Raw genomic sequence first — 72,089 nt, forward strand, 5'->3', positions numbered from 1 at the left:
TAATGTGTATATTATTTTTATCTAGGAACTCTTCAAACTCACTGCTAACAAATTGACCACCGTTATCAGTAACTATGTGTTCAGGGGTGCCAAAAGTTGCAAATAACTTACGAAGCTGATTTATTTATTATAACCTCAAGCCATTTAGAATAGGAATCAACCACAATTAGAAAACTATGCCCCATGAAAGGTCCAGCGAAATCCAAGTGCAACCTTTTCCACGGACCAGACGGCCAATTCCATGAAGCAACCGGAGGACGTGACGGTAATGAAGCATTTTCCTGACAACTAAGGCAATGTTTGGTAATTTGTTCAATGTCTTTATCTAAATTAGGCCACCAAAAATATTGTCTGGCAAGCGACTTCATCCGCATAGTTCCCATATGTTCACTATGGAAACATTAAAGTAACAAATCACGCAGGGAGCTAGGAACGACAACTCTACTCCCCCACAAAATACAGTTTTGTTCTATAGAGAGTTTCGATCTTCTTAAAAAAAATACCATAAGATCCTCTACATCACAAGTTAGCGGCCAACCCTCTCTTGTCAGTTGGAGCACTTTAGCTAAACATTTATCAGCCAGTGTCTCTGCGGCAATAACTTTCGAAGTTAGAGGAATTTCATTTAATCCCAGAGCATTCACAAATAAAACACTATCAGACTGACATACGCTAAATTCATCACTATCGTCTTATAATGGCGTGCGCGACAAATAATCGGCGCATAAATTATCTTTGGAAGGAATATACTAAACATGATATTTATAAGCTGATAATATTAATGCCCATCTCTTAATACGGGATGCTGCAAGTTGTGGGATGCCACTGTTTTACCGAAACAACTTGACCAATGGCTGGTGATCTGTAAATAAACAAAACTCTCTACCCAATAAATACTGTCTAAATTTCTGAACCCCAAATATAATTGCTAAAGCTTCACGTTCAATTTGCGCATAGTTTTTCTCGGCGACCGTTAAACTTCTTGAAGCAAAAGCTACGGGTTTAAGTTTACCATGCTTTTTCTGCTGTAATACAGCTCCAATACCAACAGGTGAAGCGTCACAAGATAATACCAAATCAGCTTCAGGGTCATAATGAACTAGTACAATATCATTGGTAATCAAATCTTTAACTTTTTGAAATGTAGAATTATGCATCTCTTGCCATATAAAAGTCTTATTAGATTTTAACAATTCATACAATGGTGCCATATGATGAGCAAGGTTAGATTGAAAGCGAGAATAATTATTCACCAAACCGATAAATGACCTTAACTTTGAAATGTTATTTGGAGGAGGAGCATCTTTAATCGCTTTTACTTTCGATTCAGTAGGGTGTATACCTTCAACTGAAATTTTAAAACCTAAATAATCAACATTAGTCAAAAGAAATTTACACTTTTCTTAGTTTCAAACCACAATCCCGTAACCTTGTAAATACATTCCGTAAATTATGTAGATGTTCCTTCTCATTCTGTCCCGTAACAATAATGTCATCAAGGTACGCACTTTGACCAACCAAACCTTTTAAAACCGCCTCTATTGCTCTTTGAAATAAACTAACAGCTGAACTCACACCAAACGGAAGTCTTAAATATTCAAATAAACCGCTGGGAGTATTTATAGTTGTTAGATGTCTTGAACTTTCATCTAAGGCACATTGAAGATATGCTTGAGACAAGTCTAATGTCGAAAACAATTTACCACCAGATAAATTTGCGAATATCTGATCAATTAAAGGTAAAGAATACTTATCTAATTTGGCATACTTATTTATGGTTAGTTTATAATCACCACATAACCTCAATTTTCCATTACGTTTTATGACAGGCACAACTGGTGCAGCCCAGTCCGAGTACTTTACTCTCCTGATCAATCCATCTTTCTCCAGTTGGTGAAGTTCGTCATCGATACGTTTTTTCATTGAATAGGATACTGACCTTGCCTTACAAAATACCGGTTTCGCATCTTTTTCAATATCCAAAGTTACTTCGTAATCTTTTAAAAGACCAACTTCAGAGAATAAATCATCGAATTCCTGTAATAAACTAGATAAATTCGGTGAGGACTGAACTGTATATAACATTAATATTTCATCTAAATCCAAATTTAGGGCCTTGATCCACGACCTCCCCAGCAAAGGAAGGCCTTTACCATCAACAATAACTAACGGTAAAGTGAGTGTTCGTTTCTTATAATCAACAGACACTAGTTTTTCACCAATAACTTTTATACTATTTCCAGTATAAGAGTTTAGTTGAAGTAACGACCGAGACAATCGGGCATTAGGGTACAATTTGTCAAAATCTCCCTTATTTATTACAGTACAACCTGCACCGGTGTCCAATTGAAAATTTACAATTTTAGTATCAACCGTAACATTTACCAGTAACGGGGAACTATCACTACATGAATGTACTTGAAATAAAACATCTGTGGCGTCAGATTCAGCAACTAAGTTAGCATAATTTTGCTTTTTATTCTTTCTTTTCCTGGAACTTTGTTTATTCTTGATTCGCCTGGACAAACAAACTTTTGCTATGTGTCCATTTTTATGACAGAAGTGACATTCTGCACTAATTAAACGACAATCATCAGGCTGATGTGAATCTCCACCACAGCGAAAACATGGTTTGAAATTTTTACAAGTATCCCTCTCCTTGGGAAAACGGAAGGTTCCCTTGTTCAACCCGACCTTATGTAAAGACAAATCACTGGTACTTGAACCTTGTAAAACTGATGCATCTCGCGTCGCAAATTCTTGTGCAACAGCTATTGTATAAGCTTTATCAAAAGTTAAATCGGTTTCTAACAAAAGTCTACGTTGGATACGTTCATCACCTACCCCACAAACTATTCTGTCTCTTAAAACATCATTTAAAGATTCACCGAAATTACATTTCTCGGCTAGTTTACGTAATTCAGAAACATATTGAGCAATTGTCTCTCCTTTTTTCTTAATACAGCTATGAAATTTAAAACGTTGAACAGCTTCTGAGGGGGTGGGTGCAAAGTAATTTTGTAAAGTTTGTATTATATTTTCATAAGATGTACTTCGCCGGTTTATCTGGAGAAAGTAGACTTCTTAAAACTGAATAAGTATCTGGTCCTACGACACTTAAAAGCACAGCGCATTGGCTGCATCACGGTTCGATCCATCATCAGAGACTTCAATACTTGATAAATCGTTTGCTTGAAGATACTGCTCTAACCTTTCAACATATTGTTCCCATTCAGATCTTTCTCCGCTAAATTGTTCTATTTGACCAAAAGTAGCCATATTTGAACCAATATCCTCGTCGCCAATTATTATGTACCAGGAGTCGGGGTATACATCAGTTGGACTGGCTGGGGAAATGAAACCAGGCAGTGTAGCAGAGAACACCTTTATTACATAACAGCTGATGTACAAGTGATATATTCAAGAATGAGCTACCAGAAATAACTTTTCTGGGCATGCGCGTATATGTCATGCAATTGAACCAATCAATACATAACAATTATCATGTGGACAAATTATTCTTATAAACGGGGTTAGCGACCGGTCATATAATAAGAAATTTCACGTTGAATTTCAGACAAGACTTTGTATAATAATTTCGTCGAAAAGTGAAAGTATTTTAGTAATTCGGTTAAGAAATGGTGATATCGATTTGATTTTATTCAGATGTGTGCCATCTTTGGGTTCTAAACCTTCATAAATTCATGTAAACAGACTTTAATCGATCAGTTAAACTATTCACAACGTTTATGATGAGTTTATAGATCTGTCGGTCAATGAAACTTTGTTGATAGATTTTAACATGGACAAACCATTTTCCATAATTTTAGTTTTGTAATTTCGTACAAAGTGATCTTAGAATTATTCTTTTTATTATTTCTTTAACCGTTTACGCGAGACAAGATATATCAGCAATTACCAAATGTGGTTCAGGGGATGGGGGACCGAATGGTTAGCGCTTGTGCGTTGTATCATAAGGTCTATCATTGAGTCAACTGGTGTGGTTTCGATTCCTGGGTTGTACGTGACAAGGAGTAGGGTCGCCTGTCCAACATCGTGACATTTCACCGGGTCCTCCGGTTTCCTCCCACCGCTAAAAAGACCCACGCGCAAGCGAATTATTGATATTAAATTGAACCATATGTTAGTCCCGAAATGACCTAGTTTGTGTCGAGAGGACATGTTCAACCAGTTATATCACATATGTGATAATGGCTGACGCCAATATTTTCCTTTAACAATAAAATTTACTAGTCACATGGACAATGTCTGTGTCATGGACTTGACATTATATTATTCCATAAAACCTTTGAAATTCTATCTAGTACACGTAGGTGTCTTGTCCACACGAACTATACAATATTTTACTGATTTAATTACTTAAAACCACAATTTTGGCAAGATAATTAAATGATATCGATTCCTATAATATGATTTATGTAGATTATGTCTATGTCTATTAAAATCTACAATAATTCAAACTTGGTGTATTTCTAGGAAAGAAAACTCGGTTTTGCGAGTACTTTCCGCTTTATTAAGCTTTTTCAGGCAAACTTTACCAATTCCAACAATTGATGTGAAGTAATAACAATTACAACAATGAACTATAACCTTCGATAAAACTTTCAGCGACATGATTAAGCAATCGTGGAAACGATTTCTAGATGATCGTTTGTGCGTCCTAAATATAGAAGATACAGCGAACACCAAACTCCGTGAACTCTAGAATAGTCTAGATGTCGACATTAAATTGACTGTTCAATCTAGTAAAGTAAAACTAAACTTTCTCGATGTCAAGGTGAATCTTTTACAGGATGATCATATTGAAACTGATATGTATTATAAACCAACAGACACACATGATATCTCAATTTTAATTCATGCCATCCTTCTTATACCAAGCGTAATATACTATTCAAAAAGAGTAGGGGATATTTGATTTTGGGGGCATAATACTAAAATATGCAAATGACTACGAAAAAAGTCACTATAGAACCTAACAGAAGAAACATTTCCAGTTACATGTGACGCCCAAACGCACCAATAGCTACCGCATGGAATGCAGGTGATGCTTGGGATCATCATGGGGGTCCAACCCAAGATTTGCACGACTCTGACTTTGAATGTTACAGTCATTGTGGCATTGAATTCCAGGGTGGAAACATCAGTTTAATTGTTTTAGTGACCAGAAAACAAATTTTGATATGCGTCGGCTTACCCAAAATGAAAGGTTACGTGCCCTTGGCATGCTACAGATCGGCACAACACAGGCGGTTGTGGCGCGGACGATGAATGTTTCTCAGTCTGTCATAAGCAGGCTATGGTCCAGATACCGTGATACACAATCTGTACAGGACAGACCACGCTCAGGTCGACCAAGGGCGACAACTCAAGCCCAGGATCGATTTATCCGTACCTTGGCCTTGAGAAATCGTGTCATCACAGCAAATCAGATCAGCGCTCGTCTTCAAACAGACACTGGTGTGAGAGTGAGTGGCCAGACGATTCGGAATCGACTGCATAGGGGTCACCTTCGCGCCCGACGTCCTCGCGTGATCCCTTGTTTGAGAGATCATCACATTCAGGCAAGACGTCGTTGGTGTAGGGATCGTCAACACTGGGATAATCGACGCTGGAGCAATGTGATGTTTTCAGATGAGTCAAGGTTCACTGTTGATTTTTTGGACAGACGTAGGAGGGTGTGGCGTCGTCGAAACGAGCGCTTCCAAGACGTTAACGTCATCGGACATGATCGATTTGGGGGTGGTTCTGTTATGGTGTGGGGAGGCATCACTGTTGCTGGAAGAACGGCTTTACATGTTGTTGCAGGGCGTGTTACAGGCCAGTACTACCGGGACAACATCTTGGCAGTCCATATTGTGCCGTTCGCACGACGTCATGGCCGCCGTTTCATCTTCCAGGATGACAACGCAAGATGTCACAGGGCCAGGATCGTTACAGGTTACCTCCAACAACAGAACATCACCACATTACCTTGGCCAGCACTGAGTCCCGACCTCTCCCCCATCGAGCATGTCTGGGACATGCTTGGACAGAGGTTACGTCAACGTCAACAACGTCCTGCCAATGTCCAAGAACTTGCTGCTGCGTTGCAACAGGAATGGGACAATCTGGACCAAAATGACCTTAGACGTCTCATTAGGAGTATGCCACGTCGGATCAATGCTTGTTTGGCAAACAGAGGAGGATTTACCCGTTACTGACTTGGTTGTGATGCTGTGGTAACTTTGCTGTTTGACCCCGGGTATCATTTTACCCTTATAATGGTCAGTCTGTGCCTTACTTAGTCTAACGATCATTTGGAATAAATCGATGAATGTGAACTTCATTTCATTTTGTCATTTGTTTCTTCGTCAGTTTCATTAGGTGACTTTAATAACACTTAAAAATCAAATATCCCCTACTTTTTTTTAATAGTATATAATTTGTCCAGACGTGTGTTTACCATAGTTTCACAATCGGATATCAAACAAATACGCCTTAATGAGCTTAAAGGTTTTCTATAAAAGCAACACACCCGGCAAAACTGGTAGATGATGTCATTCGAAAAGCTTTCAGTTTAGATCAGAGCAAATTAAGGTGTCCAAAAACGATATGTTAACACAGAGTAACAAGGAAGATGCTTTAGTAACTACTTTCTTAAAAATAGCCCGATTATGGAAGATATATTAAATAAGATAAAAAATAATAAATAGTTTAAAGCAACCTCAAAGCCTGGCTAAATTACTAATCTCATTAAAATTCGAATCAACTAAAACCATACCCACAGTTAACAAGTGTAATGAATCTAAATGCAAAACGTGTTTAATCATGAGGGTTGCGGACAATTTTACATTTCATATAAAACAACCAATGACTTGTAAGTCCGATTACATTATATATGTTATAATTTGTCCGCGCTGTAAGGGTAGATATATCGGAAACACCATAAATATGCATCCGTTATTATTATTCCCATTATAGTTCATTGTTGTAACCATGACGTTATTACGTCACATCAATTGTCAGAAAAAGTTTAATAAAGCATAATACTCGCAAACACCTAGTTTTCTTTCCTAAAACAACTTTATTTCTAATATCTAACACCCGAGAGTAACTTTAACTATAACCTTTTACTATATAGGTGCATGTATATTTCTAAATTAATTAGAAATAGCCTACCGAATTCGATTGCAATTGCAATCTAAGGAAGCTGTTCAGAATTCGATCAGATCAGGAGAGACACACCCGTTAATTTTATCCCTGCCATGCGTTGAAATCTTTGACTATGTTTGTTATTTACGACATTTTAGCGTGTAAGAATATCCTTTGACGTAGCAGCATTTAAAGATGCCTTCCCGCGTTCAAAATTTATGATTCCATAATATATTTGGACTAAAAACATATTCAACCTAATTTATCTATCAAACGTTTGCTTCAAATCCCCCTCAAAACATGCAATCGCAAGAAATCTACCCCATTTAACACCCTTGTTTGTTACGAGAATCCATTTCCAGTTTGTATTTGTCGTTAGATGCTGTCCATTTACCGTGAATATCAAAGCCTAAGTAAACGCATGGATTACCCTCTGCCAAATTCTATTTTCGCCGTTTACTCACGGAGTCTACTGGATGTTTAAATCCCTCAATGTTCTCACAACAGTTAGCCATTAGATCAGCATGTAAGAATCACTCCTTACGTCAGTCGAGCAGACAGACTGCCACTTAGTGACACCCTTACATGTTTGTCCCATGGGCGCCCGATGGGATTAATTGTCTCTACTTTCCATACACATGTATAAAAAATTTGCCAGACAATCATTGGAAATCACTATCCTATAAATAACTTCGTGGGAATGCATCTTTAACATTGTGATATAGATACGTATATACTAGTACCAAGTGAACTTTATTAACCTGTTATGTGTCTATCTTGTTCTGTTTTTATGAGCCCAGAACTGGAATTAATCGGAGTAGTGCGTGAAAAACTCATACACCTAAACCTTATGCAATCTAGTGTCTTATTTCGAATACAGCAAAGGGGAAAGGGTGTGGCAAGTTCTATGCTATCGTGTGCTGTGAGTCTTGTTACATTGACGCTCATAGATACATATTATGTACATTTTTTTTTTTTTTTTTTTTTTTGGATAATAATACTCATTCGTTGTCCTTTTACCAAATTAACAACAGCAAAGTTACATCAAGCATGTTCATATATTGAATGCAAATCTAACCCAAATGTGTTTGTTTTTGGATACTTTGATGACTTCTGATTCTTGTAATAAACTTATAGTACATTTTCTTAGATATTCCAGTTATTATTATTTCGCCCAGGATTGGGTTTTTATAAGCCAGTATATGTGTTTTTGTTTTGTATACGTTGGGGACCTATCTATAATATTTCTAATGGTCTGAACTAAATGCTTTCTGAGTTATTCGAGTAATAAGTATTTCCCCCAGTTAATTAGCTAATTAGGGATTTCGCTCAAAACGCACAGGGAGGTTGGATGGCCGAATGGCCAGCGTGTGCGCGTTGTATCATAGGGTCTGTCATTGTGTTAACTGGCTTGGTGATGATTCCCCGGTTGTACGTGAAAAGGAGTAAGGTCGCCTATTCAACCTCGTGGGTTTTCTCCGGGTCCTCCGATTTCCTCTTACTGCTAAAGACCCCTAGCGAATTATAGAAATAAAAATTGACATGGTTTGTGTCGAGTCGTAAACCCACATTCTCTCTCTAAAAACGCACACCAGAAATGGAATGAGGGACCTTGTTCCATAAAAAAAATCTGCCGATAAAATAAACATACACTACCAAACAAGGTCGAAGGTAAAATGTTTTCAACACACTGCCATATACATGTGAATCAGAAACAATAATATACATGTACAACATTGTCTCTCTATATTCATTAGGTTCGTAGCGACTTTGTGTGTTTGATTATAGTAATTCAACCGATATGGAATAGATATAGATTCAGGGAACAAAATAACACATCAATTATCTGCATCACCCTATATCTGACGCAATAGGTGTATATCACCGGTTAATATCAATCAGTAATAATTAAAACACTATCCCGTTCTTAATGCGATTATAGCGATTTGAGTACACACGGTCTTTCGCAACACGACATAATCTCATTTATTTAGGAAATAACTTACACAAAATAAGGCAACCAAGGTAGTGTCCTTGACGTGCAGTTTTTAATTTGCTAAAACATATGTTCAGGCATATGGTGCCAAGTAGAAACATGAGTAATAACTGGCCTGTTGTCATTGATCGAGTAATACCAATATATTATATTATTCTCTAACAGGGAATATTGGTAATACAATATATAATAACATATATAGCTAATCAATATCGCACAATATTACTTATTAAAATATATTCCTTGGGCAATAGAATATTGGCTATCACCTGTTGATATTTCATGTGTTGCATCGTCTGTTTTGGCATAATTTGCAGAAGAATGACTTCATAGACGTAGCTTTCAGTATGCCAATCTTTGGAAATGGCCACAAAAATTACTGTTTGGCAGAACTCACAAAAATATTTTTTGGTTCTTTGAGTACGTGTAAAACTATTTAAATGTTAAAGTTTCTGTCTTTTATCGCGGGAACGATACGAGTACACTTCTTGAAACGTAGCGCTGTATGTTTAACAAACAAGTGATAGTATTCCACATACGGATTCCCCTTGCCAGAGTGGTGCAGGACGGAGGGCCTGATAAGGACAGTTGTCTAGTCATTTGGATGGTACGAAAAAATGAGGTCCCGTGTATACATTGGCTTGCACGTAAAAGATGACTTGGCAGTTGGAATTTGAAATCAGAGTCCGATATGTGCTAATACCGAAAGGAATCAAGGTCGTTGGATTACAAACATATTTTAAGTTTCATGAAAATCAGATAAAAATTGTGACCTCTAGAGTGTCCACAAGCTAAAACGTGATTTTTCGTACAATCAGGGGCCTTAATCCATGAAGTTACGATCCGATACATGCCAATATCGAAAGGAATCGATATCTTTGGAAGATAATCCTATGTTTCAAATTTCGTCGAAATCGGATAAATATTAAGGACGGACGGACGTCCAAACGGACACTATACGTCCACATAAAAATTTGGGCGTATAAAAATACGGAATTGAAATACATCTTTTACCAACTCGCAAGCTTCCCTCCAAAAGAGAAACTGGCGGCGGAAAATTCCCCCAAGGCACACCGCATTGAGTATGCGCGTTTTCATTAGCCTGGTTGGTTCAGAAAAAATAGGACTCTAAACCCCATTTCACTTTCCTGCAAGGTCCTTTAATCTTTGGAGTAATCCACCCTTGCACATGTAATCTGAAGAGTCCAATGTGACCCCAGAGTACCGTGAATCCTAGCCTATTTAATCCCCACCTTTGATCCCCATTCCAATAATTACAGGAATCGCGTGAATTTCCCGAGGGATTCTTCTACCCAATTACAGTTTTATTATTATTAATTATTTCTCAGTTAACAAAGAAATATGTTTAAATATTAATAACATAAATATGTGAGTTTCTTTTTAACCGATTTATTTGAGTGCAGATTGCAAGTCAACAACACAGACGCCAACTAGCCGCTAGTGCTGTTTATAAAGTCCCCACAGTGCTTATCAAGTTGCTGGGGTTTCTTTAATACACCTCGCCACTTTTCTCTTTTAGAAACAATAATGAGCTACGCCTGCGTTACAGGTAAATCTCGACCATAATCGAGTCATTCTATATACACCAACAGCACAACTACAGTATTCATATATAAGACTCTACGATGGTGGAAGATATACCGAAGCGCAAAGAAAACGTACCATTGATTGTAGATAGTGTTGGCGAAAATTAATAAAGCTGAAATGTGATTTTGGCGTGACTGTGGAATGGGGATTTACCGACTGAAAAGAATCAACAGCTCGTGGGGGAGGGGGTTATACAACACAAGATAATAACAGCTCCTAAACTGGCTCACGTAGGTTGCTAATGATTGTGCCGGACATAAGGGCGTTGATCGGCCCGAAGACTTCCTAGAAGATGCCGGCCAATAATAGGTCCACGTAAAATACTTGAATAGCTGCCACGGTTTAAATTTCCGGGAAGCTATGACGGACATACTTCGGAAGGATAACCCTGACGGCACTCTGACGTTTACAGATTTCGTCCATGAGCTTAAGCAGACGGCTACGTTTGAACCCTACGAGATTGATAAGAGCTACATCAAGCTAATATCATTGGACCTATTATCATCGGGGAAGAAGACACAGGCAGTCTCCAGAGGTTAACTACTAGAATGTCGGTAAAAAAAAACATTCAGAAAATAGGCACGATGTGTTTTTAGCTATGATTAGGATCATATCCTTGAATGACATTTAAAAGTAGGGGTATAATATTCATAATAACACAACATTATAGATTTACTACTTCTTGGTTTATTACATGCAACGTTTCAATACTCTTACAGGTATCTTTATCTAGCAATGATCAATAATGAATAACAACCATACATTTATAGTAAACAATAGTAGCCTCCCTTTTGAAAATAGGATATTTCACGAAAACGGCCTAACAATAAACGATCTGTTAGAATATGCTCAAAAATCTAAAATACAACATAACTGCTTTAAAAGAAGGGTTTCAAAATAAAACAAAATATTCTGGTAATCATTCACTTATTTTTGTCTTCCTAATCATTGACAAATTGTCCTAATATATATACTAAATACAAATAGGGCATTGATATTTAGAAATCTTGAATAAATAAAGGGCATCACTGCAATGTATAAAATCATATAAAATGTTCAACTCTGAAAATGGACATAAGATTAAATTGTTAATAATACATTCACCACCTTTAAATGTTACTATTATGGATGTACAAATATTTACATGAACTATAATATAACCAATAACCCGTGTTTACTATCAAGGAAGTTATTATTATAACATCCACTGTATATTTCTACAGTGTCTATAAGAATCCAACATTTTAAGAATTCCAAGTCGACAATAGTGAACCAGATTTGGTCCATAGCATGCTTATTGTGACTTCTTTCAGAGTCTAAATGACCTAAAACAATATTTTTTCAGTTATTAATTATTGTGTTATTACTATTGATTAATTTGTAGAAATAAATTCCTGGAACAGGGCTAATTATATGGAACTTAACATTTCACCCATAAATTAACAAAAAACAAAACAATAGTAAAATTAACAAGCCAATAGTGAGGCTAAATAAATAGATGACAGATATTAATTTTAAACTTATCATCAAACTTAGTCAAGGTAATTGATATAATGAATCTATACTACATGTTTCCTCACTCTCGCCAAATTAGAACGAAAGTTATTATGTTCCAAATTTTCAACCAATCACATTGCTTATCTCTTCTTAGCCTTAGTGGAAAATGCGCATGGTCGAACACTGTCAAGGCATTCACCTAATAAACACCTACATCAAGTTTGAACATTCTACCTCATTTAGAAGGAGAGTTATTGAGATCCAAAAAGTTTGACAGATTGACAGACAGGCAGACAGGCAGATGAAGCCATACTAATAGTCACCTGCTTTCTCCGAAAGTATGGAGACAACAATTACGTGTACCATCCCACCTCTCTCTATAGATTCAAACTGTGACAAGTAGACTCAAGAATATAGTCACATAACATAACTCTAATTAACATTTTATTCAGTATGACTAGTCATTTGTATTGTTCTGTGTTATTTCTTCAGGTAAATCTCCAATATAAACACAGTCCTGTTGAAATAAAAGGCATATTATGTATCCCATTTATCAATTAAATTCAATCAAAATGGAAGACACGAAAGGCCAACTTATAGTGTAACATTTAGGTTTGATTTCTTGCTTAAGCATAATGGAAATTTACAATTAGGCATATGCCAATCTGATTAAAACACAGATTCTATTTTGTTACATTTTATACAGTTCAAAATTTTGTTTTACTTGTCTTTAACTACACTAGCATCTGGAAGAGTTGTTATATAACCCACGTTCTGGTTGATGTGAGGGATTAGCCAATGAAATGGTCTGTTGCAGCGTTACACGGAACTGTGGGTAACCTACTAGAAACGTCAACGCTGATTGGTTAATCAAATGTCTGGCGTCATAGGGTCAAAAGCCGATCATATGATCCCTGACGCGACTTCCCACTACAACTGGTCAGATCTTCATGTAGTAGAGGCCATCGAAAGTATAAAAGAACAAAACGAAATATAGATCTGTATTTTAATCAGATTGAGCATATGCATGATATTATCACAGCTATCTTGGAATTGTAACATATCAAAAATTGAACTATGTCAATCAATGCACAATTGTCCAAAGAACAAGCATGCCAAATTTCATGTCATTCTTGAATTTCATCTATTGAAGAACTTCACCCTAAGATAACAGAAGAAGATTACCAAGTGTATGCAACCAATTCTTGGTTCAACAATATACAAACAGTATTCTAAACTCTTTGCTTATATTAATAATGTTCAAAAAGAACTCTCATATACAGATAATAAATGCAACAATAGTGTATCAAGTATAATCCCCCAAATATAACACAGGTCATTGTATATATATACTAACTTTCTTAGTTTTAGTTCTTTTAGATGATGGCCATTTTTGCTTCAATACTTGGAAATGTTCTGTCCATGAAGAAATGACATTTGTTAATCTCTCTTTCTGTAATCCATCAAGTTCTGCTTGAAGACTGAAAAATCAATAAAGAAAATATAGACAAGCCAAAAGTGAGGCTGATGTCCCCCGCCGAAATGCCAAAATAAATAGATGACACATATTAATTAATTGCACGTTTATATTTTTCAAAAGTAGTGATCAATCAAACTGATTATCAACTATACACTAAGTTTCATCACTCCCTATCAGACAGAATCAAAGTCAAAGAAATTGCTTAGCTCTGCTTAGCTTTAGCTCGAAATGTTATTTATTGAACTCAGTCACAACATTCCCCTGATGAACATCAACATCAAGTTTAAACATTCTACCTCAATCAAAAGCAGAGTTATGTTCCAAAGTCTTGACCAATCAAATTGCTTATCGCTCCTTAGCCTAAGCAGAAAATTCTTATCAAACTTCGCCAAGGTAATGACATAATGAATCTATACTCAAGTTTCATAGCTCTCACTTAATTATAACCAAAGTTATCGTGCCCAAAAGCATAAACCAATCAAATTGCTTATCTCTGCTTACCATATGCAGACAATGTTCATCATCAAACTCCATCAAGGCAATCAACTAATGAATGCCTACACTAAGTTTGAACATTCTACCTCAACTAGATGGAGAGTTATTGTGTTTCAAAGTCTCGACCAATGTTCATTAAATGTTCATTATCGAACTTAGTCAAGGTATTGTTGATGTAATGAAACTTTACACGAAGTTTGATCACACTCTCACTTAATCAAAACTAAAGTTATTGTGTCCCAAAGCATCAACCAATCAAATTGCTTATCTCTGCTTACCCTAAGCAGAAAATGCTCATCTTCGAACTCCATCAAGGCATCGACCTAATCTAAACCCCTACACTAAGTTTGAACATTCTAGCTCAATTAGAAGGAGAGTTATTGTGTCCCAAAAAGTGTGACAGACGGACCCATTTTAATAGTACCCTGCTTTCTTCGAAAGGTAGGGGACAAAAAATAAAATATGAAAAATTGTGAACAGAATATAATATATGAAATAAACAGATATGAAATAATACAGACAAGAACTGATGAAACACATAATTTAATATGAAATAAACAGATAATATTATCTATTATAAAATAAACAGATAAAACATAAGCTAATATGAAATAAACAGATAATACATATAATATAATATGAAATAAACAGAATACATCTATATAAATAAAATCAAAGATGTGTGTGTGTATGCATGGTCACTGCAATCCACCTCCACATGTGGTATCAAATTAAGCGGAATGGCCCGTGAATATTTTTAGGCCATTCTTTTTTGGCTCAGGGCAAATTTGGGCCCTGGCGAATTGGGACCTGTGCAAATTTGGTCCCCAGACTAAGCCAGGTATCCTGATAGTATAATATAATATGAAATATACAGATAATACATATAATATAAATGAACTGATATATGAATAGAAAATTTAATTTGCACAGATAATATAATGTGGTACTTGAATTCTTGAATAGTCTCTTGTCAATCTGAAGAAAAACATTACCTAATATTTTCTATTTCTGCATTTTGTAAATCTCGTTTTAATGCTCTAGTCCTAATTTGGGCCTAAAAAAATAAACATACACACTACCATTAAGATGGAGATATGCTAAATAACAAGTATGTGAATTGACTCGCAGAGTCATTTGGAATTAATACAAAAAACAATATTTAAAAAAATAAAGATAGCAAAACATTTCTGCCCTCAGCAGCCAAGTGGTCCGAGCGTCAACAAAGGTTGTGAATCTTCAGGTAAATAAAAAGCAAAATCTATATAATAAAACAATCAGAAATTCTTGCAGAAACTTCTATCATTAGAGCTTTTTCAAAGCATTCTGTAAAATAACCAGTATTTTGTTGCACTAAATTAAACAATGCATATGAACTGCAGATTGGCCAATAACTTTTGACACCAGTGTTCACAAGAGTCTTCAAATGGAACAAGGGTCAGATCTCTAGATGGAATGAACGGAATTTTTATCAACTTCTTCATTTGACGGGAGATAGATGACATATATTATCTGCTATACTGGTGATATCAAAAGAAACGTTAATCCTGTCCTCCACTAGGAATGATATGCGTGGCTTACACTGCTTTTATTTGAGGTGACATATAACATGATTTAACTGTATTAAATATGGAAGAATTACCTTTTTAAATCTATTTTCTGCTTTTTTCACAGACTTTATTTTTAATACCTATAGTAGAAAAAAGATATCATTTTATTAGTTCTTATTATACATAGCCAACACTAGAACTCAAAGGGGTAACAACGTGCTTCGGTATGTCACGATAGGTCAGGTCAGGTCAGGTCAGATCACACCTTGTCACGTCAACAATCAAGATACACCATGAATTATTGAGTATAGTAACATCCAATACCTATTAAAGTGGAAAACCCTGTCATTTTGAACTCTTTAATAAAACCGGAAGTTATACTTTATAACCAAACTTTTTTATATTAATTGTTAGTAGGCATCATACAGACAAAGGTCAAGGGTCATTGAAAGGTTAGGTCTCCAGCTAGAAGGTGAAAAGTCGAACAAAATCGAAATTCAAAAATCGGCTCCCTAACAATTGTTGCCATTTGGAGTAGGTTCAATACAAAAAAAAGTTTTTTGAAAATCGGAATTAAAATGGCAGCTAGAAGGTGAAAAGTCGAACAAAATTCAAAGTGAAACTGGATGTAAACAAAATCGAAATTCAAAAATCGGCTCCCTAACAATTGTTGCCATTTGGAGTAGGTTCAATACAAAAATAAGTTTACGAAAATCGGAATAAAATGGCAGCTGAATATCGATTTGAATGTTTTTTGTAAAATCCAATATGGAGGCTAACACCACCAAATGTCATTTTTTGTCAATTTTTAAAATGGAGAGAACTATTCATGTTCGGGAAAAATCGGAAGGCCTCAGTGATTTCCGTCAAAAAATTGTTTAGTATGCCATTTTGAAGGCATCCATGTGTTCCTTATTCCTACCAAGTTTAAATAGTGACAGAGATACGCCATCTTGAATGTCAAAAAATGATGAAGAAAACTTTTGCAAATCTTTGATGCTAATATTAATTGAGCGAACTTCTGAATTTCGAAAAACAGTCAGTCAGAGACTCAGAGCCCAAATGGGATTCGTCCAAAGGATTCAAAACTGAAAACCCGAAGAAGATATGAGAAATAACCGAGATATAGGCAATCTGAGATTATTTTTTGTCCCATCCGTAAAACACTTCCTGTAAAAAATGAACATAATAAAAACACTTACGAAAACAATATGTGTTTCGACCGAAGGTCCGAGACAGTAATAAATCTATCCCACCCAGCATCAGATATAATTCTCTGCTATAATAATCCTTTTACATGAAACTAGTAAGAAGGGGAGTAACTCTCTAATATCATAAAAAGACACTATTAACCCTTTACCACTTGGTACATGTAAAAATTGACCACCACAGTTCCCTGAAGAAAATTAGGGAAAAGTTATATATCAATACCTGTACATTTCTAAACAGACAGAAACAGTCCAAAACTACTGGTCTTTAGACACCTTTAAACAGACAGATGTTTTCTGATATATAGGATCATTTTGCGTGTGTCATAGCTGTGAACATTACAGGTCGGTTAGGGACAGTTTAAGGAGAGCTAGTTAGTTAGGAAGGTTTAGGGCAGTCTAAGGAGAACTAGTTGGGGCATTTTTCCAGGTGATCATTTAGCAGTGGATAAATACAACTATAAAATTTAGTGTATCAATAATTGTTATGCAAGAAGAAATTGGATCCCAACCAGTCTTGATAATCAGGTCCTCTTGCTGTGTCACTGAGCGTCTTGAAAGACCAACTAACCAACTGTCAAGGAATCTTTTACGTGCAAGCCAATGTTTACACGAGACCTCAGTTTTTCATCCCATCCGAACGACTAGACAGCTGTCCTTGTCAGACCCTCCGTCCTGCATCACTGACAAGGTGGAACTTTCTTGGCCAATGCAGGGATCAAAAACACCCAGCCGCCAGGCTAGCGAGCAAGCGTCTTACCCACTTAGCCACCGCGACCCCCAAAATTAATTGAAGATTAACAGAAATACATCAACATTTAAGCAAATGCTTTCATGTAGAAAACAAGATAACTTTGTTGTTACTTACTGTATTTTTTAGTTCAGATTTTACCATTGAAATAAATTTCTCTGTCGCTTTCCTACACTGAACACCCTCACTTAAATTAAAAAAAAGATAGGTTGCCAGGCAACAAAACATACGCCCACAGCAGCTAAATCGTCCAAGCAGTCGACAAGGGTTGTCACATATTTATTCTTTTGTAGGTAATTAGGGGAATTTAATAGACAATTTCATACAGATGACATTATAATTTTCGTTGTTTGAAGGTTCACAAGGTTCTAAAAACTAAAACAAGGGCCGTAACTCTGGAAGCAATCTACAGAAATTGTTCAAATTCGACAGGCTTTTTTTTGTTTTACTAATTCAAATAATGCATATAAATTTCATACAGATCAGATGATAACTTTTGTTGTTCGAAAGTTCACAAAGTTCAACAAAGTAAATCAAGGGCCATAACTCTAGACGTAATTGATGGAAATTGCTGACATTCAATAGGCTTGTTCGTCTTCATTTCACTAATTGAGGTGATAACTGAAACTCAATAGGCTTGTTCATTTTACTAATTTAAATGATACATATAAATTTCATACAGATCGGATAATAACAAGGTACAACAAAGTGAAACAAGGGCCATAACTCCAGAAGAAATTAACAGAAATTGCTGAAATTTGATAGGCTTCTTCATTTCATTAATTTAAATGATGCACACCAATTTCATACAGATCGATTGATAACTTTTGTCATTAGAGCGTTCACAAGATTCAACAAAGTGAAACAAGGGCCATAACTCTAGATGTAATTAACGGAAATTGCTGAAATTCAATAGGCTTCTTTGTTTTACTAATTTAAATGATGCATATAAATTTCATACAGATCGGTTGATAACTTTTGTCGTTAGAGCATTCACAAGGTGCAACAAAGTGAAACAAGGGCCATAAATCCAGAAGAAATTAACGGAAGTTATTGAAATTAAATAGGCTTCTTCATCTCACTAATGCAAACAACATATATCAATTTCAAAACAATCGGTTGTTAAATGTAGTCTGTAGGGTTGTTCACAAGAAATTGTGGACGATGGACGGACGGACGGACGGGGGCGACGGCAATATATGACCACATTTCCATGTGGGCGTATAAAAATGAATTATACCAACTCAAGTAAGGTTTCAAAATATTGTCGTTGTGGACTATTAGGGGTGATGATTTTCCGTGATCGCGGAAAAAACGCGGAAATCGCGGAATTGTCCACTCAAAACGGAATTTGAAATCTCACACGGAAAAAGACGGAAAAGCCGATATTTGCTGATACTAAACACAAACTCAAAATAATTTTGCAGTTATCCAAGTATTTCATCTTTTTATTCATAAAAATCGGAAATATTGAATGATATCGCGTGGTTTTGTTACTGTCTATTTTAGTATTTCGCTACTTTCATTTCATCATTTAGGAATCATAATTTTAATCGAAACGAAAACCCGTCTTTCATGTATTCCATTATAAAATTACTCTGTAGTTTAACTTGAATTAAACATTGTAATGTATATATATGTCTTTAAAAAATCTTGTCACTTCATAAAAGTAAAAATCGTTTCATTTACTTCTTATTTTACTGCCGGGCTCGTGACTCGTGTTTATCCGCATTAACCACGTGACATCAGAAATATACCGTAGCCTTGTGAATCCAGCCCTTATTCTCGAAGAAACGGTAGTAACTACGAAGATGTCTGGATAAATCGCGACTACACCTAGGAGCTGAGAAAAATGGCTTCGTCTGCTAAAAAGATGAAACGAGCTCACAAGATGTAATTTTGTTATTTAATTCGGGAAACAGGTTTAAAGAATAACTAGTCATTGAACATTACAAGTCGTTCACAATTCAACATTTGTTATCATTGGTTTAAAATGATCCGTTTTGTAATAAAAGGCATTTTAAGATGTTTTATTCATTTATTCATAAAATAACATTTTATCTCGAAAAAACGGAATATGGTCAGCTCTGAAACGGAAAATAACGGAATTAAAAATACTTAAAACGGAATTTGCTATTTTCTGAAACGGAAAATCATCACCCCTAGACTATATTGAGTCAAATTATTCAGGAAATTAAGAAAACACACAATATTATAAGAAAACATCATGTCTAAATGTCCTACGCAAAATGTTACATTTTCAAAGATTTTCTCAAATATTCTACACTAATCCCCCAGAGCTGAAATAAGAAGCGAAAGTGAAGAAATAATAGTTTTATAAAGTAAAGCAGAAGATCTGATGCACACCAAAATCAAACCCATCACTGATCTTTTGATCATTAACATATATTTTAAGTTCCATTTGAATTGGGACACAAATTTTGGGCTATAGATCTCGACCTTCCACAATAATAGGAAATAATAGTTTTATAAAGTAAAGCAGAAGATCTCATGCACACCAAAATCAAACCCATCACTGATCTTTTGATCATTAACATATATTTTAAGTTCCATCTGAATTGGGACACAAATTTTGGGCTATAAATCTAGACCTTCCACAAACTTTGTACATATTTCATATTTTGCATAAATAAAAGACAGTGGCCATAACCCAAGTATTTGCAATCTACACATCATATTTTTAGGGAAAGATTATCTGAGAACCAGAATAAATTTGGTATGGCCTAAATGTAAAGTTTATTACCTGGTATTAACATCTGTATCAGGTATATTATTTAATATAACATCTATGTCTGTTATATCAGTAACTGTTCTAGTTTCACCTTCTTCACACCACAAGGACATTAATTTAGCTACAATAACAGTACTTGTATATCAGTGATATGATGATACACACAGAGGCGTAGCCGTGAAATATATATTGGGGGGGGGGTCCGCAACCCTAATCCCTAACCCTTTTTTAAAACCCCTAAAAAATATAAACAAACACCATGTGGCCATGCTGTCTACACATCTCGTTTGCTGATTGGCCCAGACACCGCCAACTTGGCTGACTGAGCGGGCAATAAATATTTGGTTTAGGCGATAATGTTTTTGGGTACCTACATGCGATTCACTCTGATAAGTGGCAGAAAAGAATTAACAAAATATTACTGACAGGCTAACTAGACACAATTTTATGGAACACAGTTACTTTTCACTTCACACATGTTTCCGGGTTGATTCTCTCTGTGTTATATTTTAGCAATGTAAACCATATTGGGATATGTACAGGTTTTATGCAGATAGAATCTTAACTAATCCTAATAATTTTTGTAAATAAATAGGAGTTAGGGTTTACTATGTAAATTTTGGGTGGGGGTCCAAGTATATTCAGACCCCCCCTATGTGTGACACCCATGGATACACAGTAAAACATCAATATTTTTAAACCGCTTACATCCCTATTCTTCTGCACCAACTCAGCTAATGAAGATGGGTATACACCATACAGTATGCTATAAATTTGCCTTGACAGCAATGAGGGCTCACACTGGCTTTCAATTTTTTTCCGCCAAAATAGATGATAATTTTTATATAAAAAAAATGTTCATATTTTTTTCCGCCAACTGGAATATTTTATCTGCCAAAAATGTGTGATAAAAAAGACAACACCTAACAATTTTTTGTCTCGGCTAGGCTTATTATAAAACAATTACCGATATATACAATACAATATACAACTTTAAAAATCTGTCTTTACATAATAGATTAGTAAAGTTTTGATTTAATAAGATCACATTTTATTTTTGGTGACTTTAGTCTATTTGAACACCGTACTGCACAATATATTTTCAGTATTAACACCTCAAATCTCATCCAAGGATTGCCAATTTTCTATAAATTTATGTGCTGCGTGCACAATGGGCCTATTGTTATTTTCAGGTACCGTAAAGGCATCAGAATCTAAATCCCTGATAGAATATTAGAATGGTATAAATTTCAATTATATTTGTTAAGAGATACTTAACAATATACCCGTTGTTAACTTTTAGAGCATTCTGGCGACGGTAATATGAAACAAATGGCAAATTGTTTTCTCGCTTAAGAATCGTCACTATTCAACTCGTTCTTATGTTTTCGACCAGTGGGGATATTATAATTTGAAATAATGATATCCGATATGCATGCTTGTATTTTTTACATGCCGTATATGAAGCCACTGTAAACCAATTCAGGTATCAAAATATTTAATTCTCTTAGCAAGGAACTGTCGGTCATTTTGATTACATGTATATTATTTTTTTTTTTAAGACGAACGAAACATCAAATAATTACGGCTAGGATTAATCATTAGGAGTAAATTGTGACTTGACATAGGCTTTATATATATCATTGGCAATTATCAATCAATTAATCATTAATCCAAGACAATTGATTAGTATTACTCATTGACGCGATCCGGATTATCAGCCAGTTGATTAATTTATAGTATCCTGCCATGTGATTGACACTCAATAATGGTTAATTCAGGATAAATACGATTAGAATCTTAAGATTTTTTTCCACCAGTTCTAAAAAAGAATCTGCAGTACCGCAAAACATAATCGCCAAAATTATCGTCAAAATCAAATTTTAATTGCCACTTTCATATTTTTATCGCAAATTGCGACTTTGGCGACCGACAGTGTGAGCCCTGACAGCAATATTTCTGTCTACCCTTTAAGGAATTCCAAATGACATCGGTTCTTTGACAACCATGCCAAAGAGTACACAGGTGGACCTTGGTGTTTTTTGTTTCAGCTCTGTCAAACACCACTGACAAGAGGTAGCCAGACTTTAAAAATACATCGGAAGTTTCTTAGCCACACCGGGACTGAATTGGTGCCATACCAATGTATCATCTACACTAGAATACAGTCTAGAATAAATACAAATTTCTTTCTATTATAATAAAAGACGTGTATACATATGTCTATATCAAGTTTGCATGTGATAATATATTTATCTTACCTTCCTCCAACTTTTTATTTTTACCACTTTTAGATGTTGATGGTTCAGTATCATTATACTTTAAAAATAAAATAATAGATATCAAAGAAATACATAATTCTCTACAGTTTATAAAATATCAAGTTCTTCTCCCCAGCCATCCATACATCTATAGATAGCATAATTATAAGATGCTAAGATTACATACAAGAATCTGCAAGTAGGAATCTCATATTTTACAATTTATACTTTCATAATCTTGCTAAAATAGCTGAAATTTATCTACCGTATAAGTACTGTCAAACAGCAAATATAAGCCAAAAAGAAAATAATGTGTTAATTCAATCAGTCATCGCCGGCATTAATTTCAATGTAATTCTGACAATATAATAGTTAATTTACTACTTTTTTTACTGTAAAATTGTGTTTAGAATATGTTAAACATATTCTATCACATATATAAAATTGCATTTAGAATCTGTTAAATCTATTCTATCACATATGTTAAATTGGTGGGACACCAAAAATGTCCTTTAAATTAATAACTTCTCTTCCTTTCATATGATCATTGAATGATTCAATAGTAAATTACTTACTGATAACGCACGTGAAATTGTACTTGATTGCTTGCTTCTACCAGATGGTGTATTAATCACACTATTATTATTATTAGCCTTTCTTTTTCTTTTACTTGCATTCGGACTAAAGTCAGGTTTCTTTAATGCTAAATGTTTCAAAGAACCAATAAAACTTTTGCGTTTTTGTGAAGCATTTGAAGTGTTTAGGTCAATACTTCGACTGGGACTAGCACTGACAATATTATTATATTTTGATGTAGGCCTAGATCGATTTTTATCTGGCTGGGATTTGGTTACAGTCTGAGATATATTTGAATAATCACTGTGAATATCGTCTACATGCACATCTCTATTTGTATTATCCATCATAATTTCAACACAGTCTGATGATGATCCTACAGCAGACGTTTGATCTAATTGTTCTTTCTGTGTTTGATCTAATTGTTCTTTCTGCGTTTTCAGAGCATATTTTTTGCCTTTTAAATCAGATACAGCTTTGTCCTTTTGAGTATTGTTTATTGTATTGTACGAAAATAAATCAGTGAAAGTTTTATTTGACTTTTGTGTTTTTGTGCTGCTAGAATTATTACTTGGAGAAGATCCTAGTATAGTGCAGATAGATTGGCTATCTCTACTTTCTCTCCGACGATTTCTAGTATCACTACTGGGACCAGATTCCGGAGACATTATCAATGAGGCTTTTATTGTGCTTGGTCTAGTTGTTTTAATATTCTGTCTCTTTTCAATATTTGCTTTTTTTGATCTGAATGATGTCTTAGATACTGATTTACTATATACAGGAGGATCAGAATCTGAAGAGCCTTCAACTACAACAGCATCAGATGTTAGTTTAGAAGGTAGCTTAGAATGAACAAATTTCTTCTGGGCAGTTGATTTATTGAAAGCTGGTTCAGAATCCGAGGAACTTCTTATGATCTGTAAATCTCGATTATTCAATTGTGTTGACTTTAAACCATATTTCAACTTATCAAGTTGCTTTGCTGTTTTCTTTTTCTTTGTTGTTTTTGTGTTGCCTAGTTTCTTAGAATTTGGATTTGAATCACTAGATCTGCTAGACCTTGATCGAAGAGATCTTCCATTACACAGATGGGTAGATTCAATATCGGAACTAGACGACATCTTCAAGTTTTGTTCCATTAACTCTAAAACTTCCTTTGATAATTTTGTCTTTTTGTTCAATTCCTTGGGCATAGTTGCTGCTGATTTTTTCACAGTTTCTTGAGATATTTTTGTTAAAGAATTTGTCACTGTTTCTGCTTCCTTTTGCACATATTCTACAGATGATCTTTCTTTAAGTTTTTCAACATTTGCAGACATTTGTAATTTTATACAAGTGTTTTCCACACAGTTTGTAGTTTTTGCCACTACATTTTGTTCCTTAACTCCATGTGCATCTTCCGTCAGCAAAACACTTGTTTTTAACGGTTGTCTGTTTTGTTTTTGTTTTTTGTCAGACATTAAGATTGTTCTGGAAATTCTTGGTGTAGAAGTACATAATGGTGGTCTGAATAAGAACTGCTTAGGCGTTTCTACATTGCCATGAAGCTGTTTTGGCGGAATGGGGTCTTCTTCTGGAGTAAACACTATTGGTGATACAGCAGAAGTTTGAAAGCTTATTGGTTTATTGGATAATTCTGGATCATTTTCTTTGTTTTTATCATTATCCTCTACATCTGGGAAGAAAAAGAGACATGTTATTAGAAGATCAATTAACTTAATTATCATACGCAATACAGCTGGTATTTTTGAAACTAACATATAATTATTCTTTCTAATGATCCACTCGTTAACATGGAGTTAATGGATCGTTATCTTTAACTTTAAAATGCTGTTAACTTGCCGTTATATTTAACAGAGGTATTGGGCTCCGTAATCTGTTTAACAATGGCATTAGTCTGTTGTCAGTCGAAGAATACCCTTAGCAAAAAGTCCTAGAACATTCTAGAGGATTGGATGATTGGGGGGGGGGGGGATGGGCCTTATAGTATTCTACAGAATTTTGGGGCCTGTAGGAATTAATGGCCACATCTTTTCTACAGTTTCTGTACTGCAAATCCCATAATTTTTCCTACAGATTTATGCTAAAATTTCTAAAGGAAAATATAAAGTATTCTATAGTATTTTTATAGAATTTTCTGTAGTAAATTCTACAGTTATCTTTTTGTCTTTCATCAAGTTTTGTGAACAGACTGCACAGTTGTCCCACCTTCTTCAGTTCTTGTTAATACTAACTTCTATGAAGTTGCTATACACATACATTGAATTTAAAAATTTCAAATTCAGCCAAAGAACAAACATTCTTCACTTGGATTAACTTTAATCAGTTAGCTTACGGATAATGGAATTGATTTTCCAACAGAAATTTAACGGACCATTAACAAACAACACGTTAGCAAGATAACGATCCATTAGTGGTTAACACATCACAATTAGTGTATGTAAACAAACAAGAGATTGCCATGCCAGATACACCCACATTTTGCAAGAGATGGACAGAGAACAAGCGAAAAAAAATGAAAACACGATTTTTCGTGCAATCAGGGGCCATAATGGAGGAAGCTGTGGTTTGAAATGCGCAAATATCAAAAAGAACTGAGATCTTTGGGATATAAACATATATTTTAAGTTTCATCAAAATCAGACAAAAATTTGACCCCTAGAGGGTCCACAACCTTGGTATTACATACTTTTAAACTATTTGCATACAAGGAGCAACGAATTTGTTGGGCAGTTTCGTTTTAATTTTCATGAAATTCAAACCCACACTATCATTATGGTGTAACAGTGATATAATAAACAGTTTTTTTAAAATAGGATAAAAATTGTGACCTCTAGAGAGCAAACAAGCTAAAAACGTGATTTTTTTTATTCAATCTGGGGATTAATCCAGGAAGTTAAGGTCTGATACGCGCAAATATCGAAAGGAAACATAAAAGCACAAAAAATACCATAATCCAAATATAAGAAATGTTTGTAACACAATATTATTATCATCACTATCACTACTAGTACATATAATTATCCTTATTCCAATCTATTGTGTACACAATGTTGTTCTTAACAACATAAAATTTAATATGAAAAATACACAAAAATTCGAACATAAAAACACAAATTAAAATCATAATCCAAAAGTGAGAAATGGTTATAACAAAATAGCATCATCATCACTATCACTGTAATCACAGTTTACCGGTACATTAGGATTGTAAATGTTGAATTCTTGGTTGATAAAAAGTCTTGTAAGCTTAAAATCCTCTGATAGTATATAACAAGATGACTAGTCATCACCATCCTGCGACCTTGGAAGGCATAAAACAACTTCTTGGAATATCAATGGGACTAGTCAGTAGATTCATACTCTGATCACAGTAGGTCAGCAAGGCGGGGTCGCTACTCCCTGTAATGTTTGCACAACAACTTTTGCCTACCTCAATCAGCTGCTGTATGTTAAACAAGCTTAAGCATCCGAAAATAATATACTATAATAGGTTGATGTTTGTACAAAGTTTCAAAAAGATTTCTTGAACGGATAATAATGAAATATGCTCTGGAAATGAAATCAGGACGGAAGGACAGTCGTCAGAAATTAAATTAATAGGTAGATGAATATAAAATGGGCATATAAAAAATTATTTTCACAAATCCGGTAGGCTTAGAGTATTCTGAAAATACTCTGAAAGCATCTCAGACGATCTAGACCCCCAGGAACTTCGGAGGCCTAGTCGGCCCCTGGACCCTCAGCTAAAGTCACAGGATGGTAGCCCTCCCTAATTAAGAATGGCGTCTGCCGGCCCTGTTATCGGAAACAGAACATTACTTCTTTTTTTTTACCTTATTGTTCCACATGATTTGTTGTGCTTTTGCATATATGGTAACTTGGTCAAACACTAAAACAATATGTTCAAGTTTCAAGTCAAAATAATCTCACACAATAACAGTTGACACATTCTTTGCAAATCTTACTGGGAGGTTCCATCCTAAAGAAATCTGTAATTGTGCTAAACTTGTTTCAAAGAATATAATAGATGACTTAGAGGCACAGTGTCAAAATTTGCTTAAAATGTCTAATACTTGAGATGATCCAGTTAAATGTCTAACAGATAAAGATAAAGATAGGGAATTTGGTGTTGTTTTTTACCCTCTTGATGCTAAGTACACAATATCTTGGCATAAAGAAACAATTCTTCTTTCAATATTTCGTTGTAATTCTAATGTTTCACTAATGGTTCGGTCTTCTGAATACCCAGTGCACCAGACCAAAAAATTATAAAGTTCCACAGGTACAACTGCAGCACATGCTTCAAGAGTAAAATGTTCAGCTGTAGGGGGCCTTGGTGATGCCAAATTAGAATGATAATGTAGAGAATTCCGAATCAATAAGCTGGCATCATATAAAGTTTGTGTTAGATTTAGTTCCTCAAATGGAATTTGACATTGTTGACTAAGAATTGATTGCACGTTAGTAACTACTGTATCAGAAGATGGTGTTGGCAGCTGATCCAGTAAATTTTCGTCAGGTAAAGCGTCAACGAATACCATTTCGCTTTTAACTGTATGTAGTGGGGAATGAAATGATAACTGCGGATAATCTCTTCTTAACTGTTGTTTTAAACTATCAGCTCTGAAATAAATGAACAATGAATCAATGAATCAACGAATGAAATAAAGTTTATTATTCAGTCAACACCTAGGTGGGTTATATCAGGACAAACAAAAGTTTATTTATATTCTCTGGTGAGCTGTGGTATTTGGAAAACTCCCCTAGGATATCGAATGTGTGCTGTCAATTTGTACACAGGACTTCATTTATCATCTTAATCAAGAGGACTAGTGGCTTGTTTTCTCATCGGCCCCACTGAGCAAACGACTAATCTCGATACAATAAGAATAAAACAAAATGTAGATTTACTAGATTAACAACTTTCTAAACATTTTTTTTTTCAGCTAACTTAGGCTGACCTTAAAAATATCTTTGTTTCGCCTAACGCGACCGACTAACTAAAACCACCCCTGACTTCAATTATTTTATTGCACTTTTCCACGATCTTTTTATTTTATTTTGTGTGTCAACCTGAAATATATCATGAGAGTTATTTCCCTTTACTATGGCTATGGTTTGATTCATTATTGAAACTGGTTGATCAAGACGAAAGCGTCATAGGTGTCGCTTCTCAACAAAATGGTTGCAGACGAATACACGTCCATTCCCACGAAATGATTCTGTCTCTATGTCTGTGGTGCGTAGTTTTAAACATGACGACGATATTTTCAATATCCGTTTTCGAGAAAAATGAAGGCACAACCGGCATTATCGTTAAAAACGTGTTGAAGGAGTTTCACACTTCAAGTTCGTGGCAAATCGTGTGCGAGTCGGGCATCACGAAAAATCCCGATGTCATTGATTTGTTTGCCAATAAAGAATACGAATGTTTCCACCCGGAAAATTATTAAGCTGTCAAATTAGCTCTTAAGTTTAATAAAATTTTCAGTTCGTTACTTTTTACGTCAGACCCCAAATTCATTAAACAAAATTAATGAATCTGTAGTATACAGCTAATAAGTTTTCTGTATTGATTTCTCTGACCTTAAAAAAAAATCTGAAAAAAAACCCGACCTACCGACCCTTCTCCTCGATTGTGGGTCGGGTTTGGTGAAACAAAGATATTTTTAAGGTCAGCCTTACTTTGGCAAACCAGTGTCTGGTCCTTCTAACTGTGCTATCATTTGATGAAATATTGATGTCAATCTTGTCATTCTCATAATCTCTTGAGCTTGAATTATCTTATCGTCAACAATCTGTCGTCTAAATGCATCATATGCTACACCTAATGTTTTATCAACCTTTGAACTGGAATTGAAAGAATATTTCAATTGATAATCATCTTTGTTTAATAGTTGGTTGATATGTAATGAGAATAAAACATTGTCTCGCCATGGACCGTATCCATGGTCTCGCTAACCCGAGGGTCACTGGTTCAATCAATCTGATTAAAACACAGATCTTATTTCGTTTTGTTTTTTATAGTTCAAAATTTCGTTTTACTTGTCTGTACTACACTAGGATCTGGAAGAGTTGTTATATAACTCACGTTCTGGTTTATGTGAGAGATTAGCCAATCAAACAGTCTGTTGCAGTGAGTTCTTGGCATGCAATGCACGGAACTGTGGGTATCCTACTAGGAACATCAACGCTGATTAGTTAATCAAATGTCTGACATCATCAGGGCTGCCGACAACCAGTATCGCAGCGCAATTTGCGATGCATATTTTGTCCATTGCTAATCAAAAATTAAAATCTAAAGTTTTTGATTCGCAGTAACTGCGAATCATTAATATGCCTGTCATTTTGGATATTGACACAAGGATAATCCACATTTGAAGACTAGAAGGCTTTCTCAACACTTTCAACGTGTATAAAATGTTGAATAAAATTTTATAAACAAAACTCAATTCTCCGTGTGACATTTTCTTCTCGAACTACCCAGACACAATTCATTATACGGTACTATATAATACAGGGACATAACTCTATGAATAGGGACTATTAAACCGGAAATAGGGAATCAAGTAGTACCACTCACGTTGTGAGACATCAAGTAATTATATCATATTCATTTTGAAAGAAATAAATCCAGTGTTCCCCCACGTATTGTAAATAAAATATAAAAAAATAAATATATGTTAACGTATTGTAAAATGATAAATCAAAGTAAAAATTCCCGTAAAATATTATTGTTTATATCGCGTGTGTCTAGTTAATCGAGGTGCGACCGATTGAACAAAAATAGTAATACACGATAAAAAGCAGACGAAATTATTTTCTAACGAAGATTTCTAACGTAACGAAAAAATAACAATTAAAATGATTGGGGCTTCGGAAGTCATTGTCAAAAATTGGCTTCATACATAAAACCCAACTAAATGTCTACATCACATTCACAAACTATCACAAATACTTGTGGCAGTGCTAAAAAATCTAAGAATGGAATCTAATCATATGTGTTATGAACTAAAGTAATATCTTGTTATTTAGGTGTTTTATGTTGAAACTGAAAAACTGCTAATCAATTTTTAAATTTGCTAATCAAATTTGCAAAATTGGACTTTTTGATTAGCAGTGCTGCTAATCAACCGTGAAAAATTACCGACAGCCCTGGACATCATAGGGTCAAAAGCTGCTTGTATGACCCGACACCCCACTAGTTATAGTCCGGTATGTGCACAAATATCATAAGGAATCAAACTCTCTGATAAAAAATTCTGACCTCTATTGGGTCCACAACTTTGGTATTACATACTTTTAGACTATTTACATATAAGGAGCGGGCATTATGTCGGGCAGTTGCGGTCTGATTTTCACAAAATTCAAACTCAACAGTCATTAGGTTATAACACTGATATACCTTTTTTAAAATCGGATAAAAATTGTGACATCTAAAGGTTCCACAAGCTAAAAACTGGATTTTTTTGGTACAATCAGGGGCCATAATTCCGGAAGTTACGATCTTATGTCCATGAATATCGAAAGGATATAAACATATATTTCAAGTTTTGTCAAAATCAAATAAAAATTGTGACCTGTAGAGTGTCCACAAACAAATTGTGAACAGACACACGGACATGAAATGTGGGTGTATAAAAAGGACATACCTTTGGACTTTAATATTTCTAAGAAAATTTGTGTACTTTCTGTAGCAATATGCATGGTACCGGACCTCAATGGCCACACAATTTTTCCCTCTAATATGTAATAAAATATTCTCATCAGCTTTCATTTCTGCAGCTGTACGTAACTGGCCTGAAAAATCAGATGAATAATAGTTTTACTTATACAATTTTTCAAAATTAAATTAAACAAATAAAATGTATGGTTTAATATCCTATTTATCTACTTCGACTAGGTTAATGAAAAAGGGTCTTCACCATACAGTGTGCTATGAGGGGAAATTGTACCTGGTTTTGTTATGCACAAGCCAACATGTACACAGGACCATCTAGCTAGTCACTTTTTGTTGACGGGCCCTATGTCCTGAAAAACTGACAAGTGGGAACTTTCTCAGCCAACACAGGCATCAAAACCGGGACCTCCTAGTTAGTTAACAAGCCCATTAGTCACTGAGCCACCATGGCTTCCATCCAAAATGAAATTAAATAAACAATGACTATTATAATATTATAAACATGATCTACCTACCAGCATCTTCAGTTTCAGCCTGTACTAATTTATCTTTCTGCCTTTTATATGCAACAGTTCGAAATATATCCTTCTTTTTACATATAATGCATAATCCTGGTAGAACAGACTGGCTTTTTGTTGAACTAGATGATGCTTTTGTACATTTTGACAAACTACTCTTCTGAATGTGTGCCCAGGGTGATATTTCTTCTTCACTACTTCCACTACTTTGTGGTTTCATTGATTTATTTTTAAATCTCTTCTGTGCTTGTTGAATTCCTGTTTTATCTGTAAATCGGCAATAATATAGCAGGTAAAAACCTATATATTCTTTATCCTTTATGGTTTCAAAATTCTTGGACAACAAATCTTGAGCTGATTCAGCCATAACTTTTTCATACGCTATGTATAATGTCAGCCATTCACAGCACTTGTCCTAAATTTGTCCCATCTGACTTTGGTAAGGGCTTGTGAACCTTCCACTTAAATAATGGATTTTCTCTTTACTTTTGGTGAATTTCCCTTGGCTTTCTCCATGTTTTCCTTTTTTAAATTATGCTGATTGGTCCAAACGCATCACAACCATTTTAGTTAACATCAACTGTATCACACCAACCTTTTTGTTTGATTGAGCGGAGATATATAAAGCGCGAAATTTGAAAATGGATTTTATCAATACTGCGAGATATTTTCCTAGGAAAACTCATTTTTGGAATGAGAATCAGTAATAAACTTAATCTTTCACTGAAATTTTGATGTCCTTTTTAATGAAGCAAAGATGGCAAAAAATTTGATGTCAGCTACTGGTCTACAAGTTCAAACTACACCAGAATTAAATCTATTTCCACATTTATTTTTAAATGGACGAATACAAAACCAATCTTATCATTAATAAACACATACCTGTAGATATTACCCATGATCGTTAGTTACAAAATGCTTTCTTGTGCCAATCTTAAATAAGGCTTTCCAACTTACGACGAAATATTAAGCTAAATTTTAGATAACATTTATTTGTATGGCAATTATCTTCCAAGTTCAGAGAAGTGGAAGGTAGATATTGAAGATCATATAAATCAAAAATAGTGAAAAAAACAAAATAAAAAGTTTACCATTCTTAAAGGGTGAAACTGAATGAGTTAATTTTTTTTTTGATAATTTGACATCTGTTAACTTTACATCAGATGCTTGCATGGTAAAATCAACTTCATCAACAGCCTTATTGATATCACTGCTCGTTTCTCCTTCATTTTCATCAGCCTCTAAAAAATTGTATCACATTTATAAGATAATAAATTTCTATAGAAAAATGCTACTACTTTATTTAATTTTCATGCTGATGATAACTATTTCCAAAACCAAATATGGTCATTTTATCACAAGAGGTAAAAGAGGTCCTGTCCTTATGGTGTTTTTCCAAAAAAGTTAAATCTGAACAATCCGATTCAGCAGGGGTCGAATTCAATGTAATGTTTACCAACCTACCTGTCTGTAGGTGTATAAAATTGAGCTAAATGTGTGAACATGTTTCCATCGCATAAAATGTATTAAAGATAGGTTGCCAGGCAACGAAACATACGCCCACAGCAGCTAAATCGTCCGGGCAGTCAACAAGAGTTGTCACATATTTTTACTTTTTTCGGTAATGAAACATTTATAATACACTAAAATCTGATTTAGAGTAACAACTCATTAAGTAATTATCAGAAAATCATTAGAATTTGTTTGGTTTTCATAAAGTTCTGTCCCATGCTAACGTTTAGTATACGAAACATCTCATATCATGGATTTAGCTGTTCAAGCTATCAAAATTCATTGAAAATCGATATACTTGTTCGTCTCAAGACCTTAAACTCTGTGTATCAATCTGAAGTCAATCGGATGATAACTTTGGCCTATAGAGCGTCGCAAGGATTTTCAAAGTGATCATGGGCCAGTGAAATGGGGTTTAACGTCCACTCGACACAGGCTAGGTCATTTCGAACTAACATGTTTTTTTTAACTTTTTATTTCAATAATTCGCTTGCGCGTAGGGGTCTTTAGCAGTGTGAGGAAATCGGAGGACCCACAGAAAACCCACGAGGTTGGACAGGCATTCCTACTCCTTGTCTCGTACAACCAGGGATTCGAAATCACGGCAGTTGACTCAATGACAGGCCTCGTGATACAGCGCGTGCGTGCTTACCATTTGGCCATCCAACACACACACCCCCACACCCCCAACGTCAATCGGATATTAAATTTGGTCTCTAGAGCGTCCACAAGATTTTTTTGAAGTGATCAAGGGCCATAACTCTGGCAGTAATTATCGGAAATTGCTGAAAATCAACAGGCTTCTTCGTCTCATGATCTTAAACACTGTGTATAAATGTAAAGTCAATCGGATATTAACTTTAGCCTCTAGAGCATCCACAAGCAACGAATGGGGGCGACGACAATATACGACCACATTTCAATGTGGGCGTATAAAAACAGATCTATTGGTATACTAACCTTCTAGATCTTGTTGTAGAAGTGGTAGATCTTCTTCTGATAAAAGAGGCTTACCAGTATCTTTATCAACTTTCGTTAAATCTATTAAAATATTACATCAAATTACCTTACAGGTAGGTTCCAGTGACTTTTGTGAGCTAATTACTTTGAAAATTTTGGGGATCATTTGTATTTCCTTGATAATCACCCCTAAATCATAAGCCCTATCAATTCCCGTTAAATTTTCAATATAGCAGATCAACTCCCTTTCATTTCGGCACTGAGGTTTCAAAAAAAAAAAAGAAGAAAAGGCAAAGGCTTGCTTGTGGACAGCTTTTTGTATCTCCCACTAAGACACATAACACAAGATATATGGATACTACCACTACTAGTTTATTACCAATGACAGAATAATCTCTTTAACTTTCGCTTTCTGGTAGAAACACTGACAGAACTGCAGTTTCACAGACTCTCAATTTTCTGTGCTGCGGAAGTCATACAAACATTTGCCATTCTTCAAGCAGCAGGATTTTTAAACTTACCATTTTCATCTGTGACTGGTTGAATAACATTTTGTTCTTTTGAGAGATCAGAATTCTTGTCAATAATCTGAAATTAAATGTATTTTATTACTTATCAGCAAAAAAAGTTTTCATAGGCCGACATAGACTTAAAATTTAATGTAAAACTAAGCACTGCCAGTAACCTTTTTGGAAATAAAGCGAGTTTAACGGTTCACAAACACAATACTTTAGTAATTTTGAAACTACATTGTAATATACAGCTATTTTTTATGTCGTCACATGTGCAAGGTTTTGTGGGGGGGGGGGGGAATTTTGTCCAGACAACAGCGTTTCTGTCAATATGTCATTGTATTCCAAGTGTTAATGGTTATTTGATGTGCAGGCTTGGCTTTTTCAAACGACGAGGCTGCACTTCACTTGACAAGTTGGAACAGGACTTGAAACATCCTGAGGTGCTTCTAGGCTAGCTATTTGAAGCTGGCTTCAGGGTCATGGGCTTTCACTATGCATAAAATTAATAGGCAAGATTGTATTTCAATAGGGTTCATCTCTTTATGATTGAAACCTGAGACCTGCAGGGCACTTACAAGGTTTCAGAGCTGTGTGAATTAAAAACAGAGCTTCTCTTTAGGACAAGAAGAAAAATTCAAGCAAGTTGGAATAAAAATATCTGGAGTGCTTACGATTTTGGTGAAAGGGACAGTGCTGCCAAAATTTGCTGCATAATGACTGGCAAAACAATTGCTCCCAGTTTTAAAATAAAAACATTAAAAAGTCTAACCTGTAGAATGTTCACAAGGTTTTGGTGACAGGGGCAGCAATTCATTGCACAAATTTAAATTTTTGATAGGGTTCCTCACAGCACAAATCTCAAAAACACAGACTTGGAATTAATGTTTATAAGGTTTTGATAAGGTACATGTACATACTTATAACTAGCCAAACAATTTCATAAAATTTGCAATCTTTTTTTTTTTCATAACTATGACCCGTATCAAATTACTTTGTAAGTCAATAACTGACAAATCCTGTTTAAATTTTAATTCATCAGCGATCTCATAGATATAGAGCTACATATGGACTCAACAAGTTAATTAAAATCAAATTAAATGTGTAGCCTCTCTTGCGTTCAGAAAGTATATTTCCACTATAATATATGTCCAGTACAATAACTACATGAATAATTGGCATAGCTTGACTAAAGGACGGACAGGGGTGACAACGATATTCATGAACAATAAGCAAAAAAATATAAATCATACTGTAAGAGATACTGGTAAATTGTCATCTAATTCTATTCTTTTTGATTGAACAGGTTCTTCAGCAAAGTTGTAAGATCTTTTATTGGTTGTTCGTTTTCTGTAAATAAATTTAAATCAAATCTCAATTATAATTGTATGAATACATAATAATAAGGCTAATTGTAATCAATAATATCAATCATTTACTTTGGATTGCACTCACTTAACCGAAAGGGGGGTTGGATGGATGAATGGTTAGCATGCCCGCGCTGTATCATAAAGTCTGTCATTGAGTCGACTGGCGTGGTTTCGAATCCCCGGTTGTACGTGACAAGGAGTAGGGTCGCCTGTCCAACCTCGTGGGTTTTATCCGGGTCCTCCGGTTTCCTCCCACTGCTAAAGACCCCTACGCGCAAGCGAATTATTGAAATAAAATAAAACCATATGTTAGTCCCGAAATGACCTAGTTTGTGTCGAGTGGACGTTAAACCCCATTTCTCTCTCTCTCACTTAACCGAAAATCAGAGAAGTTCTTCAAAATTTACTGTGGCTTTCCTTTCCCCGATTTCGCCACAGTCACAACAAGTCCAGACTTCTCAACATTAATGTATCATCATAGTTTGCATGGAAATCAGTAATTCTCCTGTTACAAATAGTGAAGAGTGGACCACTGAAATAGTTACCAAACCATTTTTCTACATTTTCGAGGTAACGTTTAAACATGAGCGTGTTCTAATTCTGGTTTAGCGGCCATTTTAAAAACCAAAGAAATATTATCAAATCACATATTTATGTGGTAAGGTTTTACATTTATTTCAATGAAATAGTTCATTATATGTTAAATGATGTCAAATCACGTGACTATGCAGTAAAGTTTCACCTTTATTTCAATGGGAATTGCTTTTTATATGTTAAGCTATCTATGTGCATTACAGTTTGGGGTCAGTTTAATCGGAAATTAAAGGAGTTATTATAGGCCAGTAACTTTTTTGTAATCAAATGATTACAAAGCCTGCTCAAAGGAAGTCTGTAGCTACAGCAAGACAGAAGACATCACTAGTGGAACCATTTCTAAGAAGACATCAGTACTATAGTAGTGTACATGTAGTGCCACTGGCAGTCTGGCACTATAGCTACTAGAACATACCTAAAAACATTGCGATACTGTGATGTGTTTGGTTTTTAGCTACCATTGAATGCCTTTAGTTTTACCTGGATAGCTTTATTTCTTTATTAATGCATATAATATCTTAAAGATACATTTCCGGGTACAAACTGGGTGATTTGATGATATATTTGGAGTAAAAACATATTCAAGCTAATTAATTTATCATAATTTTGTTTTAAATCCTTATCGAAACATTGTAATTGTCAGGGAATACCCCTGCTATTAAAAATCGATCAAAAGAGGTCATGTTTATGTTTGTGTCACGTGACTTACCTCTCTCGGAACCTAGCAACAGGTGCGAAGCCGGAGGAGAATTCATTGCATATACAAGACAATGTTGTCTTTAATCACTGACTATTTATTACAAATATCGAAGCCCAATAAATTCTCGGATTATCCACTGCCCAAGTTTTTTTCCCTGGTTTTTAACTCAGAAACTGTTGCATCATCAAGTTTACGAACATTTACATCAAGCGCTCACTAACGATGGGAGATTAGGCAATCTTCGTGTGCTACCTTTGACATCACTCGAGCGGACATCAATTTTCAGGTTGCCGGTTACATTACATTTTTGCCCTGTATGCACTCCATACTCCGTGGGTGTTTTTCGTGGAATCCATTATTTTTCTAGTAAGATTGGATGTTTCTACTTTCCGCCAAAATTGCCATACTTTTATTGGAAATAAACACCTGATAAATAATTGATAAGGCCATTCTTGCAGCCATAAATAAGGTTTTCCTACTTTTCATGTATTTTGATTGGTTGTTGTTACATGGCATATCTTTACTTTTACCCCCGCCTCCATGAGAAAACTAGACAACAATTTAAAATGTCTGGAAAAGCCAGCAATTATCACTTCGATTTAAAAGAGATGGTTTGTACCCATGTCAGATTGGATTATGTGCTTAATTGTACTACTTGTAGTTGGATGTGACAGAAATGTAATAAATATATTTAAATAACAATAATCAATCTTTGTTTTAAAGAAAAATTTGACAGTTTTGCTTTTAGAAACCCGATCTGATTTGCATCAGCGTTTTGCCAGGTAAAACTATATAGTACCATCTCTTATCTAGTAGATAAAAAAACCTCATCTCTTAGCCCTATGTGTTTTGAGATAACTCAACTCAGCCATATATATAATACGAAACGAAATTTAGGTAAGTAGGTGAAAAAAAATTGGATTTTTTGAAAAAAATGTGATTGTATTGGACTAGACAAAGCAATAAATGACTGAAGATTCTCAACTTTACAAAGATTCCAATACCCCCCCGCTCCCAAACCCCCACCCCCCTTTGGTGGCCGCATCACAATTGTATGGGTGTAGCTGCATATATCACTTACCGTCATACAGTCGATTTTAGATGTAGGGTACCAGATGTCAAGGTTTTCCGAATGAAAAGAGGCGTGTACAATGGATTTTTCGATGACATTTTCAAGTCAGATAAAAACGTCACTTCAATAATTTAAACGCAAATATTTGGAGTTTGGGTGCAGGCTGTTTCGTAACCTGGCTGTTTCGTACTTAGTTTATCCGTACCTCACTTCGACCTCAAATTGATTCGTACCTTTTCCTATGTTGTTGAAATCAGTTGAAAGAACTTGAATATGCCGAACCAGAATTAGAATATGCACAAGATTTGTACCTCAAATTGATTAGTTCCTTTTCCTAAATCCAACGGCTGCGCTAAATTTATAAATACACACGTATATTTGTACCTCAAATTGATTGGTAACTTTTACTATATGTTGTTGAAAGAAATTGAAAGAAATTAAAATAAATCTATATGTTGTTGAAAGAAATTGAAATAATAAACGATTACCTGCCTTTTTTTAAAATCTGATGTTGATAATCGAATCCATTCTGCTCAGTGAATTGTGATTGACGACAATTGATTGGTGATTGTTAAAGCAGTTTAAAAAACGATTGAAAAAGTATTTTATCTGGTGTTGATTATTGAACCCATCCTGCTGATTGAGTTGTGATTTGTGATTATTGACGATAATTGATTGGTGGTTGTTAAAGCGGTTAAAAGCGATTGAATATACTAAGAATTCCAAAATCAATTTAACTCATTGTAAGGTGAAACAGCATGCTTTCTGATATGGTTGGGTTATTTGAGCCTAAAAACAGAACGCAGCAAGTCTCCAAAAGGTGTCTACGTGTGAAGATGGGCGTACGCGTTTCTTTGATCTGTTATATCATGGACCGTATACGGTTATATCATTGGGTAATTCTGTTATTGAAACCTAACTGCATGAAAATGGCTTTCGATTGTAACCGATGTCAATTTAGTAAAATGTTGAAGCAATTTTAGTTTAAATGTATCCTTTGTGTGTGAATTACTACTATTGGACAGGCTGTGTAATATCATGGACCTTATAATACATTATAAGGCCCAAGTGGTAATATCAATATGGAAATTTCTAAAAATTTTTTCAATGCATACAATTCGCTTTTTGTTATTAAATCATCGTAGCTAATTCTCGTTCGGCAGCCATTTTTATAAAAAAAAATTGTTATTTTTAATATTTTAACAGGTTGTGGTATATGATTTAAATGTTTCATATTCATGTAATTATCAATGCATAAAAGTCGCTTTTTGTTATTAAATCATCATAGCTAATGCTCAATTTCTTTCAAACACATTTAGGAAAACAAAATAATGTCTTGCATATTCTAATTATGCCTCGGCACCCACTTTTATAAATTTAGGAGAGCTGTTGGATTTGATCATATTGTTTCACCTTTATTTCAATTTCTTTTAACTGATTTAAACAACATAGGAAAAGGTACGAATCAATTTGAGGTACGAAGTGAAGTATGAAACGGCTCATGCAAGCTACGAATGAACTAAGTAGTTCAGCTCTGAACGTAGGTCTCATTACACTTGGCCTCTACGTTCAGGGACTCTTCTATTGAAACCATATAAGATGAAACAAAATTTAGGTACATTGTAAGCCTGGGAGAAAAAAAATGAAATCTTTGAAAAGTTGAGAATCTTCAGTGATTTATTGCTTTGCCTAGCCAAATTACAATAATTTACGATCAAATTCTTTCAAAAATCCCAATTTTTTCCCCCAAGCTTACCTAAATTTCGTTTCATCTTATATGGCCAAGTTCTTAAATTTGTGCGTTACCCTTTCAATGATGTCTGCCAAGTCGGTTAGAAGACGGAGATGTATTTTTTAACAGCGTGTTGTGTCGCTCATACTGACTCTAGCGAGGTAAGCAAGGTCTTATTTTCTCACTAAGATGTTCATTTATATTGTTCAGGCGTTCACAGGGACTGACACGCGACCGTTTAGCAGTAAAAAGTTGCCCAGTAAAATTGACTTGTCGACAAGGTTTCAATAGAAGAGTCCCTGAACGTAGAGGCCGAGTGTAATGAGACCTACGTTCAGAGCTGAACTAACGAAACAGCTGACATCCTTGGAGTTCAGTTAGTTTAGTCGATAGTTGTCACTAACTACTAACATTACATTGGCCTCTGTGACTTAAGTTTATTTAATTAGAATCTAGTCATAATAATAATAGTACAAAATTATTTTATTTTTAAGTAAGATGTTACATGTATGAATGAAAAAACTGAGTTCGCCAGTTGAAACTGAAGGCACCCAATCGTAGCTAAAAATAAACACATCAGTCTCAACGTTTTTTAGCTACGTTCTCTAGCTATATAACTATGCCTACGGTGTCGTACGGAGTCGTAGTCGCCGTAAGAGATGGTGGGACCATTTCTACTAAAAAAAATATTATGGCATGGCTCTATGGCATGGCTAGTAACGGGGAAAGTCAGTGCATTGGATAGAAACAAACTTTTAAAATGAAACCTACGTATATCTAATCTTTTCCATTCTTTTTCTGTTGGGGTTTAATTGTATAAATTTTTAAAATAATAATTATCCATTAGGCTAACAATATCTGTGGATATGAAGTCAACTTCGCTCGCGCTTCATACACTTTTGTGTCTTTTTCAGTCGAGCACAACTTATGGGGGGTAACTCCAAGAGATTTTATAGTGGGGGTGGGGGGCTTTTATAGGATATAGACCACAACTAATTAAAGTTGTGAAGAAAAGAAATGGTTTTTTTAACGACCCACTTTCCAACATACGCCATACAGTGTACAAAGCGGGAAATTTACCAACGGCTAAGGGTTATTTTACGTGAACGCAACTGTGTAGACGGGACCCCATATTTTCGTCTGAATCAGTAGAATGTTTGTTTGGGTGATTATAAGATGATACATAAGATAAGATAAGATAAGATAAGATAAGATTTTATTGTATCATAACACCCATTTCAGGCCGCATACAATTCATATACATGACATAAGTAACATGACAAACAAGAGCATCGCTAACGCTGCAATATACGTCCACATTCCAGCTTTGATTGATATGGTACTTTTTAAAATGAAGAGAATGAAATATGAAATGGCTGTAATATGATCAGAGGCAAAGAAGGCTAGGCGTCTGGTTTGTTTTGCCAAATTTACAGAAATGAAATGAAATGGGGTTTAACGTCCTACTGTTCTGCTCCTATACTGGGCTAATGAAGACGGGCATACGCCATACAGTGTGCTATGAGGGAAATTTTGCCCGGGCAGCGGCACTATCGCCTACTCTTATATCGAATTCCAACTGCCAAGGGATCTTTTACGTGCATTCTAATGTATACACGGGACCTCGGTTTTTCGTCTCATCCGAAGGACTGGACAGCTGTCCTTGTCAGGCCCTCCGTTCTGCACCACTGACAAGGGGAAACCACGTCGGAAAATCCAGATGAACTTTCTCGGCCAATGCAGGGATCGAACACCCGACCTCCAGGCTAGCGAGCCAGCGTCTTAACCACCCAGCCACCCCAAATTTACAGACAAAATACTAACAATAAAGTGGGTGTGACACTGCCCCAAGAGGTCGGGGCAAGTATCAAAATAAATAGTTGCTGTCTTTATGGTATAAGGAATAAATATGCAAAGTTCCAAGATGATCCATTCAGAATTGCAGCCTGTAGACGATAAATACAAAAATTGGGCATGGCTCTGCCCATGGGGGTTGGATATGGAAACAATATAAATAGTTGCCGTCCTTAGGGTATAAGGAATAAGTACTCCAAGTTCCAAGATAATCCATTCAGAATTGTGGCCTTTGGGCGTTAAAGGGAAAATTGGGCGTTGCTCTGCCCCTGGGCATTGGGGCATTCACCAAAATCAATAGTTGATGCCCTTAGGCTATAAGGAATACATATGCCAAATACCAAGTTGATCCATCCAGAATTTGGGCCTGTAAACGATAAACATAAAAATTGGGCATGGCTCTGCCCCTGGGGGTCGTGACATGCAGTTGTCGTCCTTAGGCTATAAGGAAAACATATCCCAAGTTCAAAGAAATCCATTAAGAATCGTGGCCTGTAGGCAACTCACAGAGACACAAAGAAACTAGAAATGGGCGTGGCTCTGCCCCTGGGGGTCGGGCATGCACCAAAAACAATAGGGATCTTCCTTGGGGTATAAGGAATAAGTATACCAAGTTTGAAGAAAATCCAGTAAGAATTGCGCCCTGTAGGCGACACAAAGACACACGAAAAGAAAATGGGCGTGGCTCTGCCCCTGGGGGTTGGGCATGCACCCCAAACGATAGGGATGTTCCTTAGGGTACAAAGAATGTGTATGCAAAGTTTCAAGATTATTAGTTAAGAAATGTGGCCTGTAGACGACAAACAAACAAATACTAGAAATGGGCGTGGCTCTGCCCCGGGGGGTCGGGCATGCACCAAAAACAATAGGGATCTTCCTTGGGGTATAAGGAATAAGTATACCAAGTTTGAAGAAAATCCATGAAGAATTGCGCCCTGTAGGCGAACCACAGACACACACACACACACACACACACACATACATACATACACACACACACACACACAGACAGGGGCGACGGCATAATACGTTCACATTATGAATGTGGACGTATAAAAATAAATAGCAATATACATATATATATTTATAAGAATACTAAACATAAAATACATAGGTTCATGTTAAAAGTGAAAATATCTATCAGAAACATTACTTCAAAAATGTATAGATGTCAAAAGGATAAAAAATAAAATGTGAAGTTTTGCCTTGTAATAGGTCGAGGCTTGATTTCTACGTTGAAATGCTTTATATATATAATGGCATACACTCACAGAACATATGTGAAGCAAAGAAATGGGTGAATATAAGATGATACATATGTGAAGCAAAGAAATAGGTTTTTAAACGATCCACTTTTCTGCATACGCCATACATTGTGCAAAGCGGGAATTTTGCCAACGGCTAATAATTAGGGTTCTTTTCCGTGAACGCAACTGTGTACACGGGACCCCATAATATATATTTTCGCCCCATACGACTGTTATAGATTTTGTTCCTTTTCCATCCTTCACCACCGACGATGGAAAATTCAGGGGAAATATCTTGGCCATCATCGGGACCGAACCCATATTAACATGGCCGTCCCCAATGCAGTCCAACCAGCATTAATTGCCCAAATGCACATATTGCCAGCTGGACCTGTCTGAACAAAATGTTTGTTTTGGTGATTATGTAAGATGATGCATGTAGGCTACGCTACTTGTCAACTGATACTATACTAGTTCTTTTAGGAACTAGCTATACACTAGAGTACGCTTGAGCAAGGAGCCCTTTCTTTGTATGTTTTTATTGGTTTTTAACCTCATGGGTTATTTTTAAAGAGACCATTTTGCAGTGGAAATAAATTTTTAAAAAAAATATATATATCGATGGCACCACCTCTATCAACCTTACCACGCTAATTTACAATTTTGCCATTTCGAAGTATAGATTTAGCTTCCGTGTTGTTTTTTAAAACTCGTGTTTAAATTGGCAGATATTATTAAACAGTGATAGGGGTCTAAGTAAGTATATGTTGGCAAATTACCCTACCACAACCACCCACATACCGAAAAAATAGAATGAAATAATTATGCCAGTAATAAAAATTAAATTTAAAAGAAAAATAACATGAAAAAAAAAACAAGCAACGAATTATAAAGAGAAAATACCTTTATTGATAAATAATAAAGTGTCTAAAGCACACATAAAAGGGTATATAGTGTAGCTGCTGGTTTAACGTCTGCTTCCACAAGCGGGGATTTGTCATTAGAACACATTCGATTTTCTGATTAACGAATGGAATACAGGTCAATTCAGTGCCTTAATAAAGCATAGTTCTTTATCCTAAATTCTTAGTTCTAACTTTGTATCTAACGTCAGAATACACTGGAATCCAAATCCGTGAACCATTATTATTATTCTTTGTTTCTAATTTAACATAGTTCTTGATTCTAAAGTCTTAGTTCTAACTTTGTATCTAACTTCAGAATACACGGAAATTAGTGTAACTTCGTATCTAACTTCAGAATACACTGAAATCCAAATTCGCGAACCGTTATTATTCTTTGTTTCTAATTTAACATCTTTTTCTCGAATTTGGGTAAAAATAAATTTGGAAGAAGTTAGAAATAAATGCTCAGCAACAAGAACTACTAATTTAGGATTCGAGTAAAGTTAACAGAGCTTTCTTAACTTTACCACAATGGTGTGTCAGTAAATATTAAATGATATATAATATACATGATATATAATGCAGATCCGTAGACCTGCATCTTAATAAAGTGTAAAACGCGGTGCGGTGTGGCTTCTTTATTGGAGTCAAGGGTGTTTTCTGCACTTTTTACATTTGACAATTATGAAAATAGCAGACTGGTTGGGTCGTAGTACAATCCCTCCTATTTCCCAATCAGGACTATTTTATATATATTCTACAGGTATAATCACTACATCAATAAAATGTTAAAGAATAAATATATCTTCAAAAATAAATAAAATATCATATAATAATACTATATAAAGGATATACATTTTGGATATTTCTTTTTCTTTTTTCATAGGACACATTGGATTATAATTGTGAAGATAATAATAATTATAAGACGCTCATGGACATAATTTGTCGATAAGGCGCAAATAGTTTAGCTATTTTTTTTTTCATTTTTTTTATTTATTCATATTAATTGTCCTTTGTCACACAGGGAGGCTGGATGGTTGAGTGGTCTATGGGTTTTAACATCCTACTTTTCTGCACCGATCGAGATAATGAAGACGGTGATCTAATGTCTGCGCTTTAGATAATAACGCCTGGCATTGAGTCAAGTGGCGTGCTTTCGATGCCAAGCTTGTACGTGGGTTTTCTTAGGGTCCTCCAGTTGACTCATACTGCTAAAGACCCCTCGATCTTCCCCAATCGCTACAAAAATGGTATTATATACCATTGGAACAAACAATGTCATATCTTATTTCATATATTACCACATGGTTATATCATGTATGTACAAAAGCGGATCCGTGAAGAGCGATGCAGGCATATTTTGTCGCGACCAATCTCCTTAAAGGCTATATACGATTCGTTTTGTTTTCATTATACATGTACTCACATGTATTTCAAGAATAAAAGGCACGACGATTTTCGTGTGCTTTAATGCTATTAAATTAGTAAAAACCAACACTACAGACCGAAAAGTATCAATAGGCCAAAAGGCTTATCCGTAACTATAAATTTAGCGCGAAAAATACAGAGATGTGCAATACGAAAAGGTTTAACTAAATCAGGAGCCTAATATTTCAAAGATAGGTTGCCAAGCATCGCAACATACGCTCACAGAAGCTAAGTCGTCAAAGTACTCCATACATTGTGTGGTATGGCGAGATTTTATAAAAAACAATAACACTGTACTTAATTAACAGAAACTGTTGTATTTGTTATTTACCACAATAATTGAAATAAATTAAAACATAAATTTAAAGTAGTTCAGACACCGAAGGATACGGTTAAAGTATTCACAAGTTTCTACAAAGAGAACGTGGACCATACTTCTCGACATTATTAATAGAAATTTCACTTATCCGAACAGAGCACATAAAAGTCGGAGCGTCTACAAGATTTTTGAACAAAGGCCATAACTCTAGGAACAATCTGATTAAAATACAGATTTCGTTTCGTTTTCGATGATCTACACTACATAAAGTTCTGACCGGTTGTAGTGGAATGTCGCATCAGAGCGGCTTTTGACCCTATGACGCCAAACGTCTGATTAACCGTTGATGTTCAGCGTTGATGTTCCTAATGGGTTACCAACCGTTCCGTGCAAATCACACCAAAAACACGCCGTAACTGACCGTTTCATTGGCTAATTCCCCACATCATCCAGAACGCGGTTTATATAACAACCCTTCCAAATCCTAGAGTAGTAAAGACAAGTAAAAGGAAATTTTGAATTACAAAAAACGAAACGTAATTGGATTTGTGTTTTAATCAGATTGCTCTAGGAATAATTAACCGAAATGGTTGAAATTCAAAAGGATATGGGATTCGCCCATTCACTAATTTCAAAAATGTATAAATTTCAAGCAGATCGGACGACCATTTTTGTTGATGATTTAAATGGGGAATAAGGTCAATAACTCAAGAAGTAACAGATATTAATTATTGATTTATACAGGATTAGTTGAAACATTTGTCAATAAATCTGTCACAAGTTTCTACAAAGTAATACGGACGGTGATGACAAGATACGACCACATATCCATATGGGTGTATAAAACTGAATATAAAAATTAAACTTTAAGTTTGTGGTATTCTTGTGTCATGGTAATAATTATCTGGAACTAGTTTCGAAAAACAGTTTATTCCCAAGCTTGGATTTTATGCGAAAGGTGCCATTTACCTATGAGTCGTATGAGAACATTCATATCTTAAATGACATCTATTAATATTGACCTTTAGCCAATCTGAATCGCATAACGACCTTGGTAATCTTTCTCTTACCACAGAAACAGAACCGGTACCAGGATCGTACAGACGTAATATATCATGATGTTTATTATCGCCCGCCTGCATTATCATTATATCACCCCTATAACTAACAACACTAAAATTCTTACAATCAAAATTCTTAATAACACTAACAATAGCAGGGAAGGAATGGAGAGTTGAAGCCATAACATTGCCATCTGGGCAAAAAATATATATGATATGATCAATTGCCAAGGCTTTGCTCCAGCAAGTAGAAATGGGAAGGTTTCCTAATAATGTCGTCAACCCAGTTTTCGTGTTGAAACACTGGAAAAATGGAGTCCTCCGTTCACCTCTGTTTTTCTTTCCACCAAAAATGAATATGATGTCGTTAAGAGTTGCGGCGGACATACCGCCGACTGGCACGACAAGATCGCCACATTTCATCCATCGTTTTTTATCGATATCGTATTTTTCTATGCTTGTGATGGCCTCTTCCGGATCAAACCCACCAATAGTGTATATAGAAGCACCAACAGACACAAGCTCATGATAACATCTGGATTCTTGCATCATTGGGCATTCTTCCCAACGATTTCGTCTAGTCTCGAATCGCACCAACCGACTTTCTGCCGAACCGTAACTAGATGTGCCACCACAGACAAAAATATCTTCGTCATTGGTACATGCTGCCTTACCATCGGCAAAGTAAGGAAATTTAGCCAAAGAAAAACACTTTTTACGAATAATACTGTAACAGGATACCTCTTGTCGTCTGCCATCGACCATTACCAAAACTTGTTCATTCCGTTCACGAAAGATATGAGGTTGCCCATAAACAATTTCAGCTCTGGCAGAAACGTGTTTCATTTGTTCTAGAAGAGATCTGCACTCCGAGTTTTCAGATATGAAAGCCTTGCGCCTTAGTAAGCAATCAATATAAGCATGAGACATCAAGGCTAAACGTAAATTGTGGAATAATTCTAAAAGATAATCTATTCGTTTTCTATCAGATTCTATCCATCGAAGCATCGCGTCAGAGACAATTTCTTCATTTTCCACATTCATATTATCGTCATTCATTGTCAACAATAATTCCTCTTTGGTCAGTTCCAAAAATTCTTCTGTTCGACAAACCTCTGAAAAATTGTCCATATAAAATGTCCACGCATAATCTTGTAAACTGATGCAATTCATCGAACAACTCAGTCTCCAGATTTCAATACAACTTTGAATTGTCATATTGTCGCAAAAATATTTCTCACAGAGTTCCTGTAACGGACCAATTTGCAAAAGACTAGACGCATACAGAATATCTACGGCAGATGCCGGAAACATCTCTGATGTGTCCCCTTTGTATATATATTTCAAGATGCTCTCAAACACACAAGCTTTCATGTTCTTCAGGTGGACCTCCCCTTCGCGACTTTCCTTCATGTCCGACGTAAACATTGCGTCAAAATACGCAGACATAGAAGCCAAGATCGCACGATGACAACAAAACATTCTATCCTCAACGTAGATGACCACGTCTGTATGTTTTCCATTTAACCATAAGTTGGTTAAGCCCTGTGAAAGGCACTGGTGATGATACTGAACTTGGTAGGAAAACATTCTGTACCTGTTTAATCAGCCTCTAAAATATAAACACACGAACCGTTTATTTTAAATCATTAAGACATAATTACAATGGGCATAGATTATTTATGCTGTGCGATCTGGTGGATGACTTAAACGACCAAAAGTTGCGAAAAATAAAGACAATGAAAGACAATAAATAGGTCTACCAAAACAATGTCACCGACCCAGGTCCCCACTGTTTTAGTGTATATTTTATAATAAAACATTAGTGTATATTTTATAATGTAACAATTCACCCAACTGTTCAGCTGTGTTCGTTTTATAAGACATTTATAAATAAAACTAATCAATAGTTTGTATAAAGGTCATACTAATCCCTTGTGGGATAATTATGGCAAGGGTTCATAAAAATAGTAGGCCCTACTATGGGTGCACGAAACCTGACGTGTTGTGGCATGTCCAGCGAACTAAATATGTATGGTTCATTTGAAATGCAATGAGCTGAAATGAAATGATGTTTAAACGCCCTCTGACGGTTAATTTGATTCGTTATAATATAAAATGATGATAATGGTAGTTCTTTGGTTATTTTTTTTATAAATTGATTATATGTAAATTATATTTCGGTCAATAAATAATTGGCCAACGAGCAGCTACCTCGTCAACGCTTTCCATATAGGTTTTCAATACAGTTAATGTGACAAATTATTGATTCTGCGAATAAAATTATTAATTGTATTAGTTAATCTGAGGGTTTCTTTAGTGCCCCCTTTACAAGAACAAAAATTATTAAAGGTCATAACATTAAACAAATGTCAAAAATAGAAGAACTTCAAAAGACTTCCTACAGTTATATAAAATGGTCCAGCTGAACGGTTGGTAAATGTGACCATCGATCTAGGATGACCACAGGATTTTTTTAAGTCGCTAGAAATCGCTGAAATACCGTAAACAAGGCGAACAGATACCAGATAATAAATACAGCATAACCTGTTACAACTTTTAAAAAGCTCAGATAATAACTGTCCACATTTTTTTTTTTTCTTATTTTTTTTTTTAACAAAAACGCAAATATATACAGTAATAGGCCTACATCGTGTTTAATTAACCTAAATTTTAAAAATCGTGGTTTTTTTTTTTTCGACTGAATTTTTAAATACTATACTACACATTAGTAGAAAGTTTATTTTATGGGTCTACATCATTTAATAAAAATACACACATTCGTACATTTTCTCATTTTATTTGGTGCAAATATAAGGCCTAATTATAATAATATTGTGATTTGTAAATATGGTTGGTCTATGCATACTTGTAATTTGCGAGAATACTGACCTCTTGTCGAACTCGCGTAACTAGTTAGTACTCTAGTCTACGATATAGCGATATAGGTCTATTTAAAGAAACGTCATGTTATAACCTTTCCAGCTGACCTAGAAAAACATGTACCTTTAGCATGAATATAGATCTATTTATATATTTAACCTGCACTATATAATGGTCTTACTTATTATTGATTTAATTTATAGGGTGTCTGTATTCAGAAGAGATTATATTACATTTCTGCATTTGATCATACCAATTTAAACACGCAGCTCTTTTCTGCTGTTAGAAATGTAAGCTTTATTTATTATTTAACAAAAAACACAACTTACAGTTACGTATACTATATACATTATAGGCCTGCGAATTATCCCCATCCAATAATATAGTCATATAAAGTCCTCCAAAAATCATGTGAACGCTGGCGTATGAAAGTAATAAGAATCGATGGACCAAACTCAAATGTTTCTTTATGACATCCTCACCAATACATTTCCTTATGGGAAGTTGCATGAGTGCATATTTAAATCCATATAATTTCAGTTATCCATTTTGTTTACATTTTCTCTACTTTTATTTTGTTGACACAAATTCCATATATCTCTACACCCTGTCGATTGCCCTACGTATAATTTTTATTTGTTATGATAAGATTGATGTGTATATTGTTGAAAATATGAATCAATCCGTACATACCCATCTGAACTGCAAGGTATTTTGCAAGTGAAATGCACACAGACTGATACGGGGCACAAACTGCGACTACTACTACGTCATGAATATTTTGATCTGTCAAAGTAGTTCAGGGAAAGATAACTCGTTTGTTTATTTTATTATCTCCCTTAAATCTATTTTTAAATATTTCCTGGGAACTTGTATTACAAAAAAAGCTGTATATCATGTATACGATCTATGATATGTCTTGTCACTGCTTATAAAATTAATTAGATGAGGTGTGCTATTTGTTTATCAATGATTGCTGAATCAGGATAGGCAAATATTTGATCAATGCAATCAATAAAATGCACTTCATTTTATACGCTCACATTTTCATGTGGACGTATATATATATATATATAATATATTATCGATCGTCGCCCTGGTCCGACGACGTCCGTCCACAATTTGTTTGTGGGCACTCTACAGGTCACAATTCTTGCTCGATTTTGACAAAACTTGAAATATATGTTTATCTCCCATTAAAGATCTTCGTTACTTGAATTGGCATGTATGATCGGATCGAAACTATGCATTAATTATGGCCACTGCAGCTATAGGTTGTACGAAAAATCACGTTTTTAGCTTGTGGACACTCTACTAGAGGTCACGATTTTCATCTGATTTTTATGAAACTTGAAATGCATATTTATAACCCAAAGATCTTGGTCCCTTTCGATATTCGCGCATAATCGTAATTTCCTGTATTATGGCGGTTAAATTCGAATTTCGTGAAAATCGGAGCAAAACTGATCAAAATGGCCGCCCTTCGTTATCAAGGTTGTGGACCCAATAGAGGTCACAATTTTTATCCGATTTTGTTGAAACTTGAAATGTAAGTTTATAACCCAAAGATCTCAGTTCCTTTCGATATTCGCGCATATTGGACGGTAACTTCCTGAATTATGGCCCTACGAAAAATCGCGTTTTTAGCTTGTGGACCCTATAGAGGCCATAATTAATATCCGATTTAAAAAACCGTTTGAATATATCACCGTTACACCCTAATGACGTTTGAGTTTGAATTTCGTGAAAATATAGGACCAAAACTTCGGACAAAATGGCCGCCCCTCGTACGCAAATAGTGTAAAAATATGGTGTATATCAAAGTTGTGGACCCTCTAAAGGCCACAATTTTGATCCGATGAAACTTTAAATTTATTTTTAAATCACAAAGACCCTGGTTCCCTTCGATAATCGCGCATAACGTAACTTCCTGGATTATGGCCCCTTATTGTTTGGATTTAAACAGTTGTCCATTTAAAATTAAATCAATAAATGGCGGACCAAGCTAACGTTTGCCGTTAGTCGCTGATGTCACTACCGGAAACTGGTGATGAAAGGCCTGTCATACGAGTCCACAATAGCCGTTGAGCATGTTACTTGATAATTGAGAATATTTGGGTGGAGTTATCGTCTGTCAATCAAACGATCGCAAATTCTCATAGACGGTGCAGACGCAATTGATGCATATTTCACTTCCAACAGTGACAATTCCGTTCAGAATAAAGTAATTTGACTGAAATTTTCAACAATTTCTTTGTTTAACGTCTATTTTGGAATTATTATAGCAAGAATGGCCAACTCTTTATAAAACTCTTAAGTAATGTATCTTTAAGCTGTCTATAAATAGACCGTTGCAAAATGTATTGCTTGAATTTGTCGAATGACAGAAAACTCCACAGTTCAATATTAAAAGGATTTGCGATAGTTCATCCTTATATCCCAATGAACAAAGCAGTCATTCTGGCTTTTCCCCGGCAGTGGTAAGCAATATAGCCACCAAAAATGCAAAGATAAGTTCGATACCTTAACTATATTGTTTAACTTTAATTTCAGATGTAGGCAATCAACATGCTGATTACATGTTGAGAAAGACTATTATTGCTGACCTAACCGAAGCATTAACCCGTGCTAATCAAAACCAGATTTTTACAGATACTGAAATAGTACCGAAAGACAGAATATTTCATTGCCACAAACTTATACCCTGGTCCGTGTCAACATATTTAGAAGCAATGTTTACGTCTGGGATGGGTGAGAGTAAAGACGGAAAAGTGAACCCCAAAGGTATAGGCAGTGCTATAATTGAAACAATATTAGATTTTATTTACACCGGCAAAGATAATGTCACGATGTCACATCTGCCAATGCTGAAACGCTAATGAATGTTGCATCCATGCTACAAATTAAATGTCTCCAAGAGAGATGTGAACTCTTCTTGTTGGAACACGTCGATGTTGAAAACAACATAGGAATCTGGAAACTCGCTATAACCCATGATCTTGATTATCTGAGAACGAAAACAATGCCCTTCCTAATTTCAAATTTCCCTAGACTTTGCGACACTTGGGACTTTTTATTGTTTGATAAAAATGAACTTTTGACTTAATGAACAGTAACGGCTTAAAACACCGAATGCAGAAGTGGTATGTGATGCAGTTTTCAAGTGGATTGAAGATGATTTTGATGTACGGAAGGAGTCCATTGCTGAAATGTTTGACCATCTCCGGCTACCTTTAGTTTGCCCCGAATATTTGATGGAGGTCGTAGAAGGAAAGGAATATGCAAAAGAAGATAAAAGATGCCTTGCTGTAATAGATGAAGCTAAGGGTTTTCATCTGCTACCAGCACGACAAGCCGAGTTTATTTCTCCCATATTAGCTTATAAAAATAATGGGGAATACGAAGAAGCCATCCGCTGTATAGGAGGTCGTCATTTTTGGATTGTTAATGCTGGTTGGTGTGTGGTATCGAATAGTTCTGGATCCAAATATTTTCGAGTTATAGGGAGGCACAAGCAATAACGATTTACCCGTCGTAATGTGCGTCTTGGTAGTTGCAGCGGCGCAAGTTTTTGCATTTAAGCTAAAAAAGACTTAACTATTTAAGGCTGCAGTAATGTTCATCAATAATATCCAGTCATAGTAACGAATTACAATAGTCAATTCTCAGCGCATGCCAGTGTTGCGGGGTGAGGGGTGTAGCTTCTAGTCGTTCGGTTGGGACAAAAAACTGAGGTCCGATGTAAACGTTGACGTGCACTTAAAAAAATCGTTGACAGTTGGGATTCAACATAGGTGTTTGTCCATCATCATTATCCCGGTTAGTGCAGAACAGTACAACGTAAAACCCCATTTCACCCCAGTCCTTGGCAGTAACCGAATAACTTTTCGTCTGCTACAGCAGTGGTTCCCAACCTTTTGTTGGTTGCGATGTAGTACCATGGGTCTTTTGTCAGACGTGGAAAGCGGGCCTTCCACACCCCAGTTGCCACCTCCTACGTATGACCCATGCACTCTCTTCTTACTACATATCTTAATAGCCTTGTGATCGTCCAGTATTTGTAATTGTCTTCTTTTCTTCCTTCTCAGTAGTTAAGACGTTTGTCTTACCAGGAATAACGATGCATCAGTTCGTTTTTACATTTTATATATCAAGCAATGGTTACATAAGATAAAGCATAGATTACAATAAAGCCATTCTCTCATCCCATTACGGCAGTCTGGCGAATGCCCAGAGATATGATAGCTTTGTAGCTTTGGGTTTGGACCTTCAAATATCTAATTGGTCAAATATGACGTAATTAATTATAATGATTGATTAATTAGCCTAATAACGTCGAAAACCACCCTTATATGGACAGTGGAAACTTACCACAGAAGTGTCACGCGTGTTATTTTGTTATTAACTCAGAATTAAATGTTTACCAAATTATAACTCTTTTATGTGTAAATCCGTCACGCATTATTTGAGTGCATGAGATCTGACTTCTATAGAATGTATGAATCCAATAATTAGTTAAAGATACAATATAAGGCTATTATTGATATAAAATGCAAAAATTTTACCAGTAGTCTTACAGGGACCCCATTCCAGAAACCAGCATCTGGTCGTGGGCGTGAGGAAGGAAAGACGATTGGCAATGTGGCAAGAGGTGTATATATCTGAGACGCTTTTCATGAAAACGTAGCTGTTTTTTCAAGTTTCAGACTAGTCTGCCAGGACCCAACGAAAAGCGCTTCGCAACGGATCTCGACCCAAAGGTTGGGAATCCAGGGTGTACAGCATCTTGATAGGGGTTATTCAGTTCAACCTCAACTTCGCCATAGGCTGCCCCGGTTCTTATAAGTATGCAATAAATGTTATTTTTGATCCTGTTTCTGTTCCTCGGAAGCCTCGCTTATATGGCGCTTACATTGTCCATAGAGTCATATCTAAATATTAAGGCCACCTGCAGATTTCGTCAAGGTAACAAGATATAAACAGGGCTAGAGCACATGATTGTTGTCGAGGATTGTGGGCTAGGTTTAAGAATTTGGGGGGAGAGGTTAAGTCTCCACATAAGCACTGACCTAGGATGATGAAAAATTAGTTCGTGATATTTCCTAGTTTTATTAAAATACATACAATACATTAGATTTATATACAAAGGCGATTTCACTGTTTATTGGTGTTGGTGGCGCTGATGGTCTTCCTTGGGTGGTGCTTCTGGTATTCTGGTATTATTGTTTCTGAAGAAAAAAGAAAATAAATTTGAGGCTCTCGGGAGAGAGCCACATTAGTGTGTTTCCTACAACGGATTGGATTTTCTAAAAAAAATCGTGTTTGTTCCACATCACCGGGTTACGGCTAGGGATTCTTATATCTAATTGATTTTAATTACTAACGGTTAGGCATAGGATTTGATATATGGTTTGTTTTGGGTCAGGGTGGAGACTGGTCTTATTTAATCTAATTTACTGTGCACTAGGATATCGTTCAGATTTTTATTTTTAGAATATGCAATTATAAGTTTCTGTGTGAATATTTTCGGGTGATTTCCTTGGAGATCAGTATAGTGTTTTCTGATGATTTTGGACGCACTTGCTGCTGTTGCGCTAAATGGAACTACAAAAGGAGCTATTGCGCTAGCCGTATGAATATTCAAACCTAGGGGGGCTGTTGTTTTCAATTTGTCAATCCAGAATTTTTCTCTTGTTAGCCTAAACGTTTTAATTTCTTCTGAAATTTCAAAGTCGCTCTTGGTCTTTTCTATTGGCCTGACAATGAGATCAGAAATGTCATGATTTGGTTGGTTGAAATGAATTGAGACAGGTTTGTCTTTTTTGGTGACTATGTCAGACCGGTGACCGTTAATTCTTTCCCTAAGTGCATTTTGAGTCTCCCCTACGTATTGCTTGTCACATTTTCTGCATGAGATTAGATAAATTATGTTTGAACTACTGCATGAAAGTTGGTCTAATATTGGGAATTTTGTGCCAGATGTTTTGTTATGGAAATGGTCGGATATGTTTAAGATTTTGCATGTTTGACATCTTGGATGGCCACAAATTTTGGTTTTATGTGCTGATTGTATATTATTTGTTTCTTTGGCGGCAAGCTCAGCTAGAGTGTTGTTTTTTATACGTCGTAGATAGCGTTTGGAGTATCCCCTTTCCCTTAGTTTGCTAAACACCAATGTACATGCTGACTCAAAGTCGGTCTTCTGAGTACATATCCTATGAAAACGGAGAATCTGAGATTTTATGATGCCCGAGAATGTATGTTTTGGGTGAAAGGAGCTTTTGAACAATAATTGATGTGTGTCGGTTTCTTTGAAAAAATACTTTAGTTTCCAATTGGCCTGTGATTTTGGTGTTGTTACTTTTAAAAACGGTAGTATCAAGGAAATCTATGCTGTTATGGCTTACATTTGCGGTTAATTTGACAGATGGATGATGATTGTTCAGAATGTTGAAAAACGTCCAAAATTCGTCTATTGTGTAGGTCCAGACTATGAAAACGTCATCTAAAAACCGCCCATAGAAATCTGGTTTTAATGGACAGAGTGGCAGAACTTCCCTTTCCCACTCCGCCATGAAGAGATTTGCATAACTCGGGGCAAATCGTTTTCCCATCGCAGTTCCGGAAGACTGAAGGTATACTTGGTCGTTAAAAGCGAAGTCATTCCTCCTCAGACAAATGTTGAGTAGTTTGAGGATTTCTTCGTCCGGCTTGGATGCTTGCGGGTTCCTAAGAAATGCTTTCCTAACTGCTTCAATACCTGTGTTATTATCAATGTTCGTGTACATGCTTTGTACGTCGATGGATATTAAAACGGTGTGTTCGGGGACTCTTAACTGTTTGATTTTCTGAATGAAATCGTTAGTGTCTTTAAGGTAGGATGGGTGTTGGCATGCTAGGGGTAATAAGAAATGGTCTATATATTGTGATACGTTGTATGATTCGCTGCCACAGTCTGATATTATTGGGCGTCCCTTGGGTATTTTATTAGGTATAAACCATTCTGTTTCTGGATTTTTATGTATTTTTGGTAGTGTATAGAGATGTCTTTGTCGGCAGTCAGATTTAGCAGATAGATAATCATATTGTTTTGCTGTTATGTATTCCTTATCCTGCAATTCATATAAGATGTTGTTTATTAAATTTGCGGTGTCCTTAAAGATGGGTTGGTCTAATTTAGTGTAATGTATAGGATTACTTAATTGTTTTTCTGCCTCTGAGATATAGTCTGCACGATTCATTATGACACAACACGAACCTTTGTCGCTTTTCTTAATTATTATGTTTTTGTCCTTTTTAAGGGTGTTTAATGCCGTTTTAGTGTCGACTAATACTTATTTGGATTACATAATGAGGTCGATGGACTTGGCTATAAACTTGTTCTCATAATTATTTTTAGCTCTCCAATAGTTCTGATTTTACGGGAAGCTTATTGACCCAACATACTACAGATATTATTTATAGTCTTATACCGACCAATATATTGCCTGTGATCTTTCGGCGAATATAAGCTGTAGCGCATTATAGCGGAAGCGCCAGCCTTCGATCCGTATTTTTTTTGTTTGTTTGTTGTTTTTTTTTTTTTGAAAATCTCCGAAAGGTAAACTGAAAGATCTGTTAAATCCGGAGAGAAAACTTGATGTAGAACTCCAGGACCTATGACAGAGGTCCAACGGCAAATAAAGAGGCCCCTGAATTGAAGAATTAGAGTCCCGGAGTCCATAAGAGGCTCCTGGACCGTTAGGCCCAGACTATAAGTTCTCATAATTTGTTTTCTTATCTTTATTTAGCACATCGCATGGGCTGAATGTACAATGCGTTGAATTCGGCGTCTGAATATTCGTTGGCTTTCGTTATCATGGGAGCCTGATGATATCAACATTCTTCAATATACATGTATACTGTTCTGTCTGGATTTACCAGGCCCCGTGTTCACAAAGCATTCTCAGACTTAAGTTGAGAATTTACTCAAACTTATTAGCCTTATTTTAACTAAAATATAGCCCTTTATAATAATTTTGTTGTTTGAATGTATCAGATATATCAATAAGAAACTATGTGCAAAGTTTTGTGTTTTTGGATCAAAGATATTTGTCCTAAACAGTGATTGAAAGTTGAGCAAATTCTCAACTTAAGTCTGAGAATGCTTTGTGAAATCGGGGCCTGACCGCGGGATCAGTTTAATTGATAGTATTATGTACGTGTGTTGTTTATAGACTTTCAATGTATGTGTATTTATTGTGTACATGTATCTTGTTCGCGGGTTTATGTGTGGTGCCATCCTCATGTACTTATTATAGCTATCAAGGTGACCAAGCAGTAGCGGAAAGCGTTCTTTTTCCGCTCTGTGAATCGCGAAGTACCTGCGTTACTCTTAGCGTCCGATTAAGATTGTCTCTATCTGGATTACAGGTACTGCGAGGTTCCCTAGTAATATTTTTCAAAAATAACAATTCTTTCAAAGCCAAGAATAATTAAAATTCACACAATTGATTTGCTTAATTTTTTTTTCAAACGAAATGATCCAACAATTGAAATAACTTTTCACTTAATCTCTGGAGGCCCTCCAGCTGACGAAAGCCCCTGCTGCAGTGGATGGTGTTAACACTCGAGACCAGTCATGGACATAATTAGTGGTGCGTTTTTTTACGGGTCATTTTTGTTTCCAATGAGAGGTTTATTAGCTATTGCAACACCAGTCCTCCATCTTTATCGAGCAAAATTTTCCCCATTGCACACTGCAATGCGTATGCCGCCTTCATTAAGGCTTTGTTCCTAATTTCATTTGTTTATCGTCAGATTTGGACAACGAAATCACCAGTTCCACTCCATCAAACTGGAGCTGCAGTTTTGTGTGTGTGTGTGTGTGGGGGGGGGGGGGTTAACGATCTTTATTCGAAAACCCTTTTTTTATCTAGGCTGGCCCAAATGTATCTCAAACATACAACAGCTCACCAATTATTCCTACGCAGTCACTAAAGGCCAAAGCTAGTTTTAGGCTCTCCCCCCCCCCCCCGCGCTTTCTCTTTTTTTCCCTTTAGCATGGCGATCTTGGTTGACTTTTTGGTGTAGAATTGAAGAAAAGGGTTTGAATATACATTTTCTGTCTGATTTTGGTAAATATTCATGATTTTGAGGCGGGAGGATAGAAGAGTTTAAGAGGTTGTTAGGTTGAAATGTAGGGCGATAAATTGCATGTTTTCTCTACTTCCAGTTTGTGTATCTCAAGTTTTTCATGATGAACCTTATAAGTGCTTTTGGGCAAGAGGTTGCCACATGTTGCCCCATCTGTGGTAGAAAGCGTTCTACCCAACGAAAATTTGGGGAAAAGTTAGAGCCGGGCTAAGAGACGAGAATTAACATTAAAGTCAATAAGAAAACATTAGTGATCTGTATCCAGACTACCAAATTTGTCAGATAGAGTTATCTACAATCACGTGATGCGTTAATTAAATAACATAACTCTTAACTCATGTGACAAAGTATAATTGCATAATTTCATATTGTTAATATTTGCTTTGACAGTGGTTGTTAACTGTATAAAAATGGTGATAAATGTGATTGACGTTATTTTTTTAGTATTAGCCTATATTGCTGTGCCAATTGAGGTATTTATTAGATTTTATATCATAGGCCTAATATTAATTATAAAATTATGCCATGGCCATGAACAACAACATCTGACTAGTGAAAGGTGATGCCATCGAGGCGATTCACTTTTATTAATACTTTAAATTTAAAACAAGAGTCCAAGAGAACAAATTCAAGGAAACCTGGTATGCAACAGCCACTCGGATTTATGACCCAATTTTACACTTTATTAAATGTCCACCAAAGAAATGATTTCATTTATACCTATTTCAGACAGCCCACAGTATAGGACTAGGAGTAGGAGACAAATCTTAGTATTTTAGAGGTTAGAGAGTGAAAGGGGTACCACTATGCCTTTTGAGTATTCATGTTGCTGCAGCATTTCTAGATTTTGGATATACCCAGACTATTCTTAGGTTATTTCATATTTCAGTATATTCATAGATTCACATAGAAAAAGAAATAGTTTGCTAAAATTTTGTTGCATTTTAGAATATATATGTTTTTAAGTCGTATCTATGTGATATTGAATGTCCATCTGTATATTTCAGGCTTATGCACAATGTGGAATGGTGGATTGTTATGGTATGTTTCATTTTACATAATAAAAATTAAACTATTTTGTAAAATACTTATACTTGTTCCATTACATAAAGAGACAGCTGAATTCATTATAAATTTGCTATGGATATTGGCGTTGGGGACCATAACTTCCTGGTCCAATAATTGAATAGTGATATAAATGAATATAGGGTTATATTTTTCAGTTCATTGTTATTTATAGCTAGAATATGCTTTAATGTTTAAGTTACCCTATATTGTTCTTTTGATTAGGATGGACATCTTACTGCTGTGGAGTTCTGAATGATGAATGCTGTGACTATTCTGTGTATCAATTTTGGTGTAAGTATATTTCTGTAACCCCGAAACGGTTATCTAATTATTGTGGAATACACCTATAAGGTGTCTGATTGGAATTATCACACCAAACTTCTGATAAAAGTTTCTAAGAATATTTACAGAATTAAAGGAGCTAAGTCTCTAACTCAATATCATCCAAAATCTTCAACATTGAAAACACGAATTATTTGTCAAATTAAATCAACATTCATGTTGTGATCTTACCGGAAAAAGATGGGCTTTTAATATTCAATATTTAAGACAAAATAAACATTTTACTACGATTCGTGTAACATAATGCGCTTCAGTCCCAGTTGTTTAAAGAGACTCGAGAGATGAGGCTAGACACATTGCACCAAATCAAACGGCGTATGTAGACTGGAATAACCAGACGCTAGAAATTTGCACTCGCCGAACATAACTGATTTGAAATTGGAGTAAAAACGGAAACCATTGAATGCAAATCAGTTTATATACATTCATATTACAGTATTATATGCGTTGCGACCCACTTTTGTCAATTTCTAGGTCCCAAATGTTAGCGATTTAGCTCCTTTAACCCATTTGATTTAATAAATTGTAGGCCTATCTGGAATGGTTCCTTTAATCTTAACCCTTTAACCAGTCTACGTATAAGTGATAGACTCTTGACACCAATTAAAAAGTTGAAGAGGATAAGTTAATCTATAATTTGCACCTTGTCTCTCTTTTTCTAAATTATTTTCATCAGAAATATAGTCTTTGGAATCCGTTTCATCGATATAATCCGAGGAGGAATCATTCATAAAAATTTCAATAATAATAATAATAATCGTTTTCTATAGTGCTGAACATTCAGTTAGTCTGACTTCTCTGTGGCGCTTTACAATGTAGATATGATTATAAAAGACATACATATACAAATAAACAAAAGAATACAAAGGAATAGTCAAATGGAAAGTGAAGCATTTAAATTATAGTTCAAACGTTGGGTAAAAAACAGGGTTTTTAGACGTCGTTTAAATATAGCCAAGTTTGGACTATTTTGGACTTCCAGAGGCAATTTGTTCCATTCTTTTGGTGCTGTGTATGCAAAAGCTCTCTCACCAAATTTTGACTTCTGTACTGGACATGCAAGTTGTTTTTTATGAGATGAACGTAAGGAACGAGAATGTACATATTGTTTAATCAAATTAGATAAATAGGATGGTGCCAAAGGATCGTTTAAACAGTTGAAAGTGATTGTGTTAATTTTGAAAATGATGTGTTGATTAACCGTTAGCCAATGTAACTGTTTTAGAACAGGTGCAATATGGTGAGATGGATTGGTGAGAGATACAATTTAAGCTGCTTTATTCTGGATTTTCTGTAGCTGACTTACAAGCGTTTTAGGAAGAGAATACAATAATTAATTACACATATTCAACCATTTTGCCAGTCTTTAACCTTCTCGACATCGTTAAAAAATTACGTTTTTTGTCAAAATATGTTGAACAAAGACATTTTCATGTGGCCGTATTATGCTGTCGCCCCTGTCCGTCCATCCACAATTTGTTTGGACACTCTACAGGTCACAGTTTTTATCCGATTTGAATGAAACTTGAAATATAGATTTATCACCCTAAGATCTTGGTTCCTTTCGATATTGGCATGACCGTAACTTCATGGATTATGGCCCCTGATTGTACCAAAAATCACATTTTTAGCTTGTGAACACTGTAGAGGTCATAATTTTTATCTGATTTGGTTTAAACTTGAAATGTATGTTTATAACCCACAGAACTCAGTTCGTATCGGATCGTAACTTCCTGAATTATGACCTAGGATTGTACGAAAAATTGCGTTTTTAGCTTTTGGTCCCTCTAGAGATCACAATTATTATCCGATTTAAAAAAAACGTTCAAATATATCACCGTTACACCATAATGTTTGTTGAGTCCGAATTTCGGGCCAAAACTGCCAGACAAAATGGCCACCCCTCGTACGCAAATAGTGTAAACATCTGGTAAATCAATGTTGTGGACCCTCTTGAGGTCACAATTTTGATCCGATTTCGATGAAACTTGAAATACATATTTATAACCCAAAGATACTGGTGCCTTTCGATATTCGCACATATCATATCATAACTTCTTGAATTATGGCCAATGATTGAACAATTTTTATCTGATTTAAAAAATAAACGTGTGAATATATCACCATTACACACTAAGATCTTGGTTCCTTTTGATAATCGCGGATACCCAAACTTAACTTCCTGGATTATGGCCCCTAATTGTAAAAAAAATCGCATTTTTAGCTTGCAGATTCTCTAGAGGTCACAATTTTTTCCGATTTTAAAAACCGTTTAAATACATCACCATTCCACCATAATAAAGGTTGAATTCGAAATTCGGGAAAATCGAAATCAAACTGCCCGACAAAATGAAATGAAATGGGGTTTAACGTCCTACTGTTCTGCTCCTATACTGGGCTTTGTCCGACAAAGGATTAAGTCAGTCAATCAAGGCAGATTAAGTAGTTAATCAAGGTAGGTTTATAGACCGTATAACACGATAAATACATTGATCACTTAATTACCTAATAATCCAGCGTATTATCGAGGATAATCTGGTTGAGTGGTAGTTATACACTCAGTAAACTATATTAATTTCGGAATTTTGAATATTATTCACCATGTCTTGATGTCCATTGATGTCCCGGTCGGACAGTTTTGGGCGTTTGGAAAAAAGATTCGGACAAGTCCGGAATAAACGGGCAAAATCCCATCACTGTTTTACGTGCATTCCAATGTATACACGGCCAATGCAGGGATCGAACACCCGACCTCCAAGCTTAGCGAGCCATCCCAACAAAATGACTGCTCTTTGTACACAAAAGTATAAGTGTGTAATACAAAGGTTATGGACCCTCTAGAGGTCACAATTTTTATCCGATTTTGATAAAACTTAAAACATATCTTTATATTCCAAAAATCTCAGTCCCTTTTGATATTTGCGCATTTCAGACCCAAACTTTCTGGATTATGGGCCCTGATTGTTCAAAAAATCGTTTTTGTTTTTAGCTTGTGCTCTATCCATCTCTTGAAAAATGTGGGTGTATCCTGCCTGGCAGCCGCTGGTTTGTACTAATTATAAATATTATTCAGAACACCATGTGCTACATAATATTTGTAGTTGAAGTTTTTCAAAGAAAATGGAAGCTTATTGACCTTATTTCCTAAATGGCAAAGTAGCTAAATTTTGAAACCACATCCCTGGGGGTAGTCATGCAGATAACCCATGCAATCATTAATAGTTGTTTATTTCTATTTCCAGGGTTTTGGTTGATTTGGTTATCATTTTTCATACTGATTGTAAGTTGTAGTTGTTGGTGTTATAGAAGAAGACAATACCGAGCCCAGTATGTCACAATAAGACAAGACTACCCACCATCATATGGTACAGTTGTAGTATCAGCACCACCAGCATATCCAGCACAACAACACCAGATTGGTGCTACGGCACCACAACCCCCACCATATAACCAAGAGGTAATTTAACAAGTTAATGAATTATTAAACAATTCAGAATATCAACAAATATATGGTTTCAGACCATACACAATTAAAAGTAAAGTACTACAGTGTGTCAAGTACAAGATAAGGAAGGACCTATCTGATTATAATAAATGTAGATTAGATATGTAAGATTTCTTACAAGGTCATGTGACTTCTGCAGTCCTCCATCTCTATCCAATTCTGAAAATACTCCAACCATCTAGGATTGCTCCAAATAAGGCCAAGATATTGTAACACTACTAGTGATAACAGAATATCAGCTTTGTAAATTTATTTACCTCAGGAACAAGAATATAAAACAGGAATATATAATAATAAGAACATAAATTAAACAGGACCTAAACAATAACATTAACATAGTGCATAACTATATTACAACCATTCCGCAGCGGCTGAACTTGAGTGAGTCCATACACCGGTCTCTGTCAGATTGTTTTTTGCTTGAGATAAATGATAATGAATGATCTGAACTCATTTCACCAATCTTAAATAAGATACTTTTCAAAATTAAAAACGGTTTATCTCTCTAAGTTCTGAACAAGACACAAAACAAACATCACATTCGCTCCTTATTTGAGCACCACACTTCTTCCTTGAGGGTATATAACTGATTCCTCTTAATAGGAATACAAATATCTCAAATTAATATTGGGGTATATACAAAACAAACAAAAAAACAACTAGGAGATACACACGTGAATACTTTGTGAATGTTTATGAGTTAATATCTTCACTACTAACATTTTGGTGGACAGTGAAAAATCTATTCAAGAACTTTCTAATTAAGATAATCTTAACTCAATTCCAGCCAAAAATTCACAAAATATTTTATTTCTCGATATAAACCTCTTAATACTTTGTTACTACTCATTTTAAAAACCAAAATGTGTGTTCAAAAACAAACAATTATAATTTACATTCTTTTAAAACCAAAATGACTCACCTTTAAAACAAAATTTCTGTTCCCCGCTATTCTGCTGCGGTTATGCTTAAGTCTTTTGCAGTTTTAGGTGATTTCCCGGTGTTTGGTGATTTTTCTCTATTTCCATCCTTTAATTATGAATTTCCACATCATCAAATTGTGTATTGCCAATCTTTGGCCCATGATTATCATGAAGGAGTTCATGCTGTTGTGACGATTAATTTCCAGGTTCAAAGTCACGACATCCATAACAGAATATCAGTTTTGTAAATATAAACAGGAATATAGATTAAACAGGAACTAAACTACACCAGGACATAATAATATTAACATAGTGCATAATTGTATTACAACCATTCGCCCTTCTGCCATGGCAGCAGCTGAACTCGGGTGAGACCATATGTCGGTCTATGTGCCCCTCTTCCCCCCGCTCCCCTCCTCGTTTGTCTAACTTTCAGTAAACTTGTGGTTATATACCTTTCAACAACAGGAATTGAGTCTCACAACACAAGTCCTCATCCTGTATGGAATTGTTTAGATTAGCTGGCGACAGATTGTACACGGATCATATGGGATTGATTAAGTCCTTAATTACAACACAGCGCGTACATGTTTAGAACAAAGTGTATAGTTGAAGATAGGTTACCAGGCAGTGAAACATATGCCCACAGCAGCAAAGTCCTCCGAGCAGTCAACAAGAGTTGTCGCATATTTTTTTCTATTGTCGGTAATGAAACATTTATAATACACTAAAATCTGATTAAGATTAAGATTAACAATTCATTAAGTAATTATCAGAGAATCATTAGAATTTATAATCAACTAAAATCTGATTAAGAGTAACAGCTCATTAAGTAATCCGAAAATCATTAAAAATTGTTTGCCTTTTAGTTCTGACCCATTAAACGTTAAGTATACGAAACGTTTATTATCATGGATTTAGCTGTTCAAGTTATCAAAATTCATTGAAAATCAATTTACTGGTTCATCTCAAGACCTTAAACTCTGTGTATCAATCTAAAGTCTATCAGATGATAACTTTTTCTCTAGCTAGAGCATCCACAAGATTTTTCAAAGTTATCATGGGCCATAACTCTGCTAGTAATTATCGGAAATCATTGAAAATCACTGGGCTTCTTCATCTCACGACCTAAACACTGTGTTTAAATTTAAAGTCAATCAGATATTAACTTTAGCCTCTAGAGCGTCCACAAGATTTTTCAAAGTGATCAAGGGCCATAACTCTGGCAGTAATTATCGGAAATCGTTGAAAATTAATAGACTTCTTCGTCTCATGACCTTAAACACTGTATAAATTTAAAGTCAATCGGATATTAACTTTAGGCTCTTAGAGCGTCAACAAGATTTTTCAAAGTGATCAAGGGCCATAACTCTGGCAGTAATTATCGGAAATCGCTGAAAATCAATAGGCTTTTTCGTCTCATGACCTTAAACACTGTGTATATAAAATCAATCGGATATTAACTTTAGCGTCTAGAGCTTGTGGACGACGGACGGATGGGGGTGACGACTATATACGACCACATTTCAATTTGGGCGTATAAAAAGCCAATATCATATATTATCAAATCCAGCTGGGGGTCAATAAGTTCACTGCATCTAAATAAAAGTTTGTATTTTATAAGATAGAAAATTATTGAGCACTTTGTCACAATATAAGCATGTGTTGACCTAGTTCCTTTAGGAACTGTCTCTGATCCGACTATAGTTCGCTCAGACAGTTCCTAAAGAACTAGTGTTGACCACCCTATCGACATCATTTTCTACAGTAAAATAGTGTACATATTTGGGGAACATAGTAAGACTATAAATCAACTGTTTCATAGGGCAATTGAGCTGCTACAGTACAGAACACATTTCTTAGATGATGAACCTATTATTTCTCTTTGTTCTTTTACAGAAACCACCAGCCTATATTCCTTAAATATGCCTTCAACAGACCTTATAATACCTTTTTCAAGTATTCATTTTATGTAACACACATAGCTTAAATTGATATAAAACTGGCCACCAAGTGATTCAGTTGGAATGTAATTATAGTTTGTTCATGATGGTAATAAGGTCAGATGCCAATCAAGATTGTAAATATAGATCTGCAACATTGCATTCAACTGAACCACAGTAAGGTTGATGTAGGCAGCTACAATAAAGGCACATTTTGTAGATTACTAATACTGGTCACATCAATTGGTTGCATACAATTTATTGTAGTACTCATTATTGATGACATGTTAATTTAAATGTAGACTTTACCATAGGGTAGATGCTGTAAGTTATTGATGTGTTAATATAAAATAAATTACTTTCGTACAAATATTGAATAATGCTGGTAATTGTCATTCAGTTTACCGGTACCAATTTGTCAACTATATTTTGTAACGGTGTTAGTCACAATCTTTAAAACTGATTTTGTATTAGAAAGTATACGATTGATTTATGAGCATATTTCTACTTAAACTGGCAAGTATATAATACATTATTATATACGTTAATTTTCTGTACATACCGTTAATTTTCTGTACATACCGGTGTTAAGATTTTTCATATAATAGGATTTTAATTCTGAAATTTGAAACTATAAAACTAATGTATGCTCTTAATGTGTAAATCAAAATGTTTTATTTGTAAAATTGTTATACAGAGATTTAATTAATAAAAATTAAGAAACATCCTGGTATTTAATTTTAAATATTAGACATGGGGCATTGTGGTAGTCAATGTCCTCATGTCTCGTATCTCTCAGAATTTTACTTGCTGGGTCAGTCAGCTGCTTCAAGAAAAGTGTGCCAGATTTGGATGTGACAAAAACTGAGGTTCACCCGTGTACATATTGGCACAGACGTTATAAAGCCATGACAATTGGAAATTAAAGAAGACAAGATGGAAATGTTGCTGTCCAGGTAAAATTCCCCATTTTTAAAAGCCCCACAACCCCACACTTTAAGGGCATCGACGGAGTAAAACTGGAATTAGAATTACCAAGTACACCCATCATATTAAATTTGTTGAGATGAGAACAATAAATACATTATCAATCCCAAATTTCAAAAGATGATTTTATTTTTAAGGTGGGTGGTAAAAGGTATGGGCAGGCCTCAACTTAAAATAAATAACCTTATGTGTGTATAATAAACAAAATTATAATGGTAAACGCTATTTAAAACTGGTTTATTGACCCAATTCCAAGCGATATGTCACATGTCATTGGAATTCCGCATTGGACATTCTATCGGAAAAATATATTATTAATGACTGTTTCTCTATTCCGTGTTCTATCATTATTATACTCAATGAAGATATAAATTTACCTAACAACTGGTCAGTGAATCCATCAATGTATGATCCATTTATTATTTTATTATCTACCGGTACCTGGAATGTTTACAAAAGCAGCTTACTGAACCGGTTATGAATAATCAGCAAGCATGTTTTATCCAAATTACCGTTAAATGTGCTAATTAGGCTACTCCGATTATTAACCACGTGGCTGATTCTCACTAAGGACTAAGGTATGGCTGTTGTAGCCGACAAGCAAGTTGATTGACTACTTAATTAACATGTAATAATTAACCCGATGAAATTTAGCCGATAGTAGATTGATTTATGATACCATAGTGGCCGGTTCATTGTTTTACCAATCGGCTAGATTAAACATCAATCGGCTAAAGCCGACAAAAAACAGCCAATTAAGAACACTGTTATCAAGCTTATATTATTAGTTTAAGGTATTGATGTGAGGTATTAGAAGCAGAGTTACTTTGTATTAAAGTCTTGGTCAATCAAATTCCTCATTAGCCTAAGTAGAATGGTTAGCACACGAGCACTGTATCATAAGGTCTGTCACCGAGTCAACTGGCGTGGTTTCGATTCACCATGACAAGGAGTAGGGTCGCCTGTCAAACCTCGTGGGATTTCTCGGGTTTCCTCCCACTGCTGTAGACCCCTACGCGTAAGCGAATTATTGAAATAAAATTGAACCAAGTGTTAGTCCCGAAATGACCTAGTTTGTGTTAGTGGATGTTAAACCCAATTTCTCTCTCTGCTCATCATTAAGACATTCGCATAACTAACATCAACACCCAAGTCTGAACATACTAAATTAATGAATGAAATGGGGTTTAACGTCCTACCCTAAATCAATAAGAAGTCAAGTTATTGTGTTCAAAAAGGTGAGACAGACATCGAAGTGGGTCATCTACATAACATCAAGTTTGAACATATTACAGTTAGACACAGAGATATTTACGTCGCAAAATCTTGACCAATGAACTTACTTGTCGCTGCTTAGCTTAAACAAAAAAGCTAAGTAAAGGCTCTAGGTCAATTAGAAGCAGATATATCCCAAGAGGTGTCACGGACAGGCAGATGAACCCATTTTAAAAGACAATATTGTTGTCAGCCATTATCACATATGTGATAGAACTGATTAAACACATTCCAAATATAATTTGAACACAGAGATCATTGCTATGATAGATGCGTAATTGAAGTGACAAAAAGAAAACATGAGTTATCCTTCTATATAATGACTGAAGTAACGAGCGATAACAGATACACAGTCAAATTTCTGCTCATTGATATTTCCTTGGAAGATGACAAGTTGTTATGAGACTGTGAGAGGATATCTGACAATTCAAAAGAAATAGCCTGTACATTCCCTTGTTTTTATTCATTCTATACTTAATAAAAACATGGTAATGCACAGACTTTTAATTCTATATCGTCTTACTACCACAACTCACAAATTCAAGCATTAACAAAGAATACATTTAATAATTTATTGTACAAGTGGACATTATAACCAGTTTATAACATCCGGCTAGGTAAAAGATGGGGACAATGAAAGAAAAATTTTTTTTTACAGAAGTTACAATATATTTTTCTAATTGACATTCATTGCTGAAGCAGAGAAAATACATTAAACATTACAACAATATACAACAAATGAAGTTTCTAAACACTGCATATGTACAATACTGTCGTAAGTCTAATTAATACAATAATTTATAGTTAACTTAAAATGTGAATAACTATTTTGAAATACCTCAAATATGGACAATTTCTGTGAATTATTACTGTTCAAAGAAACTGTCCATATCTATTTAAAAGAAAAAATGTGTGTTTGCGTCATTTTGATCATAAAACTTTTGTAGCAATCGTGGTATTCATGTGTGTAACACGCCTACCGCTTTTTACTATTACAATTTACATGAAATATTAATATCATACATTATAAACATAGAAAGATATTTGATTAATAAGTCCAAACATTTCAATATTTAATTAACAGATCAATTAGAAAACAATGGTAAAGATTAATTTATTTTGTTTTTGTGTTTTAGAAATGAAAATAAAATTATATCGATATAATTTTTTTTATTATATACTTTTAATACTTGGCACTGTATCATTATTTACAGTAAATTATCTGTCATAAAAAGTATTCAACAATCTTCCTATCACGAAAATCCTCTTTAAATCTAAGTAAATGGTGAACTGTACACAAGCACATTCAAGTGTCTTTATACAATGGCTACGTACATGTATGTATATTAAAAATTTCTCCAAACTGTTCTCTGTTAGTAGGGAAAACGAAACAAAACTGTCTCTAATCACCGTCTTTACTCAGCGACTACAACATTATGTCAGTCACTGAATGAACATATATATTTCTATGATACTATAACACCTCACAAGAAATAATCTGGTGTTCTGCGTGTTACGTGTGGTTCACCACGACGAGGAGCAGGATCAAATTGTAAGCTGAATTAAAATATAAAAATAAATATAAATCAGTTTATTTCTACAAAGACAAGTTTGTACGTATCTAATTTCAAAATATACTTAACCATACAGGCTAAAATCTGCCTATTGCAGGTCTTTTTATTTTACCTCTGAAATGTTATCTAAATTATTAATTAGACATTAATTAACTTATCCACACCATAATCAACTCTCAATGCCATCACTAGCCTACGATATTAAGTGGATTGGAATACATTTTTGGAAAAATAATTAAACATAAAAATGGATAATCGAGACTTTGGTTTTTTTATCATACCGACTTCAGTAATTATGATCAAGACTAGTATAAAATTCAATAGCTAATATCTCAGTTCAGAATAATGCCCCTTTTATTAATAACAGTTATAAGTTTATCTACAATTCCTGTACCATTACAACCAATATGCATGAACGACCAATCCTCTGCAGATCATCAACTGATTATTATCTCGACAGAGGATCAACCGTTCTTCCGTAGAGAATCACAAGTATCTAATTCAAATAGAAAACATATCTAAATAGGTAAAACTTGGGTGGGGGGAAGGAAAGAATTTCATAAAGGAATTTAGAAACCTTTGGGGGGAGGGGGAGGATTCAGAGGCATTGGTCAATTGATCACATGCACAACATATCGAATGTTGCTGTACGTTTAAGTTATGTACAAGCGGTAAATCGAAACCAGGCCTTGACAGACCTTACGATTAAACATGCACATTTGAACCAGTTAGCCAACCAACCCCCCTATATATACATGAACAAAATTAATAATTCAATAAAATATTGATATACTTACAAAGAATATTTAAGAGCATCATCCAATTCCATTATAGCAGCTTGATTGCCACATCTATAGCAATAATTAGGAGCACTAAATATAGTTACCACATTTCTATCATGACACCAATTGTAACCCTGTAAATGGAACAATAACTTCAATAGATAGATAAGAGAGTGAAATGAGGTTTAACATACACTCAACACACACTAGGTTATTTCCGGACTAACATGGTTCAATTTTGTTTCATTAGTGTGCTTGTGCATAGGGGTCTTTGCTGTGGGAGGAAACCGGAGACCAAGAGAAAACCCACAAGGTTGGACAGACGACCCTACTCCAGTCTCGGTCATCCAGAACCTCCTAGTCTTCAAAATACGGAGGGTCTGGGACCGTTCTCAATATTTGACGAAAAGTTCCATTGCCCATGTGTAACCGGGAGTTTGGTTTTACGTGTGGTTGATTATCCCGTATTTTTCGCTAAGTCAAGTAAGAGTTGCACCCCTTCCCACAATTCTTGCATTATTATAAACAAACATGAATCGTGATGACGAATTAGGGTTACTGGTGAAAGAAATTTTACAATAAATTTTTTTACAGTGTTTGATATTGAACTAGCAATGCAATCAAATGGATTTTCTGGAATGGCATTCTTAAAAAAATTAATTTCATGGACGAAAAACATCTTGGTTTAGGACTAGTTACCTTTGTTTATAATGTGAAAGACTTGATAATCGAGCCAATGACCTAATATTTTCAAATGTGGACAACGGATCGTAGAATATTTTTCTGGATGATAGAGACTACCCTACTCCTTGTCACATGCAAGCAGTGAATCGAAACCATGCCACTTGACTCAATGACAGACCTTATGATCT

General features: G+C 35.3%; 3 protein-coding genes across 9 annotated transcripts in view; 1 reads left to right on the forward strand and 2 right to left on the reverse strand.

The window, feature by feature from the left end:
- Nucleotides 1-11,423: 11,423 nt before the first annotated feature.
- Nucleotides 11,424-50,488, reverse strand: LOC126809797 (kelch-like protein 28). Of its 6 annotated transcripts, XM_050534580.2 has the most exons (17): nt 40,755-40,875; nt 35,769-35,865; nt 34,525-34,591; nt 34,004-34,084; nt 32,623-32,772; nt 31,529-31,798; nt 30,985-31,132; nt 29,018-29,182; nt 27,166-27,955; nt 23,329-25,004; nt 22,754-22,811; nt 20,505-20,613; nt 17,858-17,927; nt 15,874-15,921; nt 15,227-15,288; nt 13,614-13,737; nt 11,424-12,773 (listed from the first exon to the last, which is right to left on the reverse strand). In XM_050534580.2, the coding sequence occupies exons 1-9, from the start codon at nt 40,772-40,774 to the stop codon at nt 27,469-27,471; spliced, it is 1,485 nt and encodes a 494-aa protein (XP_050390537.1). In that variant the 5' UTR covers nt 40,775-40,875; the 3' UTR covers nt 11,424-12,773; nt 13,614-13,737; nt 15,227-15,288; nt 15,874-15,921; nt 17,858-17,927; nt 20,505-20,613; nt 22,754-22,811; nt 23,329-25,004; nt 27,166-27,468. The 6 variants fall into 6 exon arrangements, 5 of the variants coding, with proteins under 5 accessions (XP_050390537.1, XP_050390533.1, XP_050390532.1 ...); XM_050534576.1 differs by lacking the exons at nt 27,166-27,955; nt 29,018-29,182; nt 30,985-31,132; nt 31,529-31,798; nt 40,755-40,875 and adding an exon at nt 50,377-50,460; XM_050534575.2 differs by lacking the exons at nt 27,166-27,955; nt 29,018-29,182; nt 30,985-31,132; nt 31,529-31,798.
- An 8,630-nt stretch (nt 50,489-59,118) lies between these two features.
- On the forward strand, nt 59,119-67,324 carry LOC126812526 (WW domain binding protein 1-like). The gene is made up of 5 exons (XM_050538979.2): nt 59,119-59,291; nt 59,826-59,859; nt 60,109-60,177; nt 63,471-63,685; nt 66,556-67,324. The coding sequence occupies exons 1-5, from the start codon at nt 59,229-59,231 to the stop codon at nt 66,577-66,579; spliced, it is 405 nt and encodes a 134-aa protein (XP_050394936.1). The 5' UTR covers nt 59,119-59,228; the 3' UTR covers nt 66,580-67,324.
- Nucleotides 67,325-69,419: 2,095 nt separating this feature from the next.
- Nucleotides 69,420-72,089, reverse strand: part of LOC126812525 (serine/threonine-protein phosphatase 2A catalytic subunit beta isoform) — a 7,671-nt gene continuing 5,001 nt past the window's right edge. For both annotated transcript variants that reach the window (XM_050538977.2, XM_050538978.2), the window contains exons 7-8: nt 71,233-71,351; nt 69,420-70,418 (exon numbers count right to left, since the gene is read on the reverse strand). In XM_050538977.2, the coding sequence (XP_050394934.1) occupies nt 70,346-70,418; nt 71,233-71,351 (192 nt within the window). In that variant the 3' untranslated portion in view covers nt 69,420-70,345. The remainder of the gene's footprint in view (nt 70,419-71,232; nt 71,352-72,089) is intronic.

This window comes from Patella vulgata, chromosome 2 (assembly GCF_932274485.2).
Source record: "Patella vulgata chromosome 2, xgPatVulg1.2, whole genome shotgun sequence".
In the NCBI taxonomy this organism is placed as follows: Eukaryota; Metazoa; Mollusca; class Gastropoda; family Patellidae; genus Patella; species Patella vulgata.

Excerpts from the sequence above, each read along its gene's own strand:
- LOC126809797 (XM_050534575.2), bottom strand. The coding sequence starts at position 40,774 with ATGGAAAAGATTAGATATAC. Across the intron at positions 22,812-23,328 it reads CAATTTCACGTGCGTTATCA|TATAATGATACTGAACCATC; the intron begins GTAAGTAATTTA and ends TTATTTTTAAAG. Across the intron at positions 15,289-15,873 it reads CAGAAAATAGATTTAAAAAG|GCCCAAATTAGGACTAGAGC; the intron begins GTAATTCTTCCA and ends TTATTTTTTTAG.
- LOC126812526 (XM_050538979.2), top strand. The coding sequence starts at position 59,229 with ATGGTGATAAATGTGATTGACGTTATTTTTTTAGTATTAGCCTATATT. Across the intron at positions 59,860-60,108 it reads TGGAATGGTGGATTGTTATG|GATGGACATCTTACTGCTGT; the intron begins GTATGTTTCATT and ends TCTTTTGATTAG. Across the intron at positions 60,178-63,470 it reads TTCTGTGTATCAATTTTGGT|GGTTTTGGTTGATTTGGTTA; the intron begins GTAAGTATATTT and ends TTCTATTTCCAG.